This window comes from Nicotiana attenuata, unplaced genomic scaffold, assembly GCF_001879085.1.
Source record: "Nicotiana attenuata strain UT unplaced genomic scaffold, NIATTr2, whole genome shotgun sequence".
Lineage (NCBI taxonomy): Eukaryota > Viridiplantae > Streptophyta > Magnoliopsida > Solanales > Solanaceae > Nicotiana > Nicotiana attenuata.
The window spans coordinates 340,777-412,865 of NW_017670281.1; positions in this window are offsets into that span (position 1 = coordinate 340,777).

Consider the following 72,089-nt stretch of genomic DNA (forward strand, 5'->3'; position numbering starts at 1 on the left):
CTATTTCGAGGTGGGTTTTCTGCCGTCCGTGTCGATTTTATAGTCTTGCAGTTTTTATTCTCTCGTCGAGTTTCTGTTTCATAGGCTTTTGACAAGCTCAAGTTCGAGCTACTTCATTGTGAGGCCATGCTGCGAAAAGCCGTGGAAAGGGAGAAGTCCCTTAGGATTCTTTATGATGAGAGAGAAGACGAGTTGGCGCGCTTGAGGTGCGAGGTGAGTCGAAGCCTGAACTATAAAACCTACCTCGAGGAATAGGTACTCACTACTCTAGTTGAGGCGCATGTCCTCTTTTCTATTCCTCAGGCTGACGTTTCATTTGTTTTAGCTGAAGAAGAAGACTGGAGACATGGAACGCCTTAGGAGTGAAGATGTTCAAGCCAAACGTGAGTATGATGAGTTTAAGGCTCGGGCGGACGCTCATACTGTAACAGAAATGGGCGCACTAGCTAAAGCTTCTACCCTCAAGGTTCGACTTTGCTTAGCTCCCGCGAATAGTTTTGTCCAAACAGATATGATTACAGAGCTTGAGTCCAAGATATTGAAAATAAAAGCCGAAGTTGTGGATGCCTAGGCCGAAGCCGTAATAAGCCAAACTAAGACTGATAAGAAATTGGCAGTCTATTTGAAGGATGCTATCGATTGTCGAGCTGAGCTAAGAAGGGTCTCGATTGCGAGAGCAGGAGCGGAGTATACATGGTGCAAATCTCGAAGGGAAACCCTCGAGGAGATAACCGTTAGGGGTTTTGACCTCTCGGAAGACGTAAAACAGGCGAAGGAGGATGAACGTGACGCTAAGTCCCTTTTGTCTGATATCGAGGATGGAGAAAAAATACGCCGACGGGCCGTAGTCCTCGGGGGATGGGGGGAGGAGGTAGATTAGGCCTTTCTTTTTCTGATTTTGTATTTAGTGTTCTTATAGAACTTTGTAAATGAAGCTGGTATTCCCTTGCATACATGTATGAAAGGAAGCCTCGTATTTTTGTTTTTCAAGCATTTTTTTGTTTTGATATTTGTCGGGTTTTGGTCGGATGAATTGGGCTTTGGTTTGAAAGGAATCCTTAGATCCATAATATGGAACTGGGGCTCATTGGGCTGGCCCGTAGGCTCTTACGCTCTTCGGTTGGCACGACCTTTTAATATAAGCCGACGTTTGAGTTCTTTTGCTTTTTCTCTTAGGCATATTTAGTTAACTATTTTGGGTTACAATCTCCAAGATGGGTTTTGAATTGAGCTCATTTGACCCTCAAGCTTTTGAATTTAAAGGCGGCCATTAGGCTCTTACGCGTTTTGGTCAGTACAACCTATTGTATGGGCTAACGACAATGGCTATGCATTGGGTCGGTACGACCTTTTATATGTGCTGGTGACAGTGGCTCTTATGCTTCTGGTCGATACGACCTTTTATGTGAGCCGGCGATAGTGGCTTTTAAGCTATGGGTTGATGCGACCCCTGATGTATGCTTTATTTTTCCCCCATTAAGGATTTTTGGAATTATGTTTGCTCGACTCTTTGACGTTTTGATAAAAAAACTTCAATTGTGACTCGTTATATGGCGATGATCGAGCACCTCGGGAGGTTTGGCTTAGTGGCTGAGTATCTTGAAGCTTGTATTTAGGAGCTGACATGGTCGAAGCTCTTTTGCCTATGTCGAGGGTAGCCTGTTTTAACCGGTTCTTTGCGAAGTATATTCAATGAAATTGAAGGCCTGTGATTTTATAGCGACGCTCGGGCGTCTCCGAGTCGCATTAGTTTGGCAGAAATATCCTTGTGATCATAGTCATAGTGTTTTGCCACAGCCTTTCAGTTCCCTAGTGAAGTAGTTTCAGCGTCTATATTGAGGGTATGCCTTTTTAGGGGTGTTAGAAGTTCGATATATAGCCTTAACATTGAGATCAGGTTTATGCCTTTAGTAAGGTCTTACAAGTTATACATGCCTTTGAGGTCTTAGAGTTATTTCACTTGGTACAAGTGTTTTTCATGCCTTGCTTGAGGTCCCACAGATTTTACATGCCTTATATAGGTCTTGCGGGACCAAGGCTGTCCGCTTGTGGTGTTGCGGCCTCGGGTTTTGATAAGTCGATGGAGGTGGTGATTGGCAGAAGTCCCTGAATTCATCGAGGGTTTCTTGGTTCAGGAGCCATTACTTGTAATCTTAGTACTGCCTCATTGAGGGCTTATGATTTCGTGGTTTCCAACACGTAGGTCACGTGGCCTTGAGTTTTCGACGCTAGTCCCCGAGTGTTCGGGACATTTTTGGCTCTGGAGTTGTTTTGTGATCCTAACGTTGCCTCACTAAGGGCTTATGAGTTTGGAGCTTCGACCTGGGGGTCGCATTGTTCAAATTTGTTGACGCCAATCCCCTAGTGTTCGCGATGTCTTTGATAGATGAGCCATTTTTGAAAAACTACCAAGCTTCTTTGAAACGCAAAATCCTTTCCGAATGTATTCTTTGATTTCTTGGTACAAGTATACATGTCTTTTCTATTAAGGGCTTAGTTATTCTATGCGGGCACAGTTCATTCGACCGTTTGGCCCGATACATTGTTTTCCCTATCGAGACCCTGTTCAGCATATCTTAGCTTCTCAGAAGAGGTGAACTTTCGAGGGGATACCCCCAATATTCGAGTTTGATTGTAAGAAAAGCCTTGAATACTTGTTGAGTTTTCCTTAGGTAGCATATAGATGTTGCCTCATTAAAAACCTTGCCGGTAAAACCCTTCTTGGGATAAAAACCCGATCGAAGAAAAAGAGTGCAACTCATGCTTTTGAAACCTAAAGGCCTTCGAGTTGGGAAACGCTTCAGTTGTTTCGATCGGATACCTTCACTTAGGTTACTGTAAGATGTATTTGAAAAAGGGTGGGGGGACCTTACCTTAGTACTGATGGCGTTTCAACCCCTGATATGTCTCCATTGTTTGTCACGAGGACGCCGTACGGTCCTTTGCTTCGTTCGGTTCGGACTTACCCGAGGTTGTAGCTTCTTTTCGCTATTTCACTGTTTGCTTATCCTTTGGTTCTTTCGAAGGTGGAGGCACTGGTGTCGGCGCTACATCATGTACTGCGAACATTTCTCTTGTCGCATGTTGTTCCCCGTAGACAGTTTTTATCCTATCTTTTGTCCGGAACTTCATCATTTGATGAAGGGTTGATGGTACTGCTCTCATGCAGTGTATCCATGGCCTTCCGAGCAAGGCATTGTATCTCATGTCTCCTTCCATGACATGGAATTCGGCATTTTGGGTTGTGCCGGCCACGTTGACTGGGAGGGTGTTTTCCCCTATTGTGGTTTTGCTCGCCATGTTGAATATGCTGAGGACTCGAGAGGCGGGCATGATTTGGTCGAGCAGCCCGAGCTTCCCTATCACCCTCGACCTGATAATGTTGGCCGAGCTACCTGGATCCACGAGTACACATTTAATTTTAAATGTAATTACAAGGAAAGAGATTACCGGTGCGTCGTTGTGAGGTTGAGCCATGGTCTCGATGTCCTCGTCGCTGAATGTGAGAGCATCCTCAGGTATGTATCCCCGAGTTCGCTTATCTCTGGTGATGGATATTTTTGTTCATCTGATCATGTGTTCCTGTGGTTCATCAATGCCTCCCAAGATCATGTGGATGACGTCTTGTGGCTCGTTTGTTTCATTCTTCTTGATCGCCTCTCTTTCCCAAAACTGGTTTTTGGCCCGGCCGCTGATGAATTCTCGGAGGTGATCTTTGCTTAGTAGTCGAGCTACTTCTTCCCGGAGCTGATGGCAATCTTCGGTTCTGTGGCCGTGCGTGTTATGGAATTCACACACTAAGTCATAGTTCCTTTGTGAAGGATCTGATTGCACAGGCCTTGCCACCTGGTGTCTCTGATTTTACTAATGGCGAATACGATGTTCGAAACATCAGCATTGAAGTTGTATTCTAACAAGCGGGTGCATCCATTGGCCCTGCGCGCCTATCGAACCCAGTTCTATGGATGAGTCCCCATGGGTTCTGCCCTCGGCCCGTTCTTTGATCATTCCGGGTTATGTCGCGCCTTTGGGGTATTTCTACGTTCTTCAGTGTATGGCNACCTAGAATAAAAGACAGTAGCACAAATAGTAGAGAAAGAAGAGATAGTTGAGTGTATATATGTATGTTGTGAACTAATTTTTCATGTGTTTAAAGAAGAGAGGGTTGGGATTTATAGACTTTGAAAATGAAGTGGAAAAATAAAGTAACAAGTAAAGGTTTAACACAAATATGGAAATAATCATCATCAGAATCAATTAATACAAGAACTTCCCCTTAACGAGGGAGTTACAACTCAAACGGATACTGCAGGGATAATTAAGGAAAGAGAATCAATTTGAGAAAGATTGATTTTTTCCATATAAGGGGTAGTACAAGTATAGGGCATATATTTGAGTCTAAGTGCATGTTATACTTAATTTGGGGAAAGGATTTAGCTGCAGTGAAACATCACATCAAATAAAGGAAGGGAATCAATCAACTTAAACAAACGAGTAAAATTAGGGTTTTATAAGAAAACCTCACAACCAAATCATAATTTAAGGAAATCAAGATAAATCAAGAAGGAGTCATGATTCTGCACTTCGACTTATAAATAGAAAATAATGAACAGGCGTATCAGACATGCAGAGTCAAACATATTGGCAAAAAGAAGCAAACTAGATGAGCACAAACATTCAGAAGTGACATGAATAGGCTTAGGACTACTCGAAGTATGGTAATAAACAAAGTCAAGTAGTCGTGGCTCACACATAGGACCAGAGTGAGACCAACCTAACATGTAAAGAAGATCAACACACAGAAACAAGAAAAGTCTTTAAACTCATAGAAATAACTGAAGAGAAAATCTATGAAAAATTAGGTTTTTAACAGAGCTGAGTTAAAATGGTAAGAACTCAGATTCAATCAAGTTAAACAAAGAAAAGGATGTAAACACAAAGAACTCAGTCGAAACAAGTATACAACATAAACAAAGCCTGTTCCAAGCCTCAGATAAAACCAAAATACTCAGGGTTTTGAACCAGGCAGAAGAAAACATAAACAACCCATTTTAACATGGTAGAATCATAAGACAATACTGAAAATTCATAGGAGAAGTCCTTTAAAAGAGGTTAGGAAAAACACTAATTTTGAAGACGAAGAGTCATTTTGAAAAAAGAATTGGAGAAACCTTTTAGGAAATCATCAAAAGGTTCATAACCTACACAGATCTAAGACAGATCTGAAAGGAAATTGAAAAATCTTTAAAGTTAGGGTTTTGGAGAACCCAAAAGGGTGAGAAAACTTCAAAAAGTTACCGATCTAGCCGGAAAAGCCATGGATCTAACTCGAACGGTCATGGATGGCCCGAAAAAGTCCATGGTTAGAAGTTGAGCAAGGTCTGGACTAGATCTCTTCGAGATCTTTCCATGAAATCACGAAAACAAGAAACCAGTAGACATAGGAGACCGGTATATATCTCAAACAGCCATGGGAGTCCATTGACTGAGTGAGGATCGAAGGGGATTAGGGTTGTTTTGGGCGGCAGAGGCTAGTGTTTGAGTGAGGTTGCAGAGAGAATTGGAGACGAAACGGGATTCAAGGGCAGCGGGTTGGTGGGAAATGAATTAGGTTAGGGGGTCGTTTGGGTTTAATATTGTAAGGGTTGATGGGGACCGTTGATTTGGATGTTTAACGGTCCAGATTAAATGGGGTAGGTGGGGATCCGGGTTTTGGTAGGATTTAAAAGGGTTAGTGTCGAGTTAAAATTAAAATTGTGTCGGGGAATTAGGGTCCAATTTGAGATAGATTTGAAAGCCAATTTGGCTATATTTTAAATAGCCATTTTCCCCTTTTATTTATAAAAAATAGGAAATAGTTTCTGAAAACTAATTTAAAGTATTAAAATAATTTATAACACATAATTAATAATTTAAAAATGCACGACCCAATTTTATGAATATAAAACTTAATTAAACTTTAAAAGGACTAATATTGCAATCATGTGCAATTTAGCTTTAAAAATACTAAAGGAAGTGGTAAACATATGTAAAATTAGTTTAGCCATATTTTGGCATGAATATAAAAATCCAATAGAGGAATTATTAAGGATAATGATTTCGGGAATAATTATTGGAAATATTATGGATAAAAAGGGAAAAATAAATCAATTTAAGCCTTTAAAATTATGGGAAAAATAATAAAACACTTGGACATGCTTATATATGCATATATATATGCTATTTTGAAGGTAATTTGCATACTAAAAATATATAGGGAAAAATTGGGTATCGACATTGTCATGATCAATATCAGGGGGTTTGGGTGGTATTTGGTTCGAAGATTCATGATTCTGGAGGTTCATCTTGAGAGAGATAAGATCAATAGTGATACTAATACTTCAAATAATTCAACTCAATACATGTTTTTGATATAAAAACTAATGAACTATCCGCGCTCGCGTGGCTATGGTATACTCCATTAATATTTTTTAAGTATTCAAATATTAATCTTAACCAAAATACAATCTAATTTTTTTATGTATTCGAATATTTGGTCTTAAAATTTCCTTTTGAAACCTTTAAATCATCCATCTGTTTATTACAAACGTACTATAAATGCACCAAAAAGTACGTAACTACTTGTTTATGATATTTCTCAAGAAAAAATGACAAACGTATCACAACCCAAATCCTAACATGTCATGATGGTGCATATCGTGGTACTAGACACTTACGAATAACTCCAACACTTTTAACAAAAATAGATTTTTAAAGTAGTTTAAATAGAAACTTCTCATAAACAAGATATAAAGATCCAAACACAACACGGAAAACTCCCAAATCGGGGTGTCACAGAGTACATGAGCATCTAAAGATCAGAAGTCTGGAATACACTGTCTAAGATTGTCCGAAACTAAATACAATAAAAGGAAATATAGGAAAGAGAAACAAGGACTGCGAATGCTGGGCAACTACCTCGATGTCTCCAAAGGTCAACTGTGCAGAGTATCAACACCCACCGTGTTCAGAAAAACCTGAATCTACACACGAAGTGCAGGGTGTACCGTGAATACAACCAAATCAATACGTAACAAGACTAAATAAAGAGCAAAAGATAGTGATGAGCTATACAACTATACTTCAATTTCAGTAGTATCAACATAGGAAAAGTAGGCATGCTTACAAGTCCTGAATTTTAAATCAAATCAGTTTATATATGTCGAGTTCAAGTAAAACCGGATGTAATATCTCTCAAAAATTTCAAAGCAGTGATATATGGCATCTAAGTGCAATAACAATGACATCAAATGCAGCCTCTTAGAGCAACAATGACTCGGTCCTCCCATTCACTCCGACCTCACAATCACTCATTCCTCACAGTCACTCATTCCTCTCAATCACTCCGCACTCGCACTCAGTCGGTACCTACGCTCATTGTGGGTGTGTACAGACTCCGGAGGGGCTCCTTTAGCCCAAGCGCTATATCAAACCAATCATGGAATAAATCAATGAAACATGTTGCAGCGTGCATTCCAATCCCATAAATATCATCACAGTCAAGCCCTCGGCCTCACTAGGTCATCAACCTATCCAGCCTCTCGGGCTCACAGAAATCATGAAAATCAGCCCAAACAACAATGATATGATGTATGAACAAGGATATAATAGATATTGAGATATGATACGTGATCTATTCCCGAGCTAATTTGTTAAAGCAGATGATGCTAGTACAGTGTGTTTTAACGATGGGGCAAAAGATAAACGAGCTAAGGGGCGAATCAAATGGCATGTTACCCGAGCGTAAATTTGGTCGATTTGATACTTCGAGGTCCACCTCGAGGTGAAGCTCAGGTTGTCGGGGATATTCGGGCGTAATCTAATAGTTAGATCTATAATTAAACGGAGCTATTTATAACCGAAATTGAGTTCGTACGATAAAGAACATATAAAAAGTAAAGAACACATTTAAAGGCAAAGGATATCGAGGTATCCTCAGTATCAGTGATAACCAATGAGCTTTTGTAAGAAAAGAGAGAGAGAGAGAGAGAGAGAGAGAGAGAGAGAGAGAGATATTATTGCACTTTGTAGAATTGTGGGAGCTACAACAGTCCCCGTTATATAGGAGAGGAGACCTAGTAACGAATATATATATATATATATATATATATATATATATATATATATATATATATATATATATATATATATATGTAATATACAAAATATGGAGATGTGACGGCTTGACTTAATATCCCAGCAGAGGCTAGGTATAGGCCGGTCCTATTAGGTTCAACCGCGTGCCTCGGGGAACTCCTTTCTTTATCCCGATCTCAGCTTCGAATCAGGTCTTAATAGACCTTGAAGGAAAGGACCGAGCTGTGGCTTTTTATCCTCGGGGTCTCGAGATGTCTAACCGAGGTGGCGTCATATCCTCGGGATATCGAGGTACCTTTCCAAGATGGCTTGATGGCGGGAAATTGAGTCCTCTGATTTCACCGCGTACAGATAGTCTCCCCGTTTCTCAGAACGAAGCGATGGGAAACATTACTGAATTATTGTTTTGAGGCTATCATTGCTATGACGTCATCTGTCTAAGAGCATTAAATGCCGCTTTCTAGAAGACTTTGCAAGGCCACCGTCAGATGCGGTACTCGAGGCACTATGAGCTGCTGCAGGTTTGTCCTTTCCGCTCCCCTAGCGATTATTATAAATACACCGGTCGTTCTAGCCTTTTTACCCCCAAAATTTTTACTATCCCGCAAATCGAAACTTCGCTATTTCGACAACCTCCCCTTTTTGCAAAAAATATTGTTACCATTCCTCATGGCTAGATTCTAGGACGGTCCATCATCGGAACGACACCATGTCGTGTTCCAAGCCATTGGAGGGGGGCAGAAGGTCGACTCCTTCTTTAAAAGAATAGATTCCTCCAGTCATTGATACGTTGAAGGATTTTGATGTTAGCATCGTGACCGATGTGGATAGCGTTAGGAAGGATTGCTAGTGGAGCAAAGTAGTGACGGTGGTGATTCCCGGCCCCGACGACAGCATCACCGACGTCAAGGATGGCTTTCTCCACGTATACAGTTACCCATTTACCCCGGGCCCTGACAAATTTGTAGAAGCTCCTTCGTTGGGAGTTGATCCGGTTATCCTTGACTTCTGCGTCCGATACCAGGTGACTCTGGGCCAGATCTATCCATCTTTTTGGAGGATAGTGTTGATGCTTAGGCACTTCACTGAAGGGGTTGCAGGCATGGTTTTACCCTCGACCATTTAATCAAATTGTATCACCCTCGGCTGTATCGAGGCTTGATCAAGCTCCGCCATGGGTCCAAGAAATCCTTTTTACGATTGTTGATGAGGGGAAAGACCGTGGGTGGATGAGCAGATTCATTCGAGTGAGAACCTCAGACATCATCCCGGCCTGGAGGATGCCCTTTCCGGAGCGGTGGAACGCTTAGTGTAAGTAAATTTCCCCTTTAATCGCTCTTTGACTCCCCTTTATTTTGTCATAACGGCTTCTTTATGCTTTTTGCAACCGTTGCCTTGTGCCCAGAGGTGGTCCTGGATTTGCCGGGATGGATAAGTCATTTGTATAGGAGGTTACTGTACCGCACTAGGTCTTGGACCGTCCTGGCTAAGGGCCATTGGGTTGCCAAGAATCACGGCGAGGCTTCGTTATTGCTTGTGCTTCGTGTTTCCCTCCAAACCCCAAGCTGAATTGTACTATGATATTTGCGTTGGTACAGGTCTTGGCAAAAATATGCAGATGAGGCCACCCCCCAGCGGCAAAGTAGAGGTTTTGGAGCCCGATGCGAGCAGAAAAAGGAAAGACAGGGCAGCCGTCGCTCATTCCGACCGGACAACTGCTCTAACTTCTGGGTCGAACCGTGATGCTGAAGGGGAGGACGATGAGGGGAGTCCGCTGAGGAGGAGAGCAAAGCCCAACGCAATGGATCTGCAGGCGCCCCGATCGGAGGCTGCTGAGTCTGGTACGGCTGGTTCTGGTCGAGTCGAAAGGCGAAGGACCCTCGAAGAGAATGCTGAAGCGGCTTCAACTCGTGTAGTTGGATTCGGCGCAGCCCTCAAGAGGAGAACTGTAGGAGCTGATATTAAGAGATTGGAGCTCAGGGCCATTCGGGAGAGTGAGTCGCTTATTGGAGAAATTGGCGATTTTAACGATATGATCTTGAATTATCCTATCTCCGCCGGAGAACGGAGAGATGCCGAACGGATGGTTGGTGCAAAAGCCGGACTTCTTCTAAAGGGGGGAACTTCATGGCCGATATTTTTGACGGCGTGATCGACAGGGCTGATCTCGATATCCCCGGTGCTGTTAGAGTGGCGGGGAAGTCTCTGCAACAGGTGATAGTCTCCCTCACATGTTTTCTTTCTGTTCACAAGTATTTTTCTCAGCGCTTGGTTTACCATTCCTCATTGTGTCGCAGTGTAAGGAGATGTATGATCATGCCATCCTTAGACTCCAGGGGGAGCTTTCTTGCTTCGAATCTTCGGAACTCGGAGGCACACGGTTCCCAAGGAGATGGAGTGTTGGTGAAGCTTCGAAGCGTTCTAGAGGTGGCACTCTAGGAGAAAACTACTCTTGTAGCTCAAGTATATTTCCTCGTTCATACTTGTCCCTTTGTCCCGCATTTGTGCATATTCTGGATTCATATATTCATCAGTCTGTCCTTCCTCATAGGTCGAACAGAGTAGCTCGCGAGTTTTCCAGCTGGAGACGGAGATTTTCGAGCTGGGAAAGCGAAATGAGGTTATGGCTAGAGAATTTGTGACATCGCGAGACCTTCTTGCAGATACTCGTAGGGAGATTCTTGCCTTGGCTGCTGCCAAATCTGAAGTCGAAAAAAATGTTGTTGCTTACAAGGAAGATGCGACCACGGCGCATATGATGGTTTGTAACATGTCTATGGCAGCCGACAAGAGACTATCTCGAGTCGTCGAATATGCCAAAATGAAGACCAAAAGGGAAATCGAGGAACAACTCGAGACTAGAAGCTTCGAGCTATCTGTCGATTTGGATGAGGCTTGTGTAGTGGAAGAAAATCTGGTACCCTTGAACAGTCCAGATAGGGGTGAAGATGATAGCGGCGAGGAGTAGTCTCCTAGCCTTTCGTGTATCCCCTTTTGCTTTATGTGTTCCTTTTTTGGGAAGCAAACAGTGTACAGATGTTTTATCTTCTTGTTGCCATGTATAGAAAAGGGTTTTTGTCCTGTCCGTTCTTCTTCTTGCTCCTTTATTTTTACGTTCTGATATCGCCCCATCGAGGCTTCGATGCTAGCCGTATCCTGAAGCGGATTTGATAATTCCTCCGAATTCGATTTTTGTGACGTCGGGGATCTCCCGAGGCTCTTCGATCTTACTAGTCATGTGGGCGCATGATTCTGCCAGTGCACCCCCCAAGGAGAAGGCGATATTTATGTGGCCGCGATTAATTGGCCCCTTTTTGACAACAGATCGGCTATCTCTCAGCCTTTATATATTCACTCATAAGCCCTTCAAACGGTGATTTTGCAGATTTTGGTGTGCCTACCTTTTTCTGCAGAGCTTTTCGCCTTTGCACGAGTTCTTCCGCATTCAACCACCTCAGAGGGTTTTTGCTAGGATCCTCATCCTTTTTGCCTTTGTTCCGCTGTAGCCATGGCCGCTTCTTCTACTGCTGTCCTCAGACAAAAAAGGGGATCTGCTGCGCCCCGCCTTTGGCTGGCACTGGTGCATCATTCCACGCATTGGGGGAACAAGATCCGGGTAACCCTGTCTGGGGGAAAGTCGCCACATCGGGAAACCCCCCAATGTTCCGGGTCATCGAGGGCATGTGTCAAAGATCACTTCATCGGTGAGGGAGGAAAACCTCGAGATAATCAGGAGGGAGTGGGGATGGGGGGAGGGTACGATGTTGCGAGCACCCTGCCCCAAGGAGAACATAACGACATATGTCGAGAGGTTCTTGAGTGTATATGTCCATGATTTCGTGTCGGGTCCCTCGAATCGGGTCGTGCTTGATTTCTGCTGGATTTATCAAGTAACGTTGGCGCAGATTCATCCCTTTCTTTGGAGAATAGTGCATTCGATGAGATATTTTGTTGGCCGGGCCGGGATATCACCCTTAGCCATCTTGTGAGGCTGTATCGGCCATTGTGTTATCGGGGCCTGATTGCTCTCCAGCGTAGATTCGCTAGAGTTCTTGGGATTGACAACGAGGGGGACTAGGACTGCGGATTGATGAATCGATTCATGTGAATCTGGACGAACGATGTTATACCCGAAGAATTTTTGACGTTTCCTAAGAGATGGAACCTCACGCGTAAGTGCTTCGTTTGAACTATTTTTAACTAAGCATGGGGTTGTCCGCGTAACGGTGTCTTTCTATTTTTTGTTCGTAGCAACTCGCTAGTTGCCGTGTGAGATCCCACATTTAGCTGCATGGTCCCGTAAACTAGCAACTTGCTCAGTTTACGACAGGCTTCGATGGAGAGATCTATCAAAGGGGAGATGGGAGGTGAAGCACCAAGGTATGTGTTCAGCACCTTGGGTTTTTAAGGAGCGGCTTCCTTCTTGCTGGCTCAACTAATTTATCTACTGTAGGTGTCAGGAGTCTCTTCGAGGTAAGGCCTAATTCCCCAAGGGGGGAAAAGAGGTCGTTGACCTTGGAGCTAGGGAGCGTCAGAAAAAAGGAAAGATGTCCCAGGGTGCGATGAGGCCTGTGATGGAGCGACCTTTTCGCGGTGGCTAAGGGGAGATGATGCAGCCGATTGGCAGCTTCTCGGGGTTGGCGTATCGTCGGACGTTGCTTTAGCCTTCAGCGAGGCTCATCATTTCGGCCTGATGGTGAGTTTCGATAGCTGTAAGGATGTTTCGGACTACATTCTTCCCTTTTCTTTTTGCCCGCCTAACTTTTTGTCTCATGTTTTTGATAGTCTAAGAGCCGAACTGCTTCGTTGTGAGGCTCCACTGCGGGATGCTCGAGACAAAGAGAAATCGTTAAGACATCTTTGTGCAGCAAAGGAAATTGAGCTTGTCTCTTTGCAGCGTGAGGCTTACCGAAATCGGATCCAGGAGGCCCTTTTGGAGAAACAGGTATCCTGCATTTGTGTTGAATTGCACTCCCTTTTTACCGTCTTGAAGTGTTGTAGTTTTAGTTGGAGGACAGGGCGAGTGAGCTGGAGCAACTTTGGGGTGAAGTTGGAACAGCCGAACATGAATTCATCAAGCTACAGTCGCGCGTGAATATCCTTTCCAAGGCGAGAAAGAGAGCTCAGGCCGGGGTTTCCGCCCTTGAGGCACAAATCCAGGCTGCTAGTGCGAATGACTCTGCCCTGGCGAAGATGATCATGAAACTGTCATCCAAACTTTCGAGGGCGAAAACCGAGTTGGTGAATGCTCGAGTCGGGGTGGTGATGAATGATACCAGGTCGGGGCAGAAAATGGCGGCTAACTCGAGGAGTGCCGATGTTGCTAAAGTTGAGTTGCAGAAGATCCTCGACCGTGCTGAAAACGGCAGAGAGTACCCGAGGTGCAGATCCCGGACGAAAATCTTTGAGGAGATTCACGCAAGGGGCTTTGATCTCTCGAGGGAGATCGAGCAAGCCAAAGGAGAGGAGCGTGATGCCAAGTTCCTGTTGTCCGATGTCGAGGGCGATTAGGAGGAAGACGCTAGGCTATGACTGCCGAAAAAAGCAGAATGATCGCTTCCTGCCTCCTTTGTTGTGTCTGTATGGTTTTCAAAATTCTACGCAGGTTGGGGCTGCGCCTTGTCGTCAACATGTAGCAATAAGAGGGGGAACCCCGCAACTTATATTCTTTTGTATTTTTGTTTGTTGGACCTTCAATTGAGTCAATTCGATCCAGGACTTACCTTAAGGATTATATTCTTTGCTCCTTGCCCGGTTCAGTTTTTGAGTCGAGATCCGCCTCGTGCTTAATTTGGCGCTCGTCTGGGTTGGCGACAATGGCTTTTATTTCACACCTTTGGGTGTTTGGTCATTTTAGCTTTATTTAGGGTCCAGTTGCTATTCGAGCTGTAATTGACCCTTAAGCTGTCAGTCTTGGCTTGAGACAAGGGCTTTTACGCTTTTTGGTCGTAGAGACCTTTTGATATATGGCCCGTAGCTCGTTTAGTTAACTATTTTGGATCCGGTCTCCGAATCGGTGGTACATTTTGCGGGGTTCGAGCTCACTTTAATCCTCAAGTTGTCAATTTGGCTGGCGACAATGGCTCTTACGCTTTCTGGTCGTAGAGACCTTTTTAATATGCGACCCATAGGCCTGCTTAGCTGGCGACAATGGCTTTTACTCTATTTTTTGCCCATGGGCTTTTTGTTTTCCGCTCGGTAAGGTCTTTTTTGAATGATTTTTGCCTGACCCGTCATCGGTTCCAGAGGAACCTCGATTTCAAGTCGTAATCGGTGATAGTTTGAACACCTCGGAAGGTACATAGCCCGTTGTTTTCTTGTTGAGGGAAGCCTGTTTTAACCGGTTCTTTCCAAAAATATATTCGAAGTAGTAGCCTGTGATTTTTGTTTAACGACGGTCGAGCGTCCCCGAGCCGCGTTATTTTGGCTGTATTAGCCGTTTTGACCGTAGTCGTATGCATTTGGCCGTGGCTATTTTTTATTTCGAGTGATGGTTTAGGCGTCTACATTGAGGGTATTCCCTTCGGGATTCTTACAAATACGACGTATTACCTAAACTTTGGGGTTTTCATGCATGTTGAGGTCTTACAGTTTGTCATGCCTATTGAGGTCTTACAGTTTGTCATTTCTATTGAGTTCTTACAGTTTTTTCGGCGATGTAGTATGGCGATTGTCGACAGTCTCCGAGTCATCAACTTGTTTAATCTTGAAGACCGCTTCTTCTAAACTCGGAGCAGCGTTTTTGGGGCTTTATGAGCCCGTGTCGAACCGTTGGTAAGGCCCCTGTTGGGGATGCATTTGAAATTCCTTTTTCCAAAGTATGAAATCCCAATCAGTATTTTTTATTGCTCGGCGTAGATATATGTTGTTTTAATACATGCCATATTGTTGTTTTGGGTTCGGCCCATGCATTTATTCCCTATCGCGGCTTCACTCATCATTTTGCGGCACCGAACCAGTCGTAATAAGGATCTTGTAAGCTTGCTTATGGCCTTCTTGTGAGGAATGTCACCATTGCCTCGTTAAAACCCCTACTGGCAGAAAACCCGATATGGGATAAAAATTCCAATCAAGGGAAAAGAGTGCTAAGGTCGTTTCGAAGCCACGAAATCTTTGAACTGGGATATCACCCTGATTACCTAGGTTATTGCCATGCACAAAGGCAATAATGAAGCGGAAGATGGGGAGAGGGATAGGCGTTTATACCTCGGTGACGGTGCATCCTGGACTTTGGCGTTTACTTAGTGGCTGCCAAGTGGTTCTCTTAACGTGCTCGGGTGGACCGCTCAGAAGATCGTGGGGGAAACGTCCTGAGGTTCGTCTGTTTTGTTACCCTTTTCCATTCCTTCTCCCCGTGATTGACTTTTAGCCCGGTTGCTGAGGAATTCCCGAAGGTGCCCGTCATTGTGCAATTGGGACACTTCCTCTCGGAGCTGCCTGCAGTCTTCAGTTCGGTGCTCGCGTGAGTGGTGAAACTTGCAAACTAGGTTGTAGCTCCTGTGGGAGGGGTCTGAATGCAAAGGCCGGGTCCATCTGGCGTCTCCACTTGCTAAAGGCGAACACGATATCCGGTACATCGACGCTAAAGTTGTACTCCGATAAGTGGAGCGCGTTTGTTAGCTCTATGTTCGATCGATTCTAGCTCTATTTATCAAGCCTCAAGAATCCTGTCCTCAATATATCCTTCGATCATTGTGAGGTAGGTTGCATCTCGGAACGTCCCTTCTATCTTCGGGGTACGGTTGGTACCTTTCATTTTTTGGTCTCACTTGTCTTGTCGGAAGTCTGTTCGGGTACACTAAGCCCGAAGGGGCTCCCAGATGGTCGTCCTCGACCCTGATCTTTGACTGGTATCGGTTGTGGACGTCCGACCAAGTCACGGCCGGGTATTCGATCAGGTTCTGCTTCAGTTGCTTTGAGGCCACTGAGCATCGTTCCTTTAGGCCTTGGATGAAGGCCTTTACCGCCCAGTCGTCAGAGACGGGTGGCAGTTCCATTTGTTCCATTTGGAAGCGGGACACAAATTCTCACAGCATCTGACTCTCTCTTTGTTTGATCTTGAAAACGTCGGACTTCCCATCGCTATCTTGATGGCTCCTGCTTGCGCCTTTACGAAGGAATCTGCTAGCGTGGCGAATGAATATATGGAGTCGGGAGCCAAGTTGTGATACCACATCATGCCCCCTTTCGAAAGTGTTTCCCCGAATTTTTTCAGCAACACAGACTCGATTTCGTCCTTTTTTATATCGTTGCCTCTTACAACGCATGTATAGGCGGTGACGTGCTCGTTGGGATCGGTGGTGCCATTGTATTTGGTTAGCTCTGGCATCCTTAATTTTTTGGGAATGGGATTTGGGGCTGCTTCCACGGGGAACGACCTCTGCACAAATTTCTTCGAATCCAGACCTTTTAGGACCGGGGTTGCTCTCGGGATATGGTCTACTCGAGAAATGTAGGTCTCGACTTTCTTATCATTGCCCGCAATAATTCTTTCATCCGATTCAATCCTTTTGGTAAGGTCCTCCAACATCTTCACTATGGTGGGGTCACCCATTGACCCGATATCATTTGATCTTTCGTGTATTTTCTCGGCGGGGGGAGCTGTCTTGGTGCTGGTGTGGTGGGAGTCCTCTGATGGCTTTGTAACTGAGCAATGGCCATTTGTTGTGCCTATAACATTTCAGAAATAAAGTGAAGACTAACTTCCTGTTCTTCTTGGGCTGGGGTTTTTTGAACTTCCTGTCGGTCGCTGTGTTCCAAGCTTCTATCAGGGCGAGAAGTTTCTTTGACTTACTGCGCGTCCTGTGAGTCCGCGTCCACTAGTATTGGTCCAGGTGCGTTATCGGGATCCTGTAGTGCTGCTGCGGCGGCCGGGATAGCTACACCATTTTCCCCGTGATCATGAGGTGGTCGTTCTCAGCTCTTTTAGCCGAGCCAAACATTTTTACCTGAAATCAAAAGATATTAGGCAAGAAAAAGCGTGAAATATGATATGCGTTTGTGTAATGAAACTAGCAAGAAAATAATCACTATTATTTGTAGCCCCACGGTGGGCGCCAAATTGTTCACCGTGAAAATTGTTACAACAATTAAATTTATTAAATTAGACTCTAAAAATACGTGATCTATTCCCGAGTTAATTTGTTAAAGTAGATGATGCTAGTACATTAAGTTTTAACGATGGGGCGAAAGATAAACGAGGTAACGAGTGAACCAAAGGGCCTGTTACCCGGGCGTAGATTTGGTCAATTTGATACTTTGAGGTCAACCTTGGGGTCGAGCTGGGGTTGTCGGGGATATTCGGGCGTAATCTAACAGCTAGAACTATAAACAAACGGAGCTATTTATAACCAAAATTGAGATCGTAGATGAAGAACATATAAAAAATGAAGAACACATTTAAAGGCAAAAGATATCATGGTATCCTTAGTATCAGTGATAACCAATGAGCTTTTGTAAGAAGAGAGAGAGAGAGAGAGAGAGAGAGAGATATTATTGCACTTTGTAGAATTGTGGGAGCTACAATAGTCATTTACAAGAAAGGGTGAGCCCCCTTTATATAGGAGAGGAGACCTAGTAACGAATACATATATATCTAATATGTGAAATATGGAGATGTGACGGCTTGACTTGATATCCCAGCAGAGGCTAGGGATAGGCCGGTCCTATCATGTTCAACCGCATGGCTCGGGGAACTCCTTTCTTTATCGTGATCTCAGCTTCGAATCAGGTCTTGATAGACCCCGAAGGAAAGGATCGAGCTGTGGCTTTATATCCTCGGGGTCTCGAGATGTCTAACCGAGGTGGTGTCATATCTTTGGGATATCGAGGTACCTTCCAGATATGGCTTGATGGCGGGAAATCGAGTCCTCTAATTTCACCGTGTACGGAGTAAAACTGAGACTGCGTAAAAATAGCAATTTAGCAGGTAATTCAACACGTAACATGACCTCTGTGGGCCCTAACAATACCAACACATAGCCTAAACATGATTTCTTATGTGATTTACAGTCAAATTTCTATAACACATGGAGAACATATAGCTAACAACAAGTTATTCAACTTTACAATTCCATGGAATGGACCAAATCACAATTCTACGGTGCACGCCCACACGCCTGTCACCTAGCATGTCCGTCACCTCCAGACCAACACAAAGCACATATTACGGGGTTTCACACCCTCAAAACCAGGTTTAGAACTGTTACTTAACTCAATTTGTGCAAATCTCTTCTCCAGCACACCTTTGCCTCGTGAATTGGCCTCAAAATGCCTCGAATCTCAAACACCTACATGGAAATCTCTCCAAAAATCGCCTTCTATCGAGCTCCCAAATCAATTTTGTGTTATGATCTCAAAACCCTCGTTTTTCAAACTTATGATCTGCCTGGTTAAGTCTTCATCGCGATCGCGGAACAACCCACACGACCGCGAAGCAAAACTTTGCTGCCCCACGAATTAACCTTAGACGAACACGGAAACCTCCACGCGAATGCAATGCACTGGGCCTCTGACTTACACGATCGAGAATGACCTCACGCGTTTGCGATGAACAAAACGTGTGGCCCAACTCCTGCCTCAAAACACTATGCAAATGCGACCCTGTCCACGCGTTCGCAACTCACAGCTTCCCACAACTACACGATCGCAGCCTTCTTCTCGCGAACGAATTCTTCTACTGCTCAGCCAAGCCTAAGCGATCGCGGACCATCAACTAAACATACCAAAACCAACAAATCTTCAGCCAAAATACCTAGTCCAAAATTGATCCGCTAACCATACGAAACTCACCCGAGCCACCCGGGACCTCAACTAAACATACTAACAAGTGCCAAAACATCATATGAACTTTGGCGAACCCTCAAATTACCTCAACCAACATCAAAAACACGAATCACACATAGATTCAAGCCTAAGGAAGTTTTGAACTTCTAATTTCTACAAATGACGCCGAAACCTATCAAATCACATCCGATTGACCCCAAATTTTGTGCACAAGTCAAAAATGACCCATGACCTATTCTAACTTTCGGAATCAAAATCTGACCCCGATATCAAAAAGTGCGCTCCCGATCAAACTTCCGAAAAATTTAACTTTCGCCATTTGAAGCCTAATTCAACTACGGACCTCCAAATCATAATCCGGACATGATCCTAAGTTAAAAATTACCCAACGGAGCTAACTGAACCATCAAAACTTTATTCTGAAGTCATTTACATATAATTCAATATCCGTTAAACCATTCCAATTTAAGCTTTCAATTATCAGACTAAGTTTCTCAATTCATTCTGAAATCCTTCTGTACCCGAACCGACTAACTTGGTAAGTGATATAACATTTATAAAGAACAAAAGGAGCAGTAAATGGGGAAACATGGCTACAACTTCAAAACGACCGGTCGAGTCGTTCCATCCCCCCTCTTAAACAAACATTCATCCTCGAACGGGCCTACAAATATACATGGAGTCTCAAATAGGCGTGGATATCTACTCTGCATCTCCCGCTCGATATCCCTAATAGCCTCCTCAACAGGCTGACCTCTCTATTGCTATATCCTTTGACCTTAACTTTCGAAACTGCCGATCCCAGATGGCCATCGCCTCCACATTATAAGTCAAATCACCATCAAACTGAACCATGCTGAAATCCAAAACATGAGACGGATCGCCAACATACTTCCCGAGAGTAGAAACATGAAATAGTGGATGTACACTTGACAAACTAGGTAGCAAGGCAAGCTTGTAAGCCACCTTCCCAATCCTCTGAAGTACCTCAAACGGCCCAATAAACTGAGGGCTCAACTTGCCCTTATTCCCGAAATTCATAACACCCTTCATGGGTGATACCTCGAGCAGAACCTTCTCCCTAACCATTTAAGCAACATCACGGAAATTCCTGTCGGCATAACTCTTCTTCCTAGATTGCACCATGCGAAGCCGCTACAGAATCAATTTTACCTTGTCCAATGCATCCTAAACCAAGTCACTACCCAATAGCCTTGCCTTACATGTCTCAAACTAACCCACTAGAGAGCTACATCGCCTTCCATATAAAGCCTCGTACAAAGCCATCTGAAAGCTCGACTGATAACTGTTGTTGTAGGCAAACTCCGTCAGCGGCATAAACTTATCCCATGAAGCCCCAAAATAATTGACACTAGCACGTAACATGTCCTCCAATATCTGAATAGTACGCTCGGACTGTTCGTCCGTCTGAGGGTGAAATGCTATACGCAACTCAACTGGGTGCCTAACTCTCGCTGCACGGCTCTCCAAAACTGCAATGTAAATTGCGTGCCTCGAGTTGAAATGATAGACACTGGCACACCGTGAAGGTCAAAAATCTTTTGCAAGTGAATCTTAGCCAACCACTCTAATTAATAAGTAGTACCCACTGGAATGAAGTGTGTACACTTGGTCAGCCGATGCATAATCACCCAAATAGCATTGAACTTCTTTGAAGTCCGTAGGATCCCAACTACAAAATCAATGGTGATCTGTACCCACTTCCATTTTGGAATCTCCATCCTCTGAAGCTATCCACCTGGTCTCTGATGCTCATACATTACCTGTTGATAGTTAAGACACCGAGATACAAACCCCACTATATCCTTCTTCATTCTCTTCCACCAATAGTACTGCCACAAGTCCCGGTAAGTCTTCGCGAAACCCAGATGAATGGAATACGTCAAACTGTGGCCTCCTCAAGAATCCACTCACGTAGTCCATCTACATTGGGAACACATATTCGGCCCTGCATCGTCAACACCCCATCATTTGTAATAGTCACATCTCTGGCATCACCGTGATGAACATTGTCCTTGAGGACAAGCAAATGAGGATATCATACTGGCGCTCTATGATGCGAACAAATAAGGAAGATCGAGAAACCACATGAGCTAGAAGCCGTCTGGGCTCCGATATATCTAATCTCATGAACTTGTTGACCAAGGCTTGAACATGAACTGCAAGAGGTGTCTCACCAACAGGAATAAATGCAAAGCTACCCGTACTCACCGCCTTCCTACTCAAGTCATCAGCCACTCGATTGGCCTTCCTGGGATGGTACAGAATAGTGATATCATAGTCCTTTAGCAGCTCAAATCATCTCCGCTGCCTCAAATTTAGATCGTTCTATTTGAATAGGTGCTGGAGGCTCTGATGATTTTTAAATACCTCACAAGACACATCATAGAGATAGTGCCTCCAAATCTTCAATGCATGGACAATGGAAGCCAACTCTAAGTCATGAACAAGATAGTTCTTCTCATGAGGCTTCAACTGGCATGAAGCATAGGCGATCACTCTAACCTCCTGCATGAAGACACTCCCAACACTAATCCGAGGGGCATCACTGTTTGCCGTGAAAGTGGTAATAACAATTATATTTGATTATGTGGTACTAAAAATACGTGATCTATTTTGCTAGTTTTTAGGCAATCGATGCTAAGTAAAAGATTAGAAAGCAGGATTGTAGCTTGAAAATGATGTGATAGTCGAACCAAACGGCTGGAGATATGGGCCTCGTGCTGGCATATATGGGGCTCCGAGGTCAATTCAGATGGCCGTCTTGGAGTAGTCGAGAGAAAAATAGCAATTATGAGAGCTACGATTATGGCTACTTATGATCACTGATAAGCAATAAATGATGAATAATAAATAGAACATAATGAATATGAGCAATAAATGGAAGTAAAGAGATCAAGAGAATATGTTAGGGAGCAGAGAGAATGCTCATGTATATCTTAGTACTGAGCATTAGATCCCTACAAAATGACAAGGATCCCCTTTATACAGGAGGGGGATCCCAACATAGTACAAATGCATTTATTACAAAGATATGGGGCTAGTACAGCTATTTAATGCCATGGTACGGGTTTCGACTAGCCTAATAGACTATGTCAACTCTAGTCACGTGCCTTGGGAACCTCACACAGATCCACCGACGCCACTAATTTATCCTTCCTCGAGGTTGATCGTTGTCTATGCTACCTTGAAGTAGATTACTGAGAACTCTCCAGGCCGAAGCCCCGAGCTAAGCTTCGAGCCTTCGAGAGGTAGTTTCTTCGAGGAGCCTTGGCGACCGTAAAGATGTCACGCCCCGTTTTTCTCGCGAAATCGGGTTTATGACATTTGGATGGACAACTCATTCCTTTTGGGAACTAGGATTGCATTGAAGAGTCGCCACCTAATGATTATGGTGCATTGGGACACCAAAAGGAGTTTGATTTGAATAACCAGAGATAGGGTAAGGGCTTGAAATTATTCTAAAGGGAAGGTGTTAGGCACCCCTCAGAGTCCACTAGTGTGGTTCCTGGCCAGACAATTATTGTGAATTGAGGTACAATTAATATATAAACAATTAAGGCCAAAATAAAAGGGGATTTCAACACATAATGGTTTGAAAGCAAACAAAGTTTGAAAGAGCGATTAGAAAGGCTAACTTTTAAATAAAGAGTTAAAATGCTAAAGAAAAGAAATAAAGAATAAAGGGAGGGGGTCCAGGTTTATTAATAATATGGATGACCCCACACAATGTCCGGTAATCACCCCTCAATGGGGGGCTACACGTGACATTATCGCGTGGTCATCATATCCATATCTACCCATCCCACCACGTTAAGGTATTTGAAGCGCGGATTGGTATCGATTACTTAATGCAGGCTATTACTCGTCCCACTCCTATTAGTCCCAGAGGCACTTAGGACTACTAATCCTAAAAAGGGAAGGATATTAGGCTTATTTGGAGTTTCAAAGGTAAAATTCTAAAGCGACATACAAAACACATACTGCATATTTGGGGAGACATATAAACATATAAGGCTCAATTATACCTCCTCGAACAGGAAAAGCACATAATAGCATGTCTTGCATATACTGCTTAGATTAGAATTAAATATGAGGGAGAGTTTAAAAGTTGGGGCAGATTGGTTTATTACATAATTCAGATAAGAAGCCCAAATCAGGACTGCCCGTTGGTTGTAATAATTAACAGAAGCGGATTCAGTTTTCAATTATTACTCTAAGGCTTGCCTAAGTGCTCAGACGGGATCCTATGGACATGCTATCTACTGAATTCAGAAGGTGGTAAGACAGTAAAGCTCAAAATGAATTGTTTGAAATCATAAAAATGCATGCTTGTTAACATTGTTAAGCGAGGGACTTAGATTATCAAAAGAGATGCATCATTAAACAAATTGATTATAGGTTCTGCGGGTGATGGTATATATTATTACTGATTTTATGTCTAGCATTGGACGAAGCGAAGCAGATTCATTTAGAAGCTCCTATAGGCATGTTTTCTACACGTTGTTGATTTTAGACACTTATAGACGTAGTATCTGAATGCGGATACTTGTTTTTAACCTAATAAACATGGTATCTAAATGCAGAACTTGTTTTAAACCTTATAAACATGGTTTCTAAATACAGAACTTGTTTTAAACCTTATAAACAACAACAACAACAACAAAACCAACCCAGTATAATCCTACTTAGTAGGGTCTGGAGAGTGTAGTGTGTATGCAGACCTTACCCCTACCCTTGGGTAGAGAGGCTATTTCCAAATAGCCCATCGGCATCCTTCCCTCCAAGAATTTCCCACCTTGCTCTTGGGGAGACTCGAACTCACAACCTCTTGGTTGGAAGTAGAGGTTTCTTACCGTCAGAGCAACCCCTCCTATGTGTTTTAAACCTTATAAACATGGTATCTAAATGCAGTTTGAATTTGCAGAATGACGTTAGAACAATCCTATAGGCATGATTTCTAGGTGAAGTTGAATATGCAGAGTTATAGCAGTCCTATAGGCATGGTTTCTATATATAGTTGAATATGCAGAATTAGAACAGTCCTATAGGCATGATTTCTAGGTGAAGTTGAATATGCTGAATTATAACAGTCCTATAGGCATGATTTCTACTCTTTGCATGCATAGTTACCCCAACTCTGTTTCACTAGACAACCCCAAGTATTCTTTAAAAATTATTACAAACCGGAGTAACAAATACATCAAAAAATACGAAGAAAATAATTACAATCATAGAAGGCCTAATTTTTGACTTCTTGTCTGAGTTATGAAATAGACCAACTCAAAGACCATCGATCCAAAGCCTTTCTCCAATTTGAGTGTGTCAGAGTTCCCTAAGAGCCTCAATGGGACTCCGGGCAGCGCTCATACCTAAATTGTATTACCAGAATAGGGACAAGTGCAGTGTGGAAGTGCCAGCCCTAAATTTTCCAAGTTTAGAGGGAGCTCAAAGGGTCCCAAGGCAAGGCTCACAAGAGGGGGGCAGAACTTAAGTCTATGAGAGAGTTCAAGTGAAGAAACAGAGTTCTGAGGGAATAAAGAAGAGGGAAACAACCACAAACAAGTTGATAAATTCATTCAAAGGGATGCAGGGGGGTTGGGAAATTATAAAAAAGCCTATGCTTAGGCAAGGGTAAGCTTTGGGCATGCACAACAATAGAAGATGTCGGCATGCCTATAAGCCCACCAGAACACAAAATAGCAGAGAAACATAGAGGTTAGGATCCCAGAGATTAAGCTTGACTCATGGGCAGTAATATGCAATACTGTCATGCCTCAAACAAACCATAAGCATTGAACACATTGCGGTGGGGGTTTAGGATGTATAATAAATTTAGAAAAATCATAAGGGGCATGCAAGAATAAGTACTGAACTAAACACAAGCGGTAGGCGGGCAAAAAGGTAAATTATTAAGTAAACACATTGTTGTCATGCTAGAATCTTAATCGGAACATACCGGTTCAAAGAAGCAAAAATACCGTAAAAATAGGTAACAATACTTTGAAGGCATGCCACAACAGAAGTAGTTAAGCAGGAGAGAATGTTTTGAGTGTAAGTAATTTTAGAACTCAGAGTGTTCGTGTATGTGTTAATGAAAAAACCAGGGTATTTATAGTTTGAAAATAGGTAGAAAATAAGGCAAGAAAATAATTATGGAACTATGTACCAATTAAAATCAAATCAGTATAAGACTTCCTTCAATTAAGGAGTTAAATTCAAACAATAATGGGCAGAAATCATTTAAGGAAAGAAATCAAGTAGAACACCATGTATAGAATAGACCATTACGGGTAAGTACATAGCGGTTTAATTAAGGGAAGGGTCTTTGAAATACTCGGTTAATCAAATAAGGAAAGAAAACAAAGTAAGGTTGCAGAATCGAAAATCAGTACATAACAAATTAAGGAGTCAAGGATTTCAAAATCACTGACTTAAGGAGAGTAACATGGGTTCCCATGAATAAACCAAGTTCAAGAAAAGAGAATCAAAAGTCTGAAGTTTTCAAATCAATGCAAGAAAAAGGAAATCAGTAAAAATAATGCAAGAATCAATTACATGAGTGCAATCAGAATTATACAAGGAGGGTGGAATCAATCCAAACTTGAAGGTCATTTTAGAGGGGAATTTAGCATATAAAGAGGGTGCATAAACATTAGGTATGCAAGGCTGAACCTTTGACAAATAGAAGTGTCATGCAATCACAAAATCAGTAAGTAGTGGACTATTGATTACAGGTTCTGCAGGTGATAGTATATATTATTACTAATTTTACGTCTAGCATTGGATGAAGCAAATCACATTCAGTTAGAAGCTCATATAGCCATGTTTTCTACACGTTGTTGATTTTAGACACTTATAGACGTAGTATCTGAATGTGGATACTTGTTTTAAACCTTATAAACATGGTTCTAAATGCAGAACTTGTTTTTAACCTTTTAAGCATGTTTTCTAAATGCAGGTCTTGTTTTAAACCTTATAGACATGGTATCTAAATGCAATTTGAATTATGCAGAATGACGTTACAACAATCCTATAGGCATGATTTCTAGGTGAAGTTGAATATGCAGAATTATAGCAGTCTTATTGGCATGGTTTCTACAGATAGTTGAATATGCAGAATTAGAACAGTCATATGGTTATGATTTCTAGGCGAAGTTGAATATGCAGAATTATAACAGTCCTATAGGCATGATTTCTAGGTGAGGTTGAATATGCAGAATTATAACAGTCCTATATGCATGATTTTTACCATTTGCATGCGTAGTTATCGCAACTCTGTTTCACTAGCCAACCCCAAGTATTCTTTAAAAATTATTACAAACCGGAGTAACAAATACAACAGAAAATACAAAGAAAATAATTACAATCATAGAAAGCCTTATTATTGACTTCCTGTCTGAATTATGAGATAGATTAACTCAAAGACCAACGATCCAAAGCCTTTCTCTAATTCTAATATGTCGGAGTTCCCTAAGAGCCTCAATGGGACTCCGGACAGTGCTCACACCCAAATTGTATTACCAGAATAGGGACAAGTGCAGTGTGGAAGTTCCATCCCTTAAGTTTCCAAGCTTAGAGGGAGCTCAAAAGGTCCCAGGCAAGGCTCACAAGAGGGGGGGGGGGGCAGAAATTAAGTCTAAGAGAGAGTGCAAGTGAAGAAACAAAGTTCTGAGGGAATAAAGGAGAGGGAAACAACCACAAACAGTTGATAACTTCATAAAAAGGGATTCAGGGGGTTGGTATATTACAAAAAAGCCTATGCTTAGGCAATGGTAGACTTTGGGCATGCACAACAATAGAAGATGTTGGCATGCCTATAAGCCCAACAGAACACAAAATAGCAAAGAAACATAGAAATTAGGATCCCACAGATCAAGCTTGACTCATGGGAACTAATATGCAATACTGTCATGCCTCAAACAAACCATAAGCATTGAACACGTTAGGGTGGGGGTTTAGGATGCATAATAAATTCAGAACAGTCATAAGGAAATTATAGCATGCTAGAATAAGTACTGAACTGAACACAAGCAGTAGGCAGGCAAGAAGGTAAATCATTAAGTAAACACATTGTTGTCATGCTGGAATCTTACTCTGAACATACCAGTTCAAAGAAGCAAAAATACCGTAAAAATAGGTAACAAGACTTTGAAGGCGGGCCACAACAAAAGTAGTGAAGCAGGAGAGAATGTTTTGAGTGTAAGTGATTTTAGAACTCAGAGTGCTCGTGTATGTGTTAATGAAAAAATCAGGGTATTTATAGTTTGAAAATAGGTAGAAAATATGGCAAGAAAATAATTATGGAACTATGTACCAATTAAAATCAAATCAGTATAAGACTTCCTTTAATTAATGAGTTAAATTCAAACGGTAATGGGCAGAAATCATTTAAGCAAAGAAATCAAGTAGAACACCATGTATAGAATAGACCATTAGGGGTAAGTACATAGGGGTTTAATTAAGGGAAGCGTCTTTGAAATACTCGGTTAATCAAATAAGGTAAGAAAAAAAAGTATGGTTGCAGAATCGAAAATCAGTACATAGCAAATCAAGGTGTCAAGGATTTCAAAATCACTGACTTAAGGAGAGTAACATGGGTTCCCATGAATAAACCAAGTTAAAGACAAGAGAATCGAAAGACTGATATTTTTTCAAATCAATCCAAGAAATAGGGAAATCAGTAAAAATAAGGTAAGAATAAATTACACAAGTGCAATCAGAATTACACAAGGAGGTTTGAAATCAGTCTAAAATTAAAGGTCATTTTAGAGGGAAATTTAGCATATAAAGAGGGTGCATAAACATTAGGCATGCAAGGCTGAACCTATGTCAAAGAGAAATGTCATGCAATCACAAAATTAGTAAGTAGTGGACTATCTAAAACATGGTAGTCACATGGGTCAATTTCGGTAACTTAGTAATAGAGAAAAGAGAGAGTATCAAATAGCATGCAAAGAGGTCAAGTGAAAAAACCTTATAGAAGGGTTTAGCGGAAGGTCAAAATCACATAAAGAAACAAAAGATTTCAAAATTCAGTCGAGCAACAGATGAAGCAATTTCAGAGATTCGAATAGGTCCAAAGAAATTAGGGTTTTGAAACCAGTCGAATTCAGAGCATGACTAGCAAGTAAATCACATAGCAAATAATCTCAGAACGAACCCAAAATTTTAGGGTTTTCACCATCAATCGAGTATAGAGATGAAAGACAAGTAAATCAGACAGAATACTAACAAAATAAATTCAGAAAATCTCAAAAGGAACTAAGACTTTTAACATGCACACTTCAGTAGAAGAACAACATAAAGAAACACAGTAGAACATGTTAAAAAGCTGGAAAGCTTCGAAATAATTTAACAAAAACCCTAAATCAGAAAAGATAAAGGTTCTGAAGGTAAAGTTTTGAAAGAAACCTTGAGAAAACAGTTAGGAGTTTAGAGTGAACACAGATCTAAAACAGATCTAAAAGAATCGGAAGAACCTCAAAGAATAGGGTTTCAGAAGAACCCCAAATGGTGAGATAGGCTTGGAAATACATCGGTCTAAGCAGGAGAAGCCAAGAATCGGGCTTGAATAGCCATGGCTGGCCGGAGCAAGGTCAAAGATGACCAGAAACAGTCATGGAACTGAAAGCATCCGAGGTTCTGACCCGGCTTCTTCAAGTCTGGTCTTGAAAATCATAGAACTTGAGCACATAGAAGCCAATGGAGGTGGATATAGGCTTCTTATGGCTTTGGAAGCCATGGTTTGGGAGCTTCTCGGGTGGTGGTCGAGGGCGGCGGCTAGGATCTTGAGAGAGAACTAGGAGAAGAGGGGGGGAGGGGATTCAAAGGAGGCTACAGGCGAAAAGTGATTAGGGTTTAGGGTAGTTAGGAATTAAAAAAGGAAAGGGCTGATGTGAGCCATAGATCTAGGTGATCAACGACTGAGATTAAAAGGGAATTCAGGCGGGTTATTTAATTGGGTCGTGGGTCAGGTAGATTAGGATTTGGTCTGGGTAATTGGGTCCAATTGGGGGGGGGGGGGGTTCAAATAAGGCTAAAATTGAAATGAACGGGGCTAACATTTAAATAGCCATTTTTCCTTTTTATTTTATAAAAATAGTAGAATAATTTTTGAAAAGAAATTAAAGGTACTAAAACATTTAATGTTACGTAATTATCAAATTAAAAATACTGGAGTTAATTTTATAAATATAAACACAATTAGACCTTAAAAGAGGCTAATATTTCAATTATATGCAATTTAGCTTGAAAAATACTAAATAAATTTGTAAAAAATATGCAAAATTTATATTAGATATATTTTAGTATAAATATGAGATTCCAATAAATGTATTACCAAAATGATAATTTTGGGAATAATTATTGGATTTTTCTTGATAAAATAAGGCAATAAATTGATTTAAAATTCTTTTAAAAATTAGGAAAAATAATAAAACATTGGGACATACTTATATATGCATATACATGCTATTTTGAAGGTATTTTGCATAACAAAAAAAATTCAGGGAAAAATTGGGTATCAACAGCTGCCCCTCTTTACCCGGGAAGGATGAAAGAGTTGTCGGGTAAAGATGTGATGGCCAATTTTAACCGACAAAATGGTTTGAAGAGGTTGGCCGTGCTCTGGCTTCTGAGCTGCCTACATATCCCTGGTCTTACAGGAATCAGGCCATATGTAGTTCAGGATCCGCCGGCGGAGTATGCCAACGGAGACTTTCAAGAACGGACGCAATATTTTAGGACGGGGTGAATGGTTGAAGTCTGATAGGGCTGTGGGAACTGGAGCGGGATTGCTCCTGCCGAGATGGCCGTTGCTCGCTGGTTCACTTGCAAATAAGTAACACAAGCGTATATTGTGCATAAATTTAAACATGATGCAAATTCCCGTCGGACCATGAATGTTGTCTTTGGACGGTTAGGATGACGTCCTTAGACCATGATGTCCTGGGCCATGAAACGTATAATAATAAAGGATTCGCAGGCCATGAAATGGTTCTCTCGGGCTATGAGAATGATGCCTCCGAACCATGATGCCTTTGAATAATGATATGCAAAAGATTAAAGGGATCCTTAGGCCATGGCATGGCGTTCTCGGGCTATGCAAATGGTGCCTCCAAACAATGATGCCCTCGGATAATTCGGCGATCTTTCAGCCCATGGAATGCAGTATTTGGCGATCTTTTAGCCCATTAAATGCAATAGATGGCGATCTTTCAGCCATGCAAGTGTAAATAAAGCGGCGATCTTTCAGCCATGCAAGTGTAAATAAGGTGGCGATCTTTCAGCCATGCAAGCGTAAATAAAGTGGCGATCTTCAGCCATGCGAGCATAAATACAATGGCGATCTTTCAGCCATGCAAGCGTAAATGAGGTGGCAATCTTTCAGTCGTGCAAGCGTAAATAAAGTGGTGATCTTTCAGCCATGCAAGCGTAAATAAAGTGGCGATCTTTCAGCCATGCAAGCGTAAATAAAGGGGCGATCTTTCAGCTATGCGAGCGTAAATAAAGTGACGATCTTTCAGCCATGTAGATGCAGATGGAGACAGTGTTTAGTCTCGAAAGGCAGAATGGTAGCCTTATGCAATGCAGAAATGCAGATGGAGACAGTGTTTAGTTTCGGAAGGCAGAATGGTAGCCTTATGCAATGCAGAAATGCAGATGGAGACAGTGTTTAGTCTTGGAAGGCAAAATGGTAGCCTTATGCAATGCAAAAATGCAGATGGAGACAGTGTTTAGTCTCGGAAGGCAGAATGGTAGCCATATGCAATGCAGAAATGCAGATGGAGACGGTGTTTTGTCTCGGAAGGCAGAATGGTAGCCTTATGCAGTGCAGAAATAAAGTAAAATGGCAAATGGTAATAGAGTTTCTTAGCTGATAGCAGGTTGCGATATTGTGACTGCTGGGGACATTGCGATATAGGGAATGTCACCGGCGTGCGTGAATAGCAAATGCTGGTAAATGCAACAATTCTGAGAGTTGTATTCCTGAACAACATTTGTCTCGTGAGTGTATAGTATGTCAGATGCTTTCGCAATCCAAGTGTCTGCATCCAAAGAAAAATCGTGAGTTTTGTAGAGGGGAGGTTAGTTTGTATCCCCGCTGGCCTTGCTTGACCTGTTCGGCTTTGATCTGGTGATACGGTATGTATCATTGGTGGTAGCGTCGCTGAACAAAACGATTTCGATAATAAACATGCATGAATTTGTAAAAAAATGTCATAAGTATATATTTAAGAAATAGCTTTCAGATGAACTAACGACTGTGACGTGGCTCAAGACATTGCGACCTCTCTTGCTTCGGAATTTTGAGGGTCCTCCTCAAAATTCTGCCCCAGTTTCCAATTGCGGGGGGAAATGGAAATTTTATTGAATTGTGACCGAACCCATAAGGCTGCCTACGTATCCCCTCTTAAACGGGAATCAGGTCAGGCGTAGTTCAATACATCATTTAGGAAAAAAAATAAAGATTACACGTAGTAACGTTTGACTGCATCTGAATTAATCGGCTTCGGCCAAACTTCTCCGTCTATTTCGGCAAGTATGAGGGCTCCTCTTGCAGAACCCGGTGTACCATGTATGGCCCTTGCCAGTTGGGAGAGAATTTCCCTTTGGCTTCATCTTGGTGCGAAAAAACTTTCTTTAATACCAGCTGCCCTGGTGTGAACTGTCTCGGCTTGACCCTTTTGTTGAAGGCTCTGGACATTCTGTTCTGATAAAGCTGACCATGACACACTGCATTCATTCTCTTTCCATCTATAAGGGCTAGTTGCTCGTAACGACTCTTCACCCATTCTGCATCGTCGAGCTCGGCCTCCTGTATGATCCTTAAAGAAGGAATTCCACCTCGGCGGGAATGACGACTTTCGTACCATAACCAGCATGTAGGGGGTTGCCCCAGTTGATGTGCGGACTGTGGTGCAATACCCCAACAGAGCAAATGATAACTTTTCGTGCCATTTCTTATGCTTCTCTATCATTTTCCTCAATATCTTCTTGATGTTTTTGTTAGCGGCTTCCACAGCTCCATTCATTTGGGGCCTGTAGGCTGTAGAATTCTTGTGTCTAATCCTGAAGGTTTCACACATGGTTCTCATCAAGTCGCTGTTGAGGTTGGAACCGTTATCGGTGATGATTGATTCTGGAATCCCGAATCGGCAAACAATACGATCGCGGACAANAGGTACTTAAAACATTTAAATGTTAACGTAATTAATCAAAATTTAAAAATACTAGGAGTTAAATTTTATAAATATAAACACAATTAGACCTTAAAAGAGGCTAATATTTCAATTATATGCAAATTTAGACTTTGAAAAAATTACTAAAATAAAATTTTGTAAAAAAATATAGCAAAATTTATATTAGATATATTTTAGTATAAATATGAGATTCCAATAAATGTATTACCAAAATGATAATTTTGGGAATAATTATTGGATTTTTCTTGATAAAATAGGGCAATAAATTGATTTAAAATCATTAAAAAGTTAAGGAAAAATAATAAAACATTGGGACATACTTATATATGCATATACATGATATTTTGAAGGTATTTTGCATATATTAAAATATGCATGGAAAAATTGGGTATCAACAGCTGCCCCTCTTTACCCGTGAAAGATGAAAGAGTTGTCGGGTAAAGATATGATGGCCAATTTTGACCCGGCAAAACGGTTTGAAGAGGTTTGGCCGGAGCTGCCTACATATCCCTGGTCTTATAGAATCAGGCTACATGTAGTTCAGGATCCGTCGGCGGAATATGCCGACGGAGACTTCTCAAGAACGGACGTGATATTTAAGACGGGGTGAATGGTTAAGGTTTGAAGAGGTTTACACACAAGCATATATTGTGTGTAAATTTAAGCGTGATGCAAATTCCCGTCGGACCATGAATGTTGTCTTTGGACGGTTATGATTGTCACACCTCCTTTTTCCATACACCTCCGGACGGTAGTACAAGGGAGTTTTTCCACTTTATGTGACATTATTTGAATTGAGATTATTTAATTCAGAGTCGCCACTTGGGATAGTTGTTTTGGTGTCCCAAGTCACCGGTTTATTCGAAATCCCAAATCGAGGAAAATTCGACTTTCCTTGTGAAGTCTGCGAACCAGAAATTCTGAATAAGGAATTATGTTAACTCAGGGGAAGGTGTTAGGCATCCCCGACTTCTGTGGTTCTAGCACGGTCGCTTAAACTATTACAATTGGCCCATTATCTGATTTTAATACATGTTTTAGCCTATGGTGTATTTTAACTTATTAACCGCTTTTAAATTATTTTTAGGAAGATTCAACGTTATCCGAAATGCGTCTTGAACAACGTCACATGAAATGCACCCGCGATCCATGACACTTTTTGTCTAACGTTGTTGAGATTTGGATTTGGGTCAAATGAAATGCACACCCGAGTTTAGGAAGGTAATCTTATTAAAATAATGAGCCTAAAGCAACTACGCATTTTTAACTTTGCGAGGGCCATGGGAATTTGGCTAAATGGCACGCTTCGATTCTAAGGATCAAAACAAGATTAATTAAACGAGGGTTATGCAATTGAGATTTTTGTTTGGCACGGTGCACCTCAATTTCCAATTAAAAAAAAGATTTCAAGCTAAACTTCGGGGGCCATAAGTTATTTGTGTTGTCTAATATGGCGCACCTCCACTATTTCCAAAGGGGTTGTACTCAAGTTATTTTTAGAGACCCTAGACACCTCCTCCTCAACTCTTCGACTGAGACCTGCATTCCACTTATAATAACACAAGCAAACCCTGAAATGAACTCAATCCAACATGTGATGGACAATATAGTTATACACAGCACAATTTGCCTTCGAGGGTAAAAATCTGTAATGCCTAACAAATGGTAAAACCCCAAAAATCGAAAACTAGAACTTTATAGGCTCATGGACTCGTCTGCAGCAGAGAAAACCAGAGTGACACTACTAATCAATAGCCATGACTTCCATTTGCTACCTACTGCTGCTTCGGGTAATCATCATCAACTATGTACAGAAGACTGCTTGTTAACCCTTCAAAGACAAAGGAGGCTGGCCAAACGAATGAAAATGCAAAAAAACAAATCTGGTACTCCCACGACTGTCCAAACCAAACGATGCAGAATTTAGAAAGCCAGGTACTACTGATTTTCCTACAAGTGATCAGTCAAGTTTTCAAACAATTCCCAGGCTAACAACCTCATAGGAAAGGTTTCAGCTTCACAACAACCAAAGATTTGCCTATTTCCCATTTTTACAAAGCCAAAGCACATAGACAAAGAAAACATCCAGTTTGAATGATTGGATTAAGCAACTGGAGCAGCTACTTAGAACTAATTGTTTGGTGAAGAGCAACAGCCATAACATATGAATGCTAAATTAATAGTTGGCTGTAAAAGAGATCAATAAAACCAGTCTCCTAGAATGGCTGAGAGACATCAGAATCCCAGCCAAGAAAGCAAGCATAGACAACCAATGAACATATATCTAAAGCTCTAATAGACAGACTGACAGAGGAAGGGAAATAGAGTGCAACGAGACCAAAGTCAGCTATTATATACGACATTAACCAACAGTAATGCATAAAAATCAACTCACAGCTACCAAGGGTAATTGAATGCACCATGTTTCACAATTAGCTTAAATTCATTCTAAGTAATGCGGGCCATAGTTGAGTTTGTGTGTAATTATTGAGAGTGAAAGGGCAACTATGGAAAGACAAATGAGAGGCTTGAAATAATCTGAAATGGAGTTTCAGCAAGCAGCAACCCAATGGACTTATATCCCAAAACTGGAAACTTGATCACAACGGAAACAAAGCCACAACAAGAAAGAACGACTGATTAACTCGTATAGCCACAAAAGCAATCATTAACAGGGATAATCTCAGCAACTTCAAACCAGCACAACATGCGAAAGTGGTCATGGAATCAGGTAAAAGGGAGACTACTCAGTCATTCATGTCGAACATGCTGAGATAAAACAGTAGGTGTGAGCAGATTACTTTGAGCATTAAACATGTCGTATATAGCCAAAGCAACACAAGCATTAGTTGAACTGGTCATTTAAACTGGAACTAGTCCAAATTATAAAACTGGAACCAATGAACACAGTCATTTAGACTTAAACCAATCGACTTAAACTAACAATAGTGTGACGCCTTCAAGAATCCATACCATCTAAAAGCTGAAAGCAAACGTTCATTTGAAAACGACGAAATCTTGACTCAAATGAAAACTCAACAACATAATAATAGTTAAAGCATCTCAGCATAGAGGACGACCCCTCAAAATCAACTTTACTGACTGAACATACGCAAATACATCACACCATTGAAAAGAGATTCACCAACAAGAAATTCACTCACAGAAACAAACACCGTTGTGGACAGAATTCACAGTTCAAGAACACATTAAAAACATAGATGCGAAAGAGAACGAGATTGAACTTGAACTTTCAAACTTCTTTTCAATAATTATAGGAGAAGCAGCAAGTACACTTTTGGATTCCAAGATCCTAGCAAGGTTCAGCAGCGAAGCAGTAGGGCAGTAGTAGCAAATCGAAGTTGACGAACTTGAATCTCACCACCAATCGAATGACTTCAACTCATCTTTATCTCTTTGGAACCCAAAATCCAGATTCAAAATTTAAGAAATATATATGTATCTCACTCTTTGAACCTTTCAGAGAAACTTTTCCAAGAAAAAAAATCTTCAGGAAAGGGAAATCAGAAGCTAAAAAGATCCTTCGACTTTTCTCTTCCCAGTTTTTTACCAGAATTCCTCTTCTCTCAAAATCGGATGAGGTTCCTTTTTGAAAATGAGCCTTTGATGAATATGGGGCTCGGATTGAGTGAAATCAATCCAACGCCTCAAACGTATCCAGCAAATCGTTCCTAGAACCTTCCAATCGTGAGATATATCTCAAATTCGAGCGAGTGAGAGGAGAGGGGAATCTTGGCGTCAGAAACCGTTAGAAACGGCAAGGAGAGATGGAGGGACGCGTGGGTTAGGGATTTGGAATCACTCCCCATGGATTTGGCGAGTTGAAACGCGTCTTTGTGAAGAAGACGATGAAATAGTCGCGTGAGTTTAGGGATTTTATTTTGTTGGGTCTCTGTATGTATTTGTGTGTGTATTTGTGGAGATGGGTTGGGTTTAGGGGCAGCCGGGCGGGTTTAGGAATTGGGCTGGGGAGGTTTAATGACCGGGCTGGAAAAGAACAATTAATCTTGGCCCAAACTTCATTCCTTCATCTAACTCGTTTTTTTTCATTTCTTCCTTTTTCTATTTTTTTTAATTTAAAACTAAAAATAAACCTAAATTAATTCCTAATCCAAGTTATCTAATCAAATTAAATCAACAAACTTTATAAAACAATTACCACCAATAATTAAGAAACAACTTAAAGGAAAAACTAACAAATTTCAAAAATTAAAATTAAAGTGCAAAAAATAACTATTTTTGTGATTTTCTCATTTTTATAAAATCATTAATTACTAATTAATTCTTATTAAACATGAAAAGTTAAATCCTAAAGGCAAATGTAACATATTTTTGTATTTTTCATTAATTAAATAAAGTAAACATGCACAGACAATATGCAAACAATAACAGAAAAATCGCAAAAATCCACAAAATTACAAATAGTGAAAAGAAACTTATTTTCTTGAATTTATGGGAGTAATTCATATAGGGCAAAAATCACTTGCTCACAGCTACCCCTCTTTGCTCGGAAACACGAAGAGTTTTCGGGCAAAGATAAAAGGAGCGGATACGAGCGATTTTTGCCCGTTTGAATACTCCGTGGGAAGCATTTTTGAAAGATTTGACCGCACCCTGCTTCCGAGGTTGTCTACATATCCTTGGCTATAAAGGAATCAGGTCAGTGTAGTTCAGGAAGTTTTGGTAGCTGGAACTACCGTGAAGTTGTGATTTCACCGTTGCTGCTGCTGCTTCTGCTTGCTAAGCTCCTTATTACACCAAAATAAAAAATAAAAAGCTAAACTTGCTAAGCCTATCAGCTACGAGTTACAAGATTCCTATCAATGAATCTCTTGAAGTTTGATCTTGAGTCTCAGCTAATTCTTGCTGTGGACTCTGATCTGAATGTTGATGTTTGTCAGCTGCAGATACTGGTTCTTTCTCGAGCTTTGGATCAAGGCGGGACATGTGAAGCTTGTGATTTCAATCATATCTTGAACAGTCCGCATTTTTTCTCCGCTTCTGCATTTTGAGTTCACTTCTTTTTCTTTTCTTCTTTATCTTTATTCTGGATTGAGACTCATTCTTTTGGTCATCTCAAACTCTGTGTCTCGAGGTAAAACCTGCTCAGACACCAAAAACAAACAAACGAACGAAATTTTCTGCCCCAGTTTTCACTAGGAAAATTTCGTGAGTTATTTGTGACTAAAATCTAAACTATTTTTTTTGAAAGTGATAAAATAAGGATTGTGTATCTTTAGGAGGAAATATTGGGGAATGGAGCCCTATATCTAAAATTCTCAACTAGGGAATGGAGCCCTAATGTTCGTAAAAGGCGACTAGAGAATGGAGGCCCTATGTCTAAAAATCTCAACTCACGGATTGGAGCCCTAATGTTGGCAAAAAGGCGACTAGGGAATGGAGGACCTATGTCTAAAAATTTCAACTTAGGGATTGGAGCCCTAAGATGGAAAAATGAAACTGCTAAATTGTGTACCTATGCTAAAATGAACCAAGAAGGATTTTTTTTTCTTTTCTTTTTTTTTTAGAAAAATCAACAGTTTTTTTTTGTTGAGAAAATCATTCTTTTAACAAATTTCTCAAACGCTTTTTTTTTCAAAGGCAAGAACAAATGACCTTTTTTACCGGGACATCCTTTTTTTTCTTTTTCAAATTATCTTAGGAGAAAATTCGTCAGACTAGGTTTTCTATTTTAGGAGAAAGATTCATCAGACTACGATTTCTATCCTAGGAGAAAATTCGTCAGACTAGGTTTTCTATCTTAGGAGAAAAATTCACCAGACTAAGATTCCTAGAAGAAAATTCATCAGACTAAGTTTTCTATCTTAGGAGAAAGATTCATCAGACTAAGATTTTGATCCTAGGAGAAAATTCATCAGACTAGGTCCATTTTTGTTATCTTAGGAGAAAGATTCAACAGACTAAGATTTCTGTCCTAGGAGAAAGTTCATCAGACTAGGTCTTCTATCGTAGGAGAAAAATTCATCAGACTAAGATTTCTATCCTTGGAAAAAATTCATCAGACTAGGTCTTCTATCTTAGGAGAAGGATTCATCAGACTAAGATTTTGATCATACGAGAAAGTTCATCAGACTAGGTCCATTTTTGTTAACTTAGGAGAAAAATTCATCAGACTAAGATTTCTATCCTAATAGAAAGTTCATCAGACTAGGTTTCTTTCTTAGGATAAAAAATTCATCAGACTAAGATTTTGATCCTAGGAGAAAATTCATCAGACTAAGATTTCTATCCTAGGACAAAGTTCATTAGACTAGGTTTTCTATCTTAGGACAAAAAATTCATCAGACTAAGATTTTGATCCTAGGAGAAAATTCATCAGACTAGGTCCCTTTTTTTTGTTATCTTAGGAGAAAAATTCATCAGACTAAGATTTCTATCCTAGGAGAAAATTCATTAGACTAGGTTTCCTATCTTAGGAGAAAGATTCATCAGACTAAGATTTATATTGGGAGGAAAATCCATCAGACTAGGACTTTTATCCTAGGAGGAAAAATGTGATGATCAATGGCAAGATTTTATGCACAATAGCAAGACAAATAAAGGCAAAGATTTGAGAAACTTCCCTTTGTCGGCTCTTCTCTTCTTTTCTTTTTCTTCTCTTTTTTTCTTTGTGTTTTTTTTTCTTTTTCTCTATTTTTTAACCACTTTCCTTGCACTGCTTTATTCCTGCTGCAAACAAAGAAAAATTTGTTAGTTTTGAAAAAGGGTGGTCGGTTTGTGGCCTTGAGTCTTGGGCATCTTGGCTTCTGCTCAATTAGCTTGAGTTGGTTTCAAGAGACTTTTGCTCGGCATCAACCATGATTGTTTCACACCCATTACCATTTGTATTTTTGGCTCAATCAGCCTTATCCCGATTGGAGATCTTTGCTCAGGTGACCTTTTTTGATATCCTCAATGACTTTCTGCTTTTTGAGCAATTTGTCTGTCAGAGAGAATCACATGTTATCTTTCTTGTGCCAAGTAGGCTGACAAGAGTCTTTTTCGGTGGTAGCCCTTGCATGAATCCTCAAGACATGTTGAAAGTAACAACCGAGTGTGCCGACCAAATTTACTTTATGCAACTGAAAAGCAGATAGTAGATTTTGAAATCTTTTCTTGCTTGTTTCGACAAGAACTGACTCAGAGTGAAGGACAAAATGATGCAAAGAAACAAGTATTAACAAGAAGTGCCTCCTATCGGAAGGACAGAAGGAAGAGTTTTTTTTTTCTTTTTTTTTTCAATAACTAGGCTTAATGGTCATGACATGCATTTTGGACTCAATGGCCTAATCTATCAAACTAATCCTTCCATTTTGCCATTCTTATGACCTTTGAAGTCAGGCTTGTTCGTGCCAATCCTTCACATCATCTTCACAACTCAGTTTCGACTAGTGGTGCCCTGAGGGGTCTTCACCAACAAGTCTCTCTCATTTGTTTATCTCTGCTTACCGTCATCTTACACGCCCGTGTGAGCAACTCGACAGTGTTATACGTGTGATAACTGTTGGCATTCTCGAAGGCATTCGGGAGGTCTTTATTTGGAAGGTTTTTGATAGGGTTGGAAAGAAAGGTCGGCATGAAGGCTCAAAGTAAACTCAAAATGAGGGGTTGTAGACTTACAACTCTTGGAATCGACTCTTCCAAACTTGAAATAAAATCTTTGCCCCAGTTTCAGATACTGGGGATTTTTGGATTTTTCTATTTTTTCTATTTTTTTTCTATTTCTTCTACATTCCTATTTGGTTGGACCGAACCGTGAGGCTGCATACGTATACTTTTTTTAAGGAATCAGGTCTAACGTAGTTCAAACATATGACCTAACTAATTTTTTTTCATTTTCTTTCTGTTTCTGTTTTTGTTTTTTTTGTTTTTTTTCTCTTTTTTTTAAACAAATTGCCCCAGCTTCTATTTTCTAGGGGCATGGACCTTTGACAGTTCTTTTCTTTTTCATTTTCTTTCACTTGAAAATTGCCACACTTTGTACTCTTGGGACATGAACTTTTTTTTCTTTTTCTTTTTCTTTTTCCCTTTTTTTCATTTTTTTGGCTCTTGATACCAAAAGAGTGGGGTCAAAGAAAATAACACAGGCTCAAAAAGGTGACAAAGGGTATAACGTGTTTGGGTAGCAGAAAAAGGGCCTCCTAGCCTCGAGAACGCCAATTATAGTATCTTTTCGTGATCACAGCATTGACAAACATGTCTGTATTCTTGGCGTGTCGTGGTCACAAGACACTTTCCATCCCCTAATGTCAAACTTTCCAACAGACTTCAATTGATTAAACATCCTCAAGCCTGATCTTCACAATGAATTGAAGGTGAATTTTACTCGACCTTAATTCCAATGTATTTCAACTCTTTATTCATCCTCAAAAGAGTTTTTTTTTTAGTTATTCAATTCCAGATTGAATCAGTTTCTAAAATCTGGCCAAAATTTTCGCATGCATGTCATGTCATTAAAACTAGCGAGAAAGGAACTAGGAATAGAATGACAAGAAAGGACAAACTGCAATTTATTGAATAAGGATGGAAGGGTTTGACAACTAAACAAGCAACCTAAAATCCGAATTACAACCCAAAAATAACCCGGATAATGAAAATAGCAACAAAACAGATAGATTTGACTCATACAACAGAGTAGAAGGATAGAAGGGTTTGACTCAATAAAACAAATAAAATCTGGATCATAACCCTGAAATAAACCAGATAATAGAAAAAACATCAAAACAAATTACAAAGATTCCTCCCTAGTAAGGAGAGAATGGCTTTTTAATTGCTAAGCTTGACATTTAGCCACAAATTTGCTCATCAGAATCACCATGGCCTTCTCCAATTTCAGTCAGCAAGTTCCCGAAAGGATTCTCATACTCCATGTCACAAGGCATCATCCCCACAAAGTGTGCATCATCATGTGCAGGTAAAGGACTCTGCGTGATATTCTGGGTGTCACTCTCTTGGATCACAATCAACTTTTCCTGGATCATCCTTTCTATTTCTCTTTTTAAATCCCGACAGCTTTCAACATTGTGCCCCTGGGCATTAGAATGGTATTCACACATTTTATAATGATCAAAGCTTCTCGTACGTGGGTCCACATGATTTGGAGGGATAGGTGAAATTATATCATAATGCTTTAATTTCTCAAACAAGCCCGCGTAGGACTCTCCTATTGATGTAAAATTATCTTTCAACTTTTGTTCCCCTTTATACCTATGGCCTAGATGTGGGTAATAGGGTAATCAAAAATTTTGTGGAGGATGGAGGAGATTTTGTTGTGCTTGTGCTCGCCTTCTGGGGTGTTTTGGTGGCTTGCCAACATACTATGGTGGAGCAACAGAGTATTTTTTGCTAGAAGTGGACAGTAATGCTCAGGGGAGTCATGGGAAAATAGATAAGGCTGCGCAATACTTCGAGGTGCTCTCTTGGGACCTCTTCTCGACCCCGCTATCATCATGATTTCTTCATCCTTCTCATTTGTGTCACTAAATTTATCATATTCAACCTGGACAGCTTGAGTTCCGGCTTTAAGAATTGCTTTACCTATAATTGTGCCTGTCTTAAGACCATTCTCTACCATTTCTCCCATTTTGATTACTTCCGAGAAGGATTTGCCAACTGCGGACATCATGTATTAAGAGAAATCTGGCTCTTGCCCCTGAAGGAAGACAGTGATTAGCTCGTGGTCATCCATGGGTGGCTTAACTCTAGCTGCTTGCTCTCTCCATTTAATGGCATATTCCCTGAAACTTTCACTTGGTTTCTTCTTCAGGTTTGAAAGGGAATTGCGGTCTTGGTCAATGTCAATGTTGTATTGGAACTGTTTGACAAAGGCTTGTTCCATGTCATCCCAATTATACCAGCGAGACGTGTCTTGATCCATAATCCATTCGGAGGCTACTCCTGTAAGGCTTTCCCCAAAATAAGTCATCAGCAATTCTTCATTTCTTCCCGCACCTCTCAGTTGATTGCAATACCATTTCAGGTGGGCTATGGGGTCCCCATGTCCATCATATTTTTCAAATTTGGGAGTCTTGAAACCAGGCGGCAAGTGGACATCGGGGAACATACATAGATCTTTGAAGGCAACAGTCTTTTGACCTGCCAACCCTTGCATGTTTTTCAACCGTTGTTCTAAGCTTTTCACTTTTCGGGTCATTTCTTCCTGTACCATCTTTCGGGCAGGCTTCTAAATATTTGCAGGAAGATCAAACGACTACGAGTGGTACTCAGGAGAGTGGTACTGCTCTTGCTGTGTAGCAAATTGTGACTCATGACAAGGTTGTCCTTGGCCATTGGCCCATGCCTGACACATTTTGGTCATTTGCTGTTTCACTGTTCTATTTTCCTCAACCACTATAGACTCTTGTCAAACCCTCTGACCCTGAGTCTTTTGAGCACTTGTAATAGCTTTGATGTCAATTATCATTTTTCCTTGAATCTTGTGTTGTCTGCTTACCACAAATCAACCACCTCAAACTTTCTTCACAATTCAAAACAAAAGACATGTTAGAAAGGACTTAGTCAGTTCCCTATTATTATCAACATTTTTTCACTTTTGTCTTTCTTTTTTCTTCTTTTTTTTTTTCATTTTTTTCTCATTTTCCTTTTTAATGGTTGATCGAACCTGATGTGGGTTGCCTACTTATCATGTGGGAACATGAATCAGATCTTGCGTAGTTTGGAAAGATTATGAATAAAGTAAATAAACGAACTCTTTTTTTTTATTTTGATTTTTTTGATTTTTTTTCCTTAAATTTCCGAAGAAAGACTTATAAAGAAGAAAGAAAATATATTTTTTTCTGGATTTCAATTTGTTTTATTTTTGAATTTCGAAAGAAACACTTTAAAAGAAGAAAAAAAATATTTTTGGATTTTAGGAATTCTACTTTCAATTTATGAAAGAACTACTTCTAAAGAAAAAGAAAATATTTTTGAATCTTGAATTTTCTTTTGAATTTTTTGAATGAAGAACGAAAATATTTTTGGATTTTAAGAAGAAATTAAAAGAAAATATTCTTGTATTTTTTTTTAAAAAAATTCGGTCTAAAAGAAAGACTTTCTAAATAAGGAAGTAGATGAAAATATTTTTGGATTTTTTTTTGAAAATGGTGGGCCGGAACCGATGAGGTTTGCCTACGTATCTCACATCCGGTGAGAATCAGACCCGGATAGTTCGCCAGTTTTGACGGAACAGGGGAAACCATGACACTAGAAAATTTTGGCTCATTTTGAAATGACTATTGTTTTTTTTTCCGAATTTCGATAGAGTTTTAAAATTTTCTAAATACCTACCTCACTCTTGGTTTTTTCCTTATTTTTTGATTTTCTTTCCCTATTCTAGAAGTCAATCAACAGACAAGCCGAACAGACAGATATGCAAGTAGCACGTAAGATACATCGGGATGGTCTTTTAATTTGGGTATACCTGTCCTAGATGGACCCAACCCCTATGTTGAGTCCCCAAAGTCAAATGCACATGATGCAAACAAACGTTCCTACTAGGTATCCGGCATGAGGCTTTGTCATACTAGGTTTAAAAACCTGGGTTTATTGTTCTAGACATGGCTTACCCGAGCGGACAACTCGAGCTGGGGGGGGGGGCAGCGTACCGAGAATACAGAAGCTTCACTGGCTTTGCAACTTGTCCGACCCTCGTTCTAAAATGCGATAAGACTCTAGACAGAAGAGAAGTCACACGAAGTACACCCTTCTCCATGATTTATAAGACTCAGAGAGAGGAAGGGTTTCTTAGCAGTTTATATACAATTCACAAAATATCAAAGCGGTAAAAGCATTTAGCACATTGGGCTCAATCATGTAGGAAAATCAGATAACAGATAAAGCCAATCATAACAGCTATTCTAAGCTCGAATTCTTGAACCCTGAACCGAATTCCTGGGTTTGGATCACCAGTAGAGTCGCCAGAGCTGTCACACCTCCTTTTTCCACACACCCCCGGAGGGTAGTACAAGGGATTTTTTCCACTTTAAGTGACATTATTCGAAATGGGATTATTTAATTCAGAGTCGCCACTTGGGATAGTTGTTTTGGTGTCCCAAGTCACCGGTTTATTTGAAATCCCAAATCGAGGAAAATTCGACTTTCCTTGTGAAGTCTGTGAACCAGGAATTCCGAATAAGGAATTCTGTTAACCCGGGGGAAGGTGTTAGGCATCCCGGGATTCCGTGGTTCTAGCATGGTCGCTTAAACTTTTACGATTGGCCCATTATCTGATGTTAATACAAGTTTTAGCCTATGGTGTATTTTAACTTTTTAACCGCTTTTAAATTATTTTTAGGAAGATTCACCGGTATCCAAAACACGTCTTGAACCACGTCACATGAAATGCACCCGCGATCCATGACACGTTTTGTCTAACGTTGTTGATATTTGGATTTGGGTCACATAAAATGCATACCCGAGTTTAGGAAGGTAATCTTATTAAAATAACGCGCCTAAAGCAACTACGCATTTTTAACTTTGCGAGGGCCTTGGGGGCGTCGACGGCATGGCGACTCTGGTGGGGAGTTCTTTTAGGCTTTTACCATTTCATGTTACTTGTGACTTTACTGCTTCATTATTGCTTTTATTTAATGTCTTTATCCCTCTTCTACTTCGAAACTGACTTGGCTTTTTGTTTATTTTTCTTTAATGCTTTCTTTTATCACTTTCCTTCAATACTGTTGTAATTCTGAGCAATTATTTTAATCATTACTTTATGAACGTGCAAATACATGACAACTTGTTTCATTCTTGTAATTGCATCCTCAACATCATATTCCACTCGTGCCAAACAAATACCATAGCAATGCTTATAATGAATGGTTGCGCCCTTCTGATATTATCACCCCCTAAATTTGGCAAAGGCGTATTTGCAATAAAACAAGTCGATCAGCGGTGCAGTTGACGGTTCCGTGCCTTTCCCTCTTGAGTTGTCCGCTCAAGGGTACCAGTCTTATACCCCGTAGAAACCTTACTCTATTTAACTGTTTCTGCATCATGGTCAAACCTAGCCAAGTCAGTTATGGTGTCCACTGAATGACTCTTTAAGATAGCCTTGTCCAAAGTCCACGGATTTCCTTGAAACCCAAATGGACGCCACCATATTCTGTGCAATTATTTGGAGAACTAAATGCCGTTTATGCTAATTATTGTTTTAAATAGTCGAGTCCGGCGGGGTAAGGGTCTAACACTTTGTTTTGCAGAAAATGAGGCACGAAGTCCCCAAATCGGCAAGGTAACCAACATTCACGCAAGGTTGCTAAGCTGGTGGGAGGACCTTTACTCCAATGATCAGACTCTCGTCTGCAAATATTTGGGAAATTTGCCTTCTGTTTTGGAAAATCATAGATGCTGCAACTTTATTCTGGGATAGCGACAGATCTGTGTTTCGCTTCAGGGACCTTGAAATGACACCTTTGCATGAGGAAATAGGAGGGTTAGCTGGTATTCCTTGGGAGACTCCGGGTTTGCTTATGCCAGAAAATCGCAAGGGTAGGGGTTTCCTCAAGATGATGGGACTAAAGAAAAACCCAGACATGACCTGTTTGAAGGACTCTTACGTTCCTTTCGACTATCTGTACGAGAGGTACGGCCATAGCAAGTCCTACCACACATACCCAGATGAATTTTCCCTCACCTCATTGGGGCATATCCATAAAAGAGTCTTCGTCTTTATGTTCTGCTTTTTGGGGATGATAGTATTTCCTATGAAGAAGGTTAGGATCCATACATGACTAGCCATGGTCACCAAGACTCTAATGAAAGGGATTGGCGGGCAGCCTTTCAGCATAGTACCAATGATTATCGCGGAGATATACCGAGCCCTCGAAAACTGTCAACGAGGGGCCAATCACTTTGAGGGTTGTAACTTACTACTCCAACTTTGGCTCATGGAGCACCTCCAAAAGGGTGAATATCGGCAAGAGATTCTATGCAGACACTGGGATGATCATATCGCCTTCCATCAGCCAAGGCGAAGGAACTATATGCCTAACATGTTTGCTCAACCAGAAGATGCTAAAGGGTGGGTAGAGTTGTTTGAAAATCTGAAGGAAGACCAAGTGTAGTGTATGTTCGAGTGGTTCCCTACAGAAGAGTTCATCCTCCGATCTCGGGATGCACCGTATACTCATCGGTCTAAGGGGAACTTATCCTTATGTCCCTCTCCGAGTCATGAGGCAGGCAGGAAGAAAGAAGGTTATACCAAGGGTCGACAAGATGAGTCACTTCAGGGCCGACTTTCAAGACGACGATAGCCCTCACAAGTGCCAGGCCCAGCACATGTGGCACTGCAAAATCATCCTGGGAAAGGATTTCGTAGAACCAGACATATACCATGCTGGTTATACCCCATACTATCCAAGATGGTTGGAAGACGATCATAGTGGGTTTGGACAACCCGGGTTTGTCCGAGGTCATAGGATCATCGACGAAAAGGCTGAAGTACAGGTTAAGTACAACCAATTGCGCAAGAGGATTCAGGAATGCGAGAGTGAGTACCGGGAAATTCAGGAAGCCCATCAAAAGTTGATTGAATAATGGAAAGATATGGCTGTCAGCGCCAACAAGAGACTAGGGTATTTGGAGCGGGGTTTGGTAGAGTTGGAAAGGAAGTTCATCCAGAGGATCAAAAACTGCCAGAATGTTGAGGGAAACGAATGAGGACACTTGGCTAGAGCCTATTTGCTGTTGGGACTGCGTGAGCTGGTGAAGCTGTTTGATGGAGCTAAAGATGCTGAGTCTGAGGAAGGTCCTTCCGGGACCAAGTAGTTAGGATCTTTTCTTTTTCCTTTAAAATGTAATAAGGCTAATGGCCATTAGTGACATTTTATTTCCTGCAATTTTTAGTGTCGTTTTGGGATTCGTCTTATTTTTATCAATAAAATGAGGCATTTAGCATTATAAGTTCTCCAAATCAACTTGTCGCTAGGCCTACCTCGGGCACAACGAGGCACCCAAATTAGGACACGATTTATATTCTTGCACTATGTGTTTAAATATTGCAACATTTTCTTCTCATAACCCTCACTAACTTGTTACCTTTTTGTTTTTACTTTTGTTTTATTCCCCTCTCCAAAAGGTTAGTTCATGCACTCTGGCATCGTTATCTTACTACACAAGATCTAAGGGCCCTCAACCTCCTCCTCCTCCGAGTCCTATCAGAAACAAGAACAGATGAAAAATGGAAGATTTGATCAACTCGGCCGAAAGGGTAGAGGTTCCTCAGGGTATTCAGGTTTCCAAAGAAAGTGCCGCCCAGCTCGAACAGAAGTTATTGAAATTTCAGGAAGAACTGGACCAAGTTCAGAACTTGGCAAATTTATATTTTTCCCTCACTACCCCAGATGTCAACATGCCCAATGCTCAAAATCCTACACCTCCACAAAACATCCCAAAACCACAGAAACAACCCGCTCCCCATCAACACTGCAACACATGTCACACTTCAAACAACACCCCACTGCTCATTCCTGAACCACTAAAATCCACAAATTATCATCCCCACAACACCCCCATCTATGTGGAAACCATACCACACTATACTCAACCTATTTCAAGCACACGTCTGATGACAAAAGACTCTCTTAGCAGGAACCTGGCCACAGAACTCAAGAAGCTGACTAGCCGAGTCCAGGGTGTTGAAGGAAACAAAGGTATCGAGGGGCTGAATTATGAGGACCATTGCATTTAGCTAGATGTCGAACTTCCTAAGGGGTACAAACCTCCCAAGTTCGAAATGTTTGATGGCACAAGGGTTCCCAGAGTCCATTTTAGGACGCACTGCGACAAGCTGGTCGGAGTCGGAAGGGATGAAAAGATTTGCATGAAGCTCTTTATGGGAAGTATGAAAGGGGATGCTCTATCTTGGTACATTAGCCAAGACCCCGAGAAGTGGACGAATTGGGTAGGTATGGCGTCCGATTTCATGAACAGGTTCAGATTCAATAAGCAAAATGTGCCAGATGTATTCTACATCCAGAACGTAAAGAAGAAACCCACGGAGACATTGCGCGAGTATGCTACTCGTTGGAGATCAGAAGCTGCTAAGTTCAGGCCGACTTTAGAAGAAGAACAAATGAACAGGTTTTTCGTCCGGGCTCAATACCCACAGTATTATGAGAGGTTGATCTTGATTGAAGGCCAGAAATTTTCCGACATCATCAAGCTAGGGGACAGGATTGAGGAAGGCATTAAAAGTGGTACTGTCACTAACTTTGAAGCATTGCAGGCCACCAACAAGGCTCTACAGTCTGGCGGCGCATCCAAGAAAAAGGATGTGAGTGTCGTGATGGTTGCACAGAGAACAAAATCCCCAATAAAATACCAAACTTACCCAATATCTCCTCTCACATATCAACCTACCCCAAATTACCAAGAACCCTCGCCCTCTTACCAAGCTTCACTACCTACTTACCAATCATCTCCACCCCCCGCATATCAACCTACCTTACCAAGATATTCCCAACCCGCACCCATTTACCAAGCCTATAATGCTCATCCCTCTCACTATCAATCACCTCCCACCTGCCAAAACATCCCTAGACCATGACCTATCTTCGGCCGTGGACTTCCCAAATAATACACCGCCATCGCCGAACCAATCGACCAGCTGTATGAAAGGCTTAAAGCTGCTGGTTACGTCACCCCTATCCCTGCCATAACTCCAGAAAATCCTTCCCAATGGGTCAACTTGAACAAAACCTATGCATTCCATTCCGGCATGAAGGGGCATACCATCGACGAATGCCACTCTCTGAAGGATAAAATCCAAGCTTTAATTGACAACAAGATTATTGTGGCGAACGAACCTGCTCCTAATGTTCGCAACAGCCCCCTGCCCGACCACAAAGGCGGAGGCATTCACATGATAGAGGCAGAAGATGATTGGGATCCCAAAGGATCGATCAGATTGATTGTTGAAGATGACGAGCCAAAGAAACAAACTGTCACACTTAATCTGATTATAGTCCAGATCCAGCCTTCTGGAGACGCTGAAGTGAACATGTCCATACCACTTGAATTCGAGGCGCCTTCTTCTGCAAAGGCGCCAGGACCGATTGAGGTCGAGTTTGGATCTCTAAAGGCACATGTACCATTTGAAGTTGATGTGTTACCTCCCAAAGCAAGGGTGCCCATTCTTATGGCTATGTCAACCATAGCACCATTCCATACGAAGGCCATTCCTTGGGATTACACCGCCAGTGCGAGAAGGAAAGGGAAAACCAAATCTGGAGAAGCAATTGCAGCGCTGGGTATGGCTAGAACCGGCAGGGTTTATACTCCAGAACATCTAGCTGAGTCTAGTAAGCAATCCTATGGACGACCGACCGTCACTGAAATAGGGCCTGATGACCTCTGGAGGAAGATACAAGCAAAGGAGTACTCAGTCATCGACTAGCTGAACAAGACGCCAGCCAAAGTCTCCATCTTAGTTGTCGACGCCCCCTTTTTCTCGCAAAATCGGGTTTACGACATATGGGAGGACAACTCTATTCCCGTTTGGGAATTGGGTTTTTGGAATTGAAGAGTCGCCACCTAATGATTAAGTGCATTAGGACACTAAGGGTTTGAGTTTGAAAACCAGAGTTCGGGCAAGGGCTAGAAATTATCTCGAGGGGAAGGTGTTAGGCACCCCTCAAGATCCACTAGTGTGGTTCCCGGCCATGCTATGTTGTGACTTTAATGCAAATAGATACACAAATAATTTTACACATACGGGTTGCAAATAGATATGTGTCAAGTATGTTGGGATCAAGGTCTAGATGATCTACAATTTGTTTAAAGGAGGGTCTAAATGCAGAAAACTAATCAAAACATTGAATAAACAAAGAAGAAAAATTTGGAAGAAAAGGAATAATGCAGTAAAATTAAAGAGGAGTTTTTTTAGTAGTTGAAAAGACAGGATTTTATTGATATTAAACAAAGTTACATAAGGAAAGGGGTCCTAAGTTTATAAATCACATGGATCATCCACACAACACCAGTAACCAATCGTACGCGTAGTGTTATCGTGCGATTATTTTCTCCATGTCTACCCTTCCACCCCGTTAAGGTATTAAGCGCGAAATGGTGTCGTAACCTACAGCATGCTACTACCCGTCCCACCTATCAGTCCTGGAGGCTTTTAGGACTACTAATCCTAAAGGGAGGAAGCTTGGCTTTTCAGAGGTTTAAAAGGATAAAATTCTAAGGCGACAATCAAAAACACATAATACAATTAATGGGGAGATAAAGCAATTAAAGGCTCAAGTAGGCCTCCTCACTTAAAGAAATGAATTGTTTAGCACGTCTTACATGTACTGATTAGGTCCAAATTATGCTTAACATTAGGCAGGCTGGTTCATTACATATTTTCAGGCAAGAAGTTCTCATTAGGCTCGCCTGGCTGCAACTTATCGAAGACTGGTGCAATTAATTAACTACCTACTTGTTTGCCTATAGATGACCTATAGGCATGGCATCTACTAGTTTCAGGGATAAACAAACAAACTGATTGCAGAAAGTTGCCAGTTTTAACAGAATGGTGCGAGTTCTGTAGTTAGTTACTATCGACGTGCTAATCTTAAAACGAGTGATTCAGATTTGATTGATAGTTCCTATAGGCATGCTTTCTAGCATTGTTAATTTAAGCATTTTTACAGGTGTAGCAGGAGTGTGGAAATCTTACGAGCATGGTATCTAGGATGCACTTGGTTATTATTTGACCTATAACTGTTTGCTTAATGATGGATGCAAAAATGCAGAATCTTAAAGACATGGTCTCTACATGTAAAGTTCTTATGAGCTGGATGTCTTTATGATATGCAGAGTTCCTATGAGCAGGATTTCTATACATGAAAGCGCAGAATTCTTGTGAGCATGATTTCTATATGGTATGTAGAGTTCTTATGAGCATGGTTTCTACATATGAAGGTGCAGAAAACCTATGAGCATGATTTCTATATATGAAATTGCAAAAATTCAAAGAAAACTCCTATAGGCAGGATATCTACCCTTATGCATACATAGACAATCCTCCGCTTTTACTAAAACCCCATAAGTTATTATAAAATTTATTACAGACCAAAATGAATCAAAACAGAAAATAAAATTACATCAGAACTCTTAAGCTACATCCAAGGAACCTAATTCAAACCCAAGGTCTAACAATATGATATGAGCCAACTGTTGGGATCAGGTTTTAAAAGCCTTTCTCTTATCCAGAATGTGTCAAAGTTCCAAGGAGTTTCAAGAACTCCAGGCAATGCTCACACCCAGATATTATTGCAGAACTGATTTAAAGTGCAGTATGGAAGGGCCAGCCCTCCAATGTCCAAGTTCAAAGGGAGCTCAAGGTCCCAAGGCAAGGCTCATTAGGGGGGGGGGGCAGAACATAGAATCTAGGAACAAGTGTAAGTGCAATAGAGGGATTTAAGGGATGCCAAGGCAAGCTGGTGGTCATGCCCAGCAACATAAAATGCTGGCACACCCCTGACCAGCCCAGTAGCCAAACATTGGAGAGTCCAGGACCTATTGAAGGTCAAACCATGGCCTGGGCAGTAATTGGGATATTGTCAGACCAAGGTTTCAACTCAACACATAAAGGGGTTAGGGGGTAGGGACTCATATGAAAGTACAAGCAAAGAAAGAAAAATACTTAGCATAAGCTACGAAGCATGAACAACAAACCACACAGAAGAATGAAACTATAGAATAAACATATAGGGATGAGGCAAAAGTTTAAATGAAAGGGCATACCAGTTTTTAGAAAGAGATAAGCAAGTAGGGACAAGCAGTAGATTTAGGGAAGCCAAGTTGCAATCAAGAAGCAAGAGTGTAAGCTTTTAGAAGAGAGTTCTGATGATTAAAAATCGTGTGTGTGTTAATGAAAGAGCAGGGTATTTATAATTGAAAACAGGTGTAGCAAATAAGGCAAGAATCATAGTTTAGTAGTAATTAAGGAACTATGTACCAATTAAAATCAATCAGCCTATAAACTCCCTTTAATTAAGGAGTCCAAACTAAAAAGGTAATGGGCAGAAGTTATTTAAGGAAGGAAATCAAGTAAGTACCTCGTGCATGGTAGACAAATAATGGTAAATACATAGTAGTATTTGATTTGTAAAACAAGGAAAGGGAATCAGTAAAATAACCAGTAAAGAATCCCATTGAAAAGCCTTGCTCGAGTCAGAAAAGAGGTAAAAGGAAAGTTTTAATTTAGGGAAAAATCAGTAACAATCAAATAAGCAACATTAATGGAATTCAGAATCAATTAACAGTTGGCAAGACCTTTGAAAGAGAAGCTCTCGTATAAAACACATAGACATGTCAAGCAAGAGGGTTTCAAAATCACAAACGCAGAAAAAGTTCAGATTCAATTCATAAACTCTGAGAGTTCAAGGTTTCAAAGTAGAACCCTTGTTCAAACATAAAACCAAATTAGCCAAAGAAAAACCCTAAATCCTAGGGTTTTTAAACTCAAATTTGATATTGAGATGAAGAGGCAAACTATTGAGATAAGCTCAGAGACCTTTTCAGTGTCTCATGAGAAGCATACAAGCACAATAGCAAGTAGAACATAGGAACCAGTACAGGAAACAAGATTCAAGAAAGCTTGAAAATTAAATGAGTTCAGGTAGTGTAAACTTAATGAAACAGTCGATGAAACACATCTAGAAAGAATCCAGGCGAAGTCTGGTAAAGGCAAACAAAGGATTAAAACTCAGTAGGAAAATACAGTAGAGAAACACATAAGATAGGCATGTGAGAGCATGGTGAAAAACCAGTAAGAGCATAATAGAAAAATTTCATAACAAGCCAAATATAAGAACACACGAAAACATGTGAGTCAGAAAAGAGCCAGTAAGAACATAGCAGGGATCGATTCACACCAAGAAAAGAGAAGAAGAAGAGTCAGAAACATTTTAAGAACTTTCCAGAAACCCTAATCGTAAAGAAGTGATTTTTGAAAGAAAATCGGAGAAAACATTTAAGAAACTTAAGCAATAGTGCAAAAATGTAACAGATCTAGTATAATCGGAGAGAACCTCAATGTTTAGGGTTCCAGATGAACTCTAGAGATGAGAAAGGCTTCGAAAACACCCGATCTAAGTCGGATAGTATCATAAATAGGCTCAAAAGACCAAGAGCTGCCGGAGCAAAGCCTGAGATGGCCGAAATGTTCGAATCAGTGAAGGCCTGGGTGCAGACTCTCGAGGTCTAGCCTTGATCCTTCGAACAACAGGCATGCAGGAGCCATGGGAGGTGGGTATAGACTGTCCATGGCCTGAGAAGCCATGGACGCCGGTGAAAACATGGTGGAATAAAGTAGGGGAGGCTAGGGTCCGGGAGAGGTTGAGAGAGAATTTGGAGATGGGGGGATTCAAGGGCGGCTGCAGACGTGAAATGATAAGGGTTAGGGGGTGATTGGGGAATTAAAAAAGGAAAGGGAAACGGGGACCGTTGATCTGGGTGATCAACAGTTGAGATTTAGAGAGAGTAAGTGGGAAACGGGTTTGGGTCGGTTTACATGGGGATTGGGTCAGGGTCATTGGGTCTGAGATTGGGTTTAATTAGGGGTTAATATTAGGCCATAATTGAAATAATTGGGGCTACCTTTTAAATAGCCATTTTCCCTTGTTTGATTTTATAAAAATAGCAAAATGAATTTTAAAAGAAAATTAAAAACACTGGACCAATTAATAATACATAGGTATTAATTGAAAAATACTGGAACTAATTTTACAACTATAAAATACTATTAATCGCAAAATAGGCTATAATTGCAATTATATGCAAAAGTAGTTTTAAAATACCAAATAAATTAGTAAAATATGCAAAAATCACCTTAATTATATTTTTGTGTAAATATGAGAATAAAATAAATTATTCACCAAAAATGAGAGTCTGGGAATAATTATTGAATTTTGTACTATTAAAATATACAATGAATTGATTTTAAGATCTTTAAAAATAAGGGAAAAATACCAAAACTCTTGGGCATGTTTATATATGCATGTACATACTATTTTGAGAACATTTTGAGTATATATAGATACATAGGGAAAAATTGGGTATCAACAGCTGCCCCTCGTTACCCGGGAAGGATGAAAGAGTTGTCGGGTAAAGATATGATGACCAATTTTGACCAAGAGAGACGACTTACAAAGGTTTTGATCGCGCTCTGGTTTTTGAGCTTCCTACATATCCCTGGTTTTACAGGAATCAGGTCATATGTAGTTCGAGATGCATCAACGGAATATGTCGATGGAGGTTTTCGAAGAGACAGACGCAATATTTTGGTTGGAAAGGGTGGTCAGGGACTGATGGGTTGCGAGAACCGGAGTGGAATCGCTCCTGCTGTAATGCCATTGCCAGCTGATGTACGTGCAATTGAGTAATAAAACATATCATGCGGAATTTATTCGTGATACATGTTCCCATTGGACCATGAATGTTGTCTTTGGACGGTTAAGATGACGTCTTCAGACCATGACGTCCTGGGCCATGAAGCGCATAATAAAGGATTCGCAGTCTATGAAATGCTGTTCTCGAGCTATGACAATGGTGCCTTCGAACCATGATGCCTTTGAATAATGATGTGCATGATATAAAGCGGGGCCATCGGGCCATGGCATGGTATTCTCGGGCTATGAAGATGGCGCCTCCGAACAATGACGCCCTTGGATGGTTTGGCGATATTTCAGCCCATGAGATGCAGGATTTGGCGGTATTTCAGCCGATGAAATGCAAGATTTGGCGGTAATTCAGCCGATGTGAAAGATAAATCTAAATGGCAATATTACAGCCGACAGAATTTTAAATAAAGCTGGCGATGTTTCAGCCAATGTAGAAAAGATGAAAATGGCGATATTTCAGCCGACAGAAATTTAAATAAAGCTGGCGTTGTTTCAACCAATGTAGAAAAAATGTTAATGGCGATATTTCAGCCGACATAAAGCACAAGTATGGATGATGATGGGGATTTAGATATGATTGGTGGTCTTTCAGCCGATATTCCAGCCAATACGAGGGATTTAATCAAAAATTGGCGATGTTTCAGCCATGCAAGATCTAAATGAAGCTGACGGTATTTCAGCCGATGCAAATAGAGGTAGCGATATTTCAGCCATGCAGGATGGAGACGACGCTTAGTCTCGGAAGGCAGAAAGGTAGCCTTATGCAATGCAAGATGGAGACAGTGCTTAGTCTCGGAAGGCAGAAAGGTAGCCTTATGCAATGCCAGAAAATGCAGGATGGAGACAGTGCTTAGTCTCGGAAGGCAGAAAGGTAGCCTTATGCAATGCAAGAAAATGCAAGATGGAGATAGTGCTTAGTCTCGGAAGGCAGAAAGGTAGCCTTATACAATGCAATAAACAAGGTGAAGAGTAATGAAATCTCTTAGCTGAGAGGTGATAGCTGCCAATTAGTTGTCCTTATGGCTGCTGGGGATGTTGCGTGCGAATAGCGCTCAGAAATGGGTGATGATCCTGAGAATTGTATTCCTGAAAAGTGTGAGTTTGTATCCGATGATTCTATGTCTTGGGGTACCTGCATTCAAAGAGAGATTGTGAGTTTAGTCAAGGGGGAAGGTTAGTTCGTCTTCTCGCGGACTGCGCTCGTCCTACTCGGCTCTTGCTTTCATTGGGGTAGCGTTGCTGACAAAGCAGTTCTGACAGTATTCATGCACAGTTTGGTAATATAATTTAAAAAATATGACGTAAAACATAATAGATAAATAAAATAAAATCAAAAAACGATTTTCTTTTAGATGAACCGACTACTGCGACGTGGTTCAAGGCATTGCAACCTCTTTTGCTCCGGAATTTTGAGGATCCTCCTAAAAATTCTGCCCCAGTTTACTGGGCTGGTGCCTTTGACGGCTGCGAGCGATGAATGGCAAAAGTCAACTTCGGAATTTTGAGGGTCCTCCTCAAAATTCTGCCTCAGTTTCCAATGTCGGGGGAAATGAAAATTTTATTGAATTGTGACCAAACCCATAGAGCTGCCTACGTATCCCCTCTTAAACGGGAATCAGGTCAGGCGTAGTTCAAATTACATCATAAAGAAATCATAGTGGTTACACATAGTATCGTTTCAGTGCATCTGAATTGATCGGCTTCGGCCAAACTTCTCCATCCATTTCTGCGAGTATGAGGGCTCCTCCGGTTAGAACCTGGTGAACCATGTACTGACCTTGCGAGTTGGGAGAAAATTTTCCTTTGGCTTCGTCTTGGTGCGGAGAAGATTAGTACTAACTGCCCTAGCGCGAACTGTCTCGGCCTGACTCTTTTGTTGAAAGCTCTGGTCATTCTATTCTGATAAAGCTGAATGTGGCAAACTGCATTCAGTCTTTTTCCGTCTGTAAGGGCTAATTGCTCGTAGTGACTTTTTACCCATTCTGTATCTTCAAGTTCTGCTTCATGTATAATTCTCAGGGAGGGAATCTCCACTTCGGCTGTGATGACTGCCTCAGTACTGTAAACCAACATATAATGAGTCGCCCCAGTTGATGTGCGGATGGTGGTACGGTATCCCAGTAGAGCGAATGATAACTTCTCATGCCATTGCTTGTGTTTTTCTATCATCTTCCTTAGTATCTTTTTGATATTCTTGTTGGCTGCTTCTACAGCTCCATTCATCTGAGGTCTGTAGGCCGTAGAATTCTTGTGCTTGATCTTGAAGGTTTCGCACATTGCTTTCATCAGATCACTGTTGAGATTGGAACCATTGTCAGTGATGATTGACTCTGGGACGCCAAACCGACAAATGATACGGTCGCGGACAAAGTCTGCCACAACCTTCTTAGTTACTGCCTTATACGATGCTTCTTCAACCCATTCAGTGAAATAAGCAATTAACACCAGAATCAACCTGTGCTCGTTTGACGCGGCAGGCTCGATAGGTCCAATGACATCCATCCCCCAAGCGGCGAACGGCCATGGTGAGCTTGTTGCATTGAGCTCGTTAGGAGGCACCTTTATCATATCTGCATGAATCTAGCAATGATGGCATTTCTGAACATACTGGATGCAGTCTGTCTCCATGGTCATCCAGAAGTAACCAGCTCGGAGTATTTTCTTGGCTAAGACGAAACTATTCATGTGCGGGCCACAGGTCCCTGCGTGAACCTCCTCCAACAACCTGGATGCTTCCCTTGCCTCGACACACCTCAGTAATCCCAAATCGGAAGTCCTCCTATACAGGATTCTTCCGCCGTGAAAGAAGTAATTGGACAATCTCCGCAGTGTGCGCTTCTGAGTAGTGTTTGCAAGTTCTGGATACTCTCCTGTTGACAAATATTTCTTAATGTCATGGAACCATGGCTTTCCGTCTGCCTCTTCCTCGACATGAGCACAATAGGCAGGTTGATCCTGGATTTTTACCGGGATGGGTTCAATGAAGTTCTTATCTGGATGTTGAATCATGGATGATAGAGTGGCCAATGCATTGGCGAACTCATTCTGAACTCTGGGGACATGCCGAAATTCTATCAACTCTTGCAAGTAAGGTAGTATTTTGGAGTTCTTAGTTGCCCATTCTTCTCGGACCTGATGTATGAGCAAATCTAAGTCCCCGATCACTAGTAACTCCTGAACATTCATGTCAATGGCTAGTTTGAGCCCTAAGATGCAGACTTCATACTCGGCTATGTTATTGGTGCATGGGAACCTGAGCTTGGCGGATATCAGATAGTGTTGGCCAATTTCTGATACTAGGACTGCTCCTATGCCAAATCCCTTAAAGTTTGCTGCTCCGTCAAAAAACATTCTCCAGCAATCATAGGATTCTGCAATGTCTTCTCCTATGAAAGAGACCTCCTCGTCAGGAAAATACGTCTTTAGAGGCTCGTATTCTTCGCCCATGGGGTTTTCAGCAAGATGATCGGCTAGTGCCTGTCCTTTGATCACTTTCTGAGTCACGTAGATAATATTAAACTCACTCAGCAATATTTGCCATTTGGCCAGTTTGCCCAAGGGCATGGGCTTCTGAAAAATGTACTTTAGCGGATCCATCCTTGATATGAGATAAGTGGTGTAGGCATAGAAATAATGCCTCAACTTCTGGGCTACCCAAGTCAGAGCACAACACGTGCGTTATAGTAGGGAATACTGGGCCTCGTACGGGGTAAACTTCTTGCTGAGATAGTAGATGGCTTGCTCCTTTTCCCCGTCTCATCATGTTGTCCTAAAACACAGCCGAATGCTCCATCCAGCACTGCAAGGTAGAGCAATCGTGGTCTGCCCGGTTCGGGCGGGACCAGGACTGGCGGCATTGACAGGTATTCCTTAATTCTGTCGAAGGCCTTTTGACAATCATCGGCCCATTTAATGGCGGCGTCTTTCTTCATCATCTTAAAGATTGGTTCACAAATGACAGTAGACTGGGCTATGAACCGGCTGATGTAGTTGAGTCTCCCCAAGAAACTCATAACCTCCTTCTTGTTCTTTGGCGGTGGTAATTCTTGAATGGCCTTGACCTTTGACGAATCTAGTTCTATTCCTCGTCGACTAACGATGAACCCAAGCAGTTTTCCGGCAGGAACCCTGAATGCACATTTAGCGGGATTTTGTTTCAAGTTGTACCTTCTTAATCTGTTGAAGATTTTCCTTAGATCTTCCATGTGATCAATGGCTTTCTTGGATTTGATGATGACATCATCTACATATACATCGATTTCTTTGTGTATCATGTCATGGAAAATGGTAGTCATGGCCCTCATGTAGGTGGCCCCAGCATTCTTTAATTCGGACGGCATCATCTTATAACAATACATCCCCCATGGCGTAATGAAAGTTGTTTTCTCCGCGTCTTCTTCGTCCATCCATATCTGATGATATCCGGCAAAATAATCGACAAATGACTGCAGCTCGTGCTTTGCGCAGTTGTCAGTCTGGATGTTTATGTTTAAAAGTGGGAAGTCGTCTTTCGGACTGGCCCAGTTGAGGTCCAGGTAGTCGACACAGATTCTGACCTTCCCGTCCTTCTTTGGTACTGGAACGATGTTGGCTAACCATGTCGACTACTGGACTACCCTGAGGACCTTGGCTTTGACTTGTTTGGTAACTTCTTCTTTGATTTTCAAACTCATGTCTGGTTTAAACTTTCTGAGTATCTGCTTTACCGGCGGACATGTCGGATCTGTTGGCAATTTGTGAGCTACAATGGATGTACTGAGACCGGTCATATCATCATATGACCAGGCAAATATGTCCTCATATTCTTTTAAGAACTCCGTGTACTCTTCCTTTTCTGACGGTGACAGGTGAACATTGATGCGCGTTTCCTTGACATTCTCTGTATCCCCCAAGTTGACGACCTCAGTTTCGTCCAGGTTAGACTTAGGTCTGTTCTCAAAGTCCTCAACCTCTCTAACGACCTCTTCTGGTATTTCATCTTCTTCTAAGTCTATGTCCGTTTGTTGCGTTACCTCGTCGCATGTTACATTCGTCGGTTCATCAAGACAAGTAATAGTAATGCTCTGTAAAGTAAGTAAATGGCAGAGAAAAGAAATAATAAGAGCGAGATTTACATAAGAAACTGAAATGCTTTGATAAATGCCAAAATTTTTTTTAACATCGAAGCTCTTTTCAAAATTTAAAGATAATACTGAAGGGAAATACACTAATGAAAAAAAAAGTAAAATAATGCATAGTGCTTTGCTCAGCCTTGCTACCCTGAACATCTCCGGGCCTTGGTGATTTTGACGGACCAATTGTTGAGGCGCTCTCCTCGGTTCACCGCCTGTATGGAAGGGCCTTCCTCCCCTTCCTCCTCGAGAATGATGTGATAGTACATATCGTCATCTTCCAAAAATAGGTTCTTCATTGCTCCCATTGTTTCATCTTCCTCTGACCCATACACGATGTCGGCTGGCTGGAAACTTTGTTCCAAGCGGGGTATCGGGTGCTCCAGCGGATAGTAAGGGCCGCGCCATGGTGGCGACCAGTTCCTGAACTCTTGCCAAGTGTATCCGTACCCTAACCCAAAAGCAGTTCCTTGCTTTCAGTTTGATAGGCTTGGTAATTCCCTGGAGGTTCTTGCCGAGCCCTTTGCCAGGTTTGTACCCTCTCCAGTTTAGTATATGATAAGTTGCTATTTTACCAACTTATCTTGTCTTTAAACCTATACTTTTGCTATTTTTCTTAGTGATAAAATCATGTATTCAATGTCATTTACTTCTATTTTACAGGGTGAATATGATTTAGAAGTAATGGTGAAGAAACCAAGTAAAAACAAGTCAAAAGGGAGCAAAAATGGACAAGGAGAACCTGCCCAGTGATTTACTCTTCGCGAACGCGAAGTGAATCAAGCGAACGCGATGAAGCAGGAGCCAGGCTTTCCCGAACGCGACGGTTGACACGCGAACGCGATGGTTAAAAATCCAAAACTTCGCGAACGCGTGTACCTAAACGCGAACGCGTAGCTTCCAGATCCAAAGCTTCGCGAACGCGTAGGTCCAAGCGCGAACGCGATAGATCATAATATCAAACCTTCGCGAACGCGAAGCTGTTAACGCGAACGCGATGAAGAACTGGGCGTGAAAACTGGGCAGTTCTGGAATTTCACATTTTTTTTACCCCAAACCCTTTAATACCCGAATCGGCTCATTTGTAAAGTATCTTTGGCACATCTTTGGCATATCTTTGGCTTATTTTCAGTCCTCATAGACTAGAGAGAACAAGTTTTGAAGCTAGGGTTTTGCACACACACTTGGGTCTTGAAGATTGAAGCTTGTGGTTAAGATTTTCTTACCCATTTATTTTTGTTTCTTCATTTCCTTGCTTTGTATTGAATATTTAAGTGTGTAGTATTTATTTCCAACACTTTAACCTTGTTTATGGAAATACTCATATTTAAAGTGTGGATTAAATACCTTGTTGTGCTTATGTATTGAATGATTTTTATATATTTATGAAGTGAGTTATTGTTACTTTAATTATTCTTGTTCTTTAATGTTTCCAAAGGGATTAGCTAACCCTAGGACTCGCCCATTAACTCTGAATTGATTTTGGAAAAGAGAATTTGAGGTTGGAAAAGATTAATTAACAAGAACTTGAGGTGTTAACCCTCATTTTATAGATTCTACCTAGGGATAGGATTGAACTACTTGTAGCCATTCCGGGTGTGCTTAATCTTCTAATTGTTTTAGGGATAATTCAATTAGGAAGTCTTGTTAGTCTTCGGAAGAAGCTAAATAAGAATTATTATCCGTGGCTAATTAACATAAACTCGCTCATATTTGTAAAATCATGAAATACATTGGATCGTTACTTGAGTGTAATTCCCAATGCAACCATACTTGTAGCCATTGATCATTTTACTTTCTTTCTAGGTTAGTTTACATTTCCGCATTTAGGTATAAAATATTTTCCAACCAAAATTCTTAGTGTTTGGCACTGTGCGATAAGCGTTAATTTTCTTACATTCCTAATCGCCTACACATTGTTCTCTGTGGGATTCGACCCCGATTCATAGTTGAGTATATTATATTGCATGCGACCGTGTCTATTACTTTTTAGTAGTGGATTGGACGTCATCAATATACTCTCTATCTTGTTATCCCACCACTTATCTTTGTCCACGGTGTTGACTCACTCAATCTGGTGGTAGGTTTCTCCTCCTAGTTTCCTTCTTCCTTCAATTGCTGGGATGGTTTGACGACTGTATATATGGTTAATCCCGTCACCATGAATAATCACCTCTTGGTGATTCCACTCGAACTTTACTGCCTGGTGCAGGGTTGAGGCTACAACTCTAGCAGCGTGGATCCAGGGTCGTCCCAGTAGCAAGTTGTAGGATGCTGGGATGTCTATTACTTGAAAATCAACATCGAACCAAGTTGGTCCCATTTGTAAACAAAGACTGATCTCTCCAATAGTGGACCTTTGGGAGCCATCAAAGGCTTTGACGTTGATAGCCCCATCCTTGATTTCATGCAGACTTTTCCTTAATGTTCTGAGGGTCACCAGTGGACAAATGTTGAGGCTGGACCCCCCATCAATCAAAGTCCTAGTGATGAAATAGTCCTCGCATTGCACAGTGATGCAACGCTTTGTTGTGGCCTAAACCTTCAGGGGGTAACTCATCCTCGTGGAAAGTGATTTTATGACTCTCCAATACCTGCCCGACCATGTTTGCCATCTCCCCTCCAGTAATATTGCCGGGTACGTACGCCTCGCTCAGTATCTTCATCAGGGCGTGCTTGTGTGCCTCGGAGCTCTGCAGTAGAGCCAGAATGGAGATCTGTGCTGGTGTTTTGTTCAATTGGTCGACAACTGAATATTCTTTTGCCTGTATCTTCCGCCAGAGATCATCGGGCCCACTTTCAATAGGCCGTCTGGAGGCCTACTTACTTGATTCACTTAAGTGCTCCGGAGTATAAATCCTGGTCATACCCTGTGCCACAATTGCTTCTCCGGACCTAGTCTTTCCCTTCCTTCTTGCTTCGGCGGTGTAATCCCAAGGTATGGCCTATATGTGGAACGACGTTACGGCTGACATCGCTACAGGAATGGGCCCTCTTGTTTTAGGTGGCAATACAGCAACTTCGAATGTACTTTTGGAGACCCAAACTCCACCTCAATCGGCTCTGTGGTCCTTTTGGATGACGGTGTTTCAAGTTCGAGAGGCACGGACATGTTTACTTCATTATTCCCGAAGGGCTGGATCTGGACTACAATTGGATTCAGTGTGACGGCTGGTTTCTTAGGCTCGTCACCCTCAGCAATTAATCCATTTGACCCTTTGGGGTCCCAATAATCCTCTACTTCGATCATATGCACACCACCACCCTTATGATCAGGCAAGGGATTGTTGCGAACGTTAGGAACAGGTTCCTTGGCCACTATGATTTTGTTGTCAATTAGAGCTTGGATTTTATCTTTTAGAGATCCGCACTCATCGATGGTATGTCCTTTTATGCCAGAATGGTATGCACAGGTTTTATTTGGATTGACCCACTGGGAAGGATTTTCTGGAGTTATGGCAGGGATTGGGGTGACGTAACCGGCTGCTTTGAGTCTTTCATATAGTTGGTTGATTGGCTCGGCGATGGCGGTGCATTGCCTGGGAGGTTTGCGGTCAAAGTTGGGGCGTGGCCTGGGATGTTTTGGCGGGCGGGAGGTGATTGGTAGTGGGCATTATAGGCTTGGTATACGGGTCCAGGTTGGGTATATCTTAGTGAGGTAGGTTGATATGTGGGAGAGGGAGATGATCGGTAAGCGGGTGATAGGATTTGGTAAGAGGGCGCAGGTGCTTGGTAGTTGGGGATAGGCTGGTATGTGAGAGGGGGTACCGGGTAGGCTGGGTATTTTATTGGGGGCTTGGTTCGCTGTGCAACCATCACGGCACTCACGTCCTTTTTCTTGGACGCGCCACCAGATTGTAGGGCTTTGTTGGTAGCCTGCAGTGCTTCAAAGTTAGTAACCATTCCGCTCTTAATGCCCTCCTCAAACCTTTCTCCTAGCTTGATAATATCAGAGAATTTCTGGCCCTCTATCAACATTAACCCCTCATAGTACTGGGGATTGAGCTCGAAAAAAAAATCGGTTCATCTATTATTCCTCTAAGGCCGGCCTGACCTTAGCAGCCTCAGATCTCCATCGAGTAGCATATTCGCGGAATGTCTCAGTGGGTTTCTTTGTATGATTATGGATGTAGAATATATCTGGTGCATTTTCTGTATTGAACCTGAACCTGTCCATGAAATCGGACACCATTCCTACCCAGCTTGTCCAATTCTTGGGATCTTCGTTAATGTACCAAGATAGCGCATCGCCTTTCAAACTTCTCATGAAGAGTTTCATGCGAATTTTCTCGTTTCTTCCTACACCGACCAGTTTATCACAATATGTCCTCAGTGGACTCTAGGATCCCCCGAGCCGTCAAACATTTCAAACTTAGGAGGTTTGTACCCCTCGGGAAGTTCAACGTCCGGCTAGATGCAAAGACCCTCATAATTTATCCCTTCAATTCCTTTGTTTCCTTCCACGCCCTGGACCCGGCTAGTCAACTTCTTGAGCTCATCCGCCAGGTTCTTGATGAGAGAGTCTTTGTCATCAGTCTCCGGTGTGTTTGTAATGGGTTTGGTGTAGTGTGGCAGGGTTCCACATACACGGGAGTGTGGTGGGGATGATCATTTGATGGTTCAGAGATGAGGAGTGGAGTGTTGTTGAGATATGTGTTGCAATGAGTAGCGAGTTGTTTCTGTGGCTTTGGGATGTTATGTGGAGGTATGGGGTGTTGAGTATTTGGAAAGTTGATTTTTGGAGTAGTGAGGGAGAATGACAGACTTGCCAAGTTCCGAACTTGGTCTAATTCTTCTTGAAATTTCAATAGCTTTTGTTCGAGCTGAGTTGCACTTTCTTCGGATACCTGAATACCCTGGGGGATCTCTACCCTTTCAACCGAATTCTCCTTTCTGACGTTGTTCAAATCTTCCATTTTTGCTTTACCCCTGTTCTTGATAGGACTTGGAGGAGGAGGAGGTGGAGGGCCCTTAGATCTTGTGGAGTAAGCTGACGATGCCAGAATGCACGAATTAACCTTTTAGGGAGGGGAATAAATTAAAAGTAAAAACAACAAAAGATAACAAGTTAGTACGGATTCTGACAAAAAATATTCCAATATTTAAACACATAGTATAAGAATATAAATCGTGTCCTAAATTGGGTGCCTCGTCGTGCCCGAGGTAGGCCTAGCGACAAGTTGATTTGGAGAACTTATAATGCTAAATGCCTCATTTTATTGCTAAAAATAAGACGAATCCCAAAACGACACTAAAATTGCATAAAGTAAAAGTGTCACTAATGGCCATTTTCCTTATTACATTAAAAACGAAAAGGAAAGGAGACTCCTAACTATTTGGTCCCAAAAAGACATTCCCCAGACTCGGCATCCTTGGCTCCATCGAACAGCGTCACCATCTCACGCAACCCCAGCAGAAGTTAGGCCCTATCCAAATGTCCTCCTTCATTTCTCTCGGCGTTTTGGCAATTCTCGATCCTCCGGATGAATTTCCCTTCCAGCTGTACTAACACTCGCTCCAAATGCCCTAGGCGCTGGTTGGCTCTGACAGCCATGTCCTTCCATTCCTCGATCAACTTTTGATTTGCCTCTTGAATCTCCTGATGCTCACTCTCGCACTCCCTGATCCTCTTGCGCAACTGGTTGTATTTGACCTGTATCTCAGCCCTTTCGTCGATGACCCTAGGACCTCGAACAGACCCGAGTTGTCCTAACCCAGCATGATCTTCTTCTAGCCAACCTAGATAGTATGAGGTGTAGCCGGCATGATACCTGTCAGGTTCTATGGAATCCCTCTCCAGGACAATCTAGTTGTTCCACATTTGTTGAGCCTGACATTTGCATGGGCTATCGTTGTCTTGGAAATCAGCCCTGAAATGACTCGTCTTCTCGTCCTTTGGCACGACTTGCTTCCTCCTCGCTTGCCTTATGACCCGGAGAGGGACATAGGGATAAATTCCCCTCAGACCAATGAGTATGAGAAATGGAGCATCGCGAGAGCGGATGATGAACTCTCTAGTGGGGAACCACTCAAACATCCATTGTACCTTGTCTTCTTTCGAGTTTTCAAACAATTCTACCCATCCTTGAGCATCCTCTGGCTAGGCAAACATGTCGGGCATATAGTTCATTCTCTTGGGATGGTGAAAGGCTATATGATCATTCCACGGCCTTCGCGGAAGCTCTTGACGGTATCGACCGTNTTGGGTCAGGGTAATTGGGTCTGAGATTGGGTTTAATTAGGGGTTGATTTTAGGCCATAATTGAAATAATTGGGGCTACCTTTTAAATAGTCATTTTTCCCTTGTTTGATTTTATAAAAATAGCAAAATGATTTTTAAAAGAACATTAAAATCACTGGACCGATTAATAATTCATAGGTATTAACTGAAAAATACTGGAACTAATTTTACAACTATAAAATACTATTAATCGCAAAATAGGCTATAATTGCAATTATATGCAAAAGTTATTTTAAATTACTAGATAAATTCATAAAAATATGCAAAAATCACCTTAATTATATTTCGGTGTAAATATGAGAATAAAATAAATTATTCACCAAAAATGATAGTTTGGAAATAATTATTGAATTTTGTACTATTAAAATAGACAACGAATTGATTTTAAGATCTTTAAAAATAAGGGAAAAATACCTAAACTCTTGGGCATGTTTATATATGCATGTACATACTATTTTGAGAATATTTGAGTATATATAAATACATAGGGAAAAATTGGGTATCAACATTAGCTCTGCTACAAAGCTCTGACGCACATAAGAATGCCTTATTGAAAGTGCTGAGCGAGGCATATGTGCCCAACAATATAAATGGAGGAGAAATGGAAAACATGGTAGGGCAAGTATTGGAGAGTCACAAAATCACTTTCCACGAAGATGAGCTGCCACCAGAAAGGCTAAGCCTAAACAAAGCGTTGCACAACACTATGCAATGCGAGGATTATTTCATCACTAGAATTCTGATTGACGGAGGGTCCAGCCTCAGTATTTGTCCATTGGTGACTCTCAGAACATTAGGAAAGAGCCTTCATGAGATCAAGGATGGAGCCATCAATGTCAAAGCTTTCAATGGATACCAAAGGTCCACTATTGGGAAAATCAGTTTGTGTCTCCAAATGGGACCGACTTGGTTCGACATTGACTTTCATGTAATAGACGTACCAGCGTCTTACAATTTGCTATTGGAACGGCCTTGGATTCACGCCGCTTTAATCCATGTAGAATGTAAACAAGATGGCGATCTTTCAGCCATGCAGAATGTAAAGGTGGCGATCTTTCAGCCATGCAAGTGTAAATAATGTGGTGATCTTTCGGCCATGCAAAATGTAAAGGTGGCGATCTTTCAGCCATGCATAATGTAAAGGTGGCGATCTTTCAGCCATACAAGTGTAAATAATGGGGTGATCTTTCAACCATGCAGAAAATGTAGATGGAAACACTGCTTAGTCTCGGAAGGCAGAATGGTAGCCTTATGGAATGCAGAAAAGGCAGATGGAGACAGTGCTTAGTCTCGGAAGGCTGAATGGTAGCCTTATGCAATGCCAAAAATGCAGATGGAGACAATGTTTAGTCTCAGAAGGCAGAATGGTCGCCTTATGCAATGCAGAAATAAAATGGCAAATAGTAATAGAGTTTTCTTAGCTTATAGCAGGTTGCGATATTGTGACTGCCGGGGACATTGTGATATAGGGAATATCACTGGCATGCATGGGTAGCAAATGGTGGTAAATGCAACAATTTTGAGAGTTCTATCCCTAAACAACGTTTGTCTCGTGGGTGTATAGTATGTCGGATGCTTTCGCAATCCAGGTGTCTGCATTCAAAGAAAAATCGTGAGTTTTATAGAGGGGGGAAGGTTAGTTTGCATCCCTGTTGGCTCTGCTTGACCAATTCGGCTCTGATCTGGTGATACGGTATGCATCGTTGGGGTAGCGTTGCTAAACAAGGTTGTTTCGATAATAAACATGCATGAATTTGTAAAAAATATGACATAAGTATATAGTTAAGAAACTACTTTTAGATGAACCAATGACTGTGACGTGGCTCAAGACATTGCGACCTCTCTTACTGCGGAATTTTGAGGGTCCTCCTCAAAATTCTGCCCCAGTTTAACGGGTAGGTGCTTCTGACGGCTGCTTGCGATGATTCGGTGAAATCACTTTCAAATTTTAAGGGTCCTCCTCAAAATTCTGCCCCAGTTTCCAAATGTAGGGGGAAATGAAATTTTTAATGATTTCTGACTGAATCCATAGGGCTGCCTACATATCCCCTCTTTAACGGGATCAGGTCAGACGTAGTTCAATTACATCATATAGGAATGCATAAAGATTACACGTAGTAGCGCTTGACTGCGTCTGAATTAATCGGCTTCGGCCAGACTTCTCCGTCCATTTCTACAAGTATGAGGGCTCCTCCTATCAGGACCCGGTGATCCATTTATGAACCTTGTCAGTTGGGAGGGAATTTCCCTTTGGCTTCATCTTGATGCGGAAAAATTTTCTTTAATACCAGCTGCCCTAGTGTGAACTGTCTCGGCTTGACTCTTTTGTTGAAGGCTCTGGACATTCTGTTCTGATAAAGTTGACCATGACATACTGCGTTCATTCTTTTCCCATCAATGAGAGCTAGTTGCTCGTATCGACTCTTCACACATTCTGCATCGTTGAGTTTCGCTTCTTGTATGATCCTTAATGAAGGAATTTCTACCTCGGCAAAAACGACGGCCTCTGTATCATAGATCAACACATAGGGGGTTGCATCAAGTTGATGGGAGGACAATGGTGCGATACCCCAATAAAGCAAATGATAGCTTCTCGTGCCACTGCTTATGCTTCTCCATCATTTTCCTTAGTATCTTCTTGATGTTCTTATTGGTGGCTTCTACGGCTCCATCCATTTGAGATATGTGGGCTGTAGAATTCTTGTGTCTGATCTTGAAAGTTTCACACATGGATTTCATCAAGTCACTATTGAGGTTAGAGCCATTATCATCAATGATTGACTCTGGAATCCCAAATTGACAAACGATGCGGTCGCACACATACTCTGCCACGACTTTCTTAGTCACTACTCTATAAGATGTTGCTTCGACCCATTTGGTGAAATAGTCAATTGCCACTAGGACGAATCCGTGTCCGTTGGAAGCGGCATGCTCCATTTGTCCAATGACATCCACTCCCTAGGCGGCGAAAGGCCATGGTGAGCTTGTTGTATTAAGCTCATTGGGAGGTACCTTTATCATGTCTGCATGTAACTGACAGCGGTGGGATTTCCAAACATACTGAATGCAGTCTGTTTCCATAGTCATCCAAAAGTAACCAGCTTGGAGGATCTTCTTTGCTAAGACAAAACTGTTCATTTCTGGACCACAGGTCCCTGCGTGGATTTCCTCCAGTAGCTTATATGCTTCCTTTGCGTCGACCACCTTAATAATCCCAAATCAGGAGTCCTCCTATATATGATTCCTCTACTCTGGAAGAAGTTGTTGGATAACCTTCGGAGTGTGCGCTTTCAAATAGGATTTGCAAGTTCTGGGTACTCTCCCTTTGCCAAATATTCCTTGATATCATGAAACCAAGGTTTTCCATCTTCTTCTTCTTCAACATGGGTACAATAAGCTGGCTGATCATGGAATACTGGAATGGGATCAATGAAGTTTTTGTCTGGATGTTGTATCATGGATGTTAGGGTGGCCAGTGCATCGGCGAATTAATTCTGGATTATGGGAACATGTCGGAATTCTTTCTTTGTAAATCTCTTTCTCAACTCCTGTACGTGGTGCAGATATGGGAATATCTTAAAGTTCTTGGTTGCCAATTCTTTTCGGACCTGCTGTATGAGTAAGTCTGAATCTCCAATTACTAGCAACTCTTGTATGTTCATGTCAATGTCCATCTTGAGCCCTAGGATGCAGGCTTCATATTTGGCCATGTTTTTGGTGCACGGGAACCTGAACTTGGCAGGCACAAGATAATACTGACTGGTTTCTGATACTAGGACTAATCCTATGCCAACTCCTTTGAAATTTGTTGCTCCATCGAAAAACATCCTCCAACCATCATAGGTTCTGCAGTGTCTTCTCCTATAAATGATACTTCCTCGTCAGGAAAATACGTCTTCAGGGGTTCATATTCTCCATCTACGGGATTTCCCGCAAGGTGATCTGCTAGTGCCTGTCCCTTGATTGCTTTTTGAGTCACGTAGACAATATCAAATTCACTCAGCAGGATCTGCCACTTGGCTAGCTTGCCAGTGGGAATGGGCTTCTGAAAGATGTACTTTAGAGGATCCATCCTTGATATGAGGTATGTAGTATTGGCACAGAAGTAGTGCCTCAGCTTCTGGGCCACCAAAGTTAGAGCACAACAACTACGTTCTAACAGAGAATACCGGCCTCGTACGGAGTGAACTTCTTGCTGAGATAGTAAATGGCCTTCCCTTTCCTCCCTGTTTCATCATGGTGCCCCATAACACAGCCGAAAGCTCCATCCAATACTGCAAGGTAGTGTAATAGAGGTCTACCTGGCTCGGGCGAGACCAAAACTGGTGGTTTTGATAGGTATTCCTTGATTCTGTCGAAAGCTTTTTGGCAGTCATTAGTCCATTTTGTAGCAGCAACCTTCTTTAGCATCTTAAATATTAGCTCACAGATGACTGTAGACTATGCTATAAACCGGCTGATGTAGTTGAGTCTCCCCAAGAAACTCATCACGTCCTTCTTATTCTTTGGTGGTGGAAAATCTTGAATAGCTTTGACCTTTGATGGATCCAGTTCTATTCCTCGAGGACTCATAATTAACCCTAGTAATTTTCCAGCGGGAACCCCAAATGCACAGTTTACGGGATTCAGTTTCAAGTTGTACCTTCGCAACCTATTGAAAAACTTTCTCAAATCATCTAGGTACACCTCGATCTCCTTGTGTATAATATCATGAAACATGGTAGTTATAGCCCTCATGTAGGTGGCCCCTACATTCTTTAACCCAAACGGCATCATCTTGTAGTAGTACATTCCCCACGGCATAATGAAAGTCGTTTTCTCAAGATCTTCTTCATCCATCCAAATCTGGTGGTAACCGGCGAAACAATCCACAAATGATTGCAATTCATGCTTGGCGTAATTGTCGATCAGGATGTGTATATTTGGCAAGGGAATGTCGTCTTTCGGACTGGCCCGATTGAGATCTCGGTAGTCGACACAGACTCAAACCTTCCCGTATTTCTTTGGCAGTGGCACGATATTGGCTAACCACATTGGGTATTCCACTACCCTGAGGACCTTGGCTTTGACCTGTTTGTTGACCTCTTCCTTGATATTCAGACTCATATCCGGCTTGAACTTTCTGAGCTTCTGCTTTACCGATGGACATGTTGGATCGGTTGGCAGTTTGTGAGCCACAATAGACGTGCTCAAGCCCGTCATGTCTCCATACAACCAGGCAAATATGGCCTCATATTCTATTAGAAATTCTGTGTATTCCTCCTTTTTTGATGATGATAAGTGAACACTAATTCATGTTTCTTTGACATTCTCTTCATCCCCCAAATTAACAATTTCTATCTCATCCAGGTTAGACTTTGGTCTATTTTCAAAATTCTCAACATCCTTAATAATCTCTTCTGGTATGGCATCTACCTCTGAATCTATGTCCGTTTGTTGCGTTGTCTCATTGCATGTCACAGTCATCAGTTCATCAAGATAAGTAATAGTAATGCTGTATAAGTAGAGTAATGAGAGAAAATAATAAGAGTGTTGATTTATAAGGAAAATTGAAATGCTTTGATAAATTTCATAACTGTTCTGAACATTGAAGATCTTATTGCGAAAATTTTAATGCGATAGAAAAAACTATTAAAAATAAAAGATAGTGCATGATGCTTATTCACCCTTGCTACCCCGAGGCTCGCCGGGCTCTGGTGGTTCTGATGGTCCAGTTATTGAGGCATGCTCCTCTACTCACAACTTTTATGGAAGGGCCTTCCTCCTCCTCCACCTTGAGAACGACACAACAATCCATACCATCATCTTCTAGGAACAAATTCTTCACCGCTGCCAGTGCTTCCTCTTCATCTGACCCATAGATAACATCGGCCGGTTGGAAAGTCTGTTCCAAGTGTGGTATTGGCTGCTCCAGCGGATAGTAAGGACCGTGCCATGGTGGTGACAACTTATTGAATTCTTCTTAGGAAAACTCATATCCCAGATCGAAGGTGGTGCCATGCTTCTTGAGTTTTATAGGCTTAGCGATTCCTTGGAGGTTCTTGCCAAGCACCTTACTCGGTTCGTACCCACTCTAATTTAATATGCTGTCGATTTTGTTGTCCCACCATTTGTCCTTGTCAACACCATTGACTCACTCGATGTGGTGATAGGTCTCCCCACCTATCTTTCT